This window comes from Monodelphis domestica, chromosome 3 (assembly GCF_027887165.1).
Source record: "Monodelphis domestica isolate mMonDom1 chromosome 3, mMonDom1.pri, whole genome shotgun sequence".
Taxonomy (NCBI): Eukaryota; Metazoa; Chordata; class Mammalia; order Didelphimorphia; family Didelphidae; genus Monodelphis; species Monodelphis domestica.
In genome coordinates, this window is record NC_077229.1 from 104,525,094 (window position 1) to 104,597,182 (window position 72,089).

At 37.5% G+C, this 72,089-nt stretch overlaps 2 protein-coding genes across 6 annotated transcripts in view; both read left to right on the forward strand.

Moving 5' to 3' along the window:
- The first annotated feature begins 10,653 nt into the window (after positions 1-10,653).
- LOC103099969 (zinc finger protein OZF-like) lies at positions 10,654-22,764 on the forward strand. Of its 5 annotated transcripts, none has more exons than XM_056822918.1 (5): positions 10,654-11,128; positions 16,432-16,521; positions 17,110-17,184; positions 20,315-20,378; positions 21,472-22,764. In XM_056822918.1, exon 5 carries the CDS (start codon positions 21,519-21,521, stop codon positions 22,743-22,745), a length of 1,227 nt encoding a protein of 408 aa, XP_056678896.1. In that variant the 5' UTR covers positions 10,654-11,128; positions 16,432-16,521; positions 17,110-17,184; positions 20,315-20,378; positions 21,472-21,518; the 3' UTR covers positions 22,746-22,764. The 5 variants fall into 5 exon arrangements, with proteins under 5 accessions (XP_056678896.1, XP_056678898.1, XP_056678900.1 ...); XM_056822919.1 differs by lacking the exon at positions 10,654-11,128 and adding an exon at positions 11,138-11,341; XM_056822920.1 differs by lacking the exons at positions 16,432-16,521; positions 17,110-17,184.
- Positions 22,765-36,942: 14,178 nt separating this feature from the next.
- LOC107651925 (leucine-rich repeat-containing protein 14-like) overlaps positions 36,943-72,089 on the forward strand; it is a 35,273-nt gene continuing 126 nt past the window's right edge. The window contains exons 1-8 of the mRNA XM_016432062.2: positions 36,943-37,255; positions 40,900-40,967; positions 47,535-47,651; positions 49,627-49,745; positions 54,515-54,684; positions 62,185-62,590; positions 66,048-66,674; positions 70,836-72,089. The exon at positions 70,836-72,089 is cut by the window's right edge and continues 126 nt beyond it. Coding sequence (XP_016287548.2) covers positions 36,943-37,255; positions 40,900-40,967; positions 47,535-47,651; positions 49,627-49,745; positions 54,515-54,684; positions 62,185-62,590; positions 66,048-66,674; positions 70,836-71,376 — 2,361 coding nt within the window. The 3' untranslated portion in view covers positions 71,377-72,089. The remainder of the gene's footprint in view (positions 37,256-40,899; positions 40,968-47,534; positions 47,652-49,626; positions 49,746-54,514; positions 54,685-62,184; positions 62,591-66,047; positions 66,675-70,835) is intronic.

A 72,089-nucleotide genomic window follows, 5' to 3' on the forward strand; every position in this document is an offset into this window, starting at 1 on the left:
ATTACTGGGAAACTGGAAAGCAAAATGGCAGAAATTAGGTTTAGACCAATATGTTATATCATATACCATCATCAAATCAACATGAATGCATGACCTAAATATTAAAGTTCATACCTTAAAAAAATTAGAAAATAATCAGATCCTCCATAGACTTTCATAACAGTAGAGGATGAATTCTTCAAGTAAGAGACAGAAGCAATTACAAAATATAAAATTTTGCTTATATGAAATTAAAAAGTTACTTTAGGAACAAAATACAAGAATAAAGGATAATAAGGAATATACTCAATTGGAAATTTTTTTTTATCTGATATGTCTAATAAAGATCTGATGTCCAAGTTTTCAGTTTTTCAAAGTGCTTGATATAATCTCATTTGATCCTCATAACAACTTTGGGAGTTAGGTGCTATTATTATAATCCAGACAGAAGTAAAGTGATTCACTCGAGGTAATAAAATTTGAAAGTGTCCGAGTTGTCAATGGATTGAGAGCCAGGCCTAGATGCGGGAGGTCCTAAGTTCAAATCTTACCTTAGATACTTCCTAGCTGTGTGACCCTGGGCAAGTCACTTAACCCCCACTGCTGAGCCCTTACTGCTCTTCTGCCTTGGAAACAACAAATAGTATTGATTCTAAGTTGGAAGGTAAGGGTTTAAAAAATTAAATTAAAATAGATCTGAATTTGAGTCTTCTTGACTCCAGGCACATTGCACCACCTTGCTATTATATAAGCACCTATTTGAAATTGAGGTCCAAAGGCCATTTTCAGTTAGATAAGTGGCCAAAGAATATGAATAAATAGTTCTGAAAATAATTACAAACTATTAATAGTCATTTGAAAAATTATTCCAAACCACTAGTAAGAGAAATGCATATGAAAAAGCCTTGAAATTTTCACCTCAAGCATCGGGAGGGAACTGAGGAGGGTAGTAACACCGAAACACTGAAACACCAGCAATTCCGGGCTTCCTGGGGCAGACAGATAATTTGCCTGGGGCTAAAGCCACTGAACACCAGACAGATAACAGAAGAGCCAGCCCCCCTCACTCAGATAGAGATGGCAAACAGCACAGAAGCAAAAAAAGCCTCAAAACAACAAGAAAAACAAGAAGGGGGCAACTTTGGACACATTTTATGGAGCAAAAATACAAAATACAGAGGAGATAGAAGAGGAAACACAAGCAAATGCGCCGAAACCTTCCAAAGGAAATGGAAACTCTCCACAAACTTTTGAAGAATTTGAATCGAAAATGATCAAAAAGATGGAAACCTTATGGCAGGAAAAGTGGGAATTAATGCAAAAGAATTTCACGCAACTACAAAACTGGTTTGACCAAACTGAAAAGGAAAACCAGGCTTTAAAGGTCAGAATTAGGCAACTGGAAGACAACGAGCAGGTAAAACAGCAAGAATCAATAAAGCAAAGCCAAAAGATCAAGAAATTAGAAGAGAACATAAACTATCTCACTGACAAGGTGACAGACTTGGAAAATAGAGGAAGAAGAGATAATTTAAGAATAATTGGACTACCGGAAAATCCAGAAATAAACAGCAAACTCAACATTGTAATACAAGACATAATCAAAGAAAATTGCCCAGAGATTCTAGAACAAGGTGGCAATACAGCCACCGAAAGAGCTCACAGAACACCCTCTACACTAAATCCCCAAAAGACAACTCCCAGGAATGTAATTGCCAAATTCCAAAGCTTTCAAGCAAAAGAAAAAATCCTACAAGAAGCCAGAAAAAGACAATTTAGATATAAAGGAATGCCCATCAGGGTCACACAAGACCTTGCAAGTTCCACTCTGAATGATCGTAAGGCATGGAACATGATTTTCAGAAAGGCAAGAGAGCTGGGTCTTCAAGCAAGAATCAGCTATCCAGCAAAACTGACTATATACTTCCAAGGGAAAGTATGGGCATTCAACAAAATAGAAGATTTCCAAGTTTATGCAAAGAAAAGACAAGAGCTCTGTGGAAAGTTCGATATCGAAAAACAAAGAGCATGGAATACCTGAAAAGGTAAATATGATGGAAAAGGAAAAGGAGAAAATTGTTATCTTTTCATTTATTCAAACTCTCTTCTATAAGGACTACATTTATATCAATCTATATATATATTAATATATGGTAAATGTAATGTGTAAATAGGGGGAAAGAAAAATCAAATAGAATAATCTTTCTCACACAAAGATTCACACGGGAAGGGGAGGGGAAGAAAACTCCTATAAGAAGGAGAGGAAGAGAGTTTTTTACTTAAACCTTACTCTCAGGGAAATCAACTCTGAGAGGGAAAAACATCCAGATCCATTGGAATCTTGAATTCTATCTTACCCAACAAGGGTAGGGAGAAGGGAAAACCAAGGGTAGGTGGGGAGGGAAAACAAAAGGGGAGGGAAGGAGAGGGGGGAGGGGGAGGGAACAAAAAGGGAGGGGCTAGAAAGGGAAACATATCAAGGGAGGGGACAAGGGGGACTGATTTAAAGTAAATCATTGGATTAAAAGGTTAGAGCTAAAGAAGAAAGGTTAGAATTAGGGAAGGATATCAAAATGCCAGAGAATTCAAAAGTCACAATCATAACTTTGAACGTGAATGGGATGAACTCACCCATAAAACGTAGATGAATCGCAGAATGGGTTAGAATCCAAAACCCTACCATATGTTGTCTTCAAGAAACACACAGGAGGCGGGTTGACACCCACAAGGTCAGAATTAAAGGATGGAGTAAGACCTTCTGGGCCTCAACTGACATAAAGAAGGCAGGAATGGTGATCATGATATCTGATAAAGCCAAAGCAAAAATAGACCTGATCAAAAGGGACAGGGAAGGTAATTATATTTTGTTAAAAGGGACTTTAGATAATGAGGAAATATCACTAATCAACATGTATGCACCAAATAATATAGCACCCAAATTTCTAATGGAGAAACTAGGAGAATTGAAGGAAGAAATAGACAGCAAAACAATATTAGTGGGAGATTTGAACCAACCATTATCAAATTTAGATAAATCAAATAAAAAAATAAATAAGAAAGAGGTAAAAGAAGTGAATGAAATCTTAGAAAAATTAGTTAATAGACGTATGGAGAAAAATAAATAGGGACAAAAAGGAATACACCTTCTCAGGACCACATGGCACATTCACAAAGATTGACCATACACTAGGTCACAGAAACATGGCATACAAATGCAGAAAAGCAGAAATAATAACTGCAGCCTTTTCAGATCACAAGGCAATAAAAATAATGATCAGTAACAGTACATGGAAAACCAAATAAAAAATTAATTGGAAATTAAACAATATGATACTCCAAAATCGTTTAGTTAGAGAAGAAATCACAGAAACAATTAATATTTCATCGAGGAAAATGACAATGGTGAGACATCCTTTCAAACCTTTTGGGATGCAGCCAAAGCACTAATCAGAGGTAAATTCATATCCCTGAGTGCATATATTAACAAACTAGGGAGAGCAGAAATCAATCAATTGGAAATGCAAATAAAAAAAACACGAAAGCGATCAAATTAAAAACCCCCAGCAGAAAACCAAACTAGAAATCCTAAAAATTAAGGGAGAAATTAATAAAATAGAAAGTGATAGAACTATTGATTTAATAAATAAGACTAGAAGCTGGTACTTTGAAAAAAAACAAAATAGACAAAGTACTGGTCAATCTAATTAAAAAAAGGAAAGAAGAAAAGCAAATTAACAGCATCAAAGATGAAAAGGGGGACATCACCTCCAATGAAGAGGAAATCAAGGCAATCATTAAAAATTACTTTGCCCAATTATATGGCAATAAATACAGCAATCTAGGTGACATGGATGAATATATAAAAAAATACAAACTGCCTAGACTATCAGAAGAAGAAATAGAATTCTTAAATAATCCCATATCAGAAAATGAAATCCAACAGGCCATCAAAAGAAATCCCTAAGAAAAAATCCCCAGGGCCCGACGGATTCACAAGTGAATTCTACCAAACATTCAGAGAACAGTTAATCCCAATACTATACAAACTATTTGACATAATAAGCAAAGAGGGAATTCTACCAAACTCCTTTTATGACACAAACATGGAACTGATTCCAAAACCAGGCAGATCAAAAACAGAGAAAGAAAACTATAGACCAATCTCCCTAATGAATATAGATGCAAAAATCTTAAATAGGATACTAGCAAAAAGACTCCAGCAAGTGATCAGACAGGTCATCCACCATGATCAAGTAGGATTTATACCAGGGATGCAGGGCTGGTTCAATATTAGGAAAACCATCCACATAATCGACCATATCAACAAGCAAACCAACAAAAATCACATGATTATTTCAATAGACGCAGAAAAAGCCTTTGATAAAATACAACATCCATTCCTATTGAAAACACTAGAAAGCATAGGAATTGGAGGGTCATTCCTAAAAATAATAAACAGTATATATCTAAAACCATCAGCCAATATCATCTGCAATGGGGATAAACTAAATGCATTCCCAATAAGATCAGGAGTGAAACAAGGATGCCCATTATCACCTCTACTATTTGACATTGTACTAGAAACACTAGCAGTAGCAATTAGAGAAGAAAAAGAAATTGAAGGCATCAAAATAGGCAAGGAGGAGACTAAGCTATTGCTCTTTGCAGATGACATGATGGTCTACTTAAAGAATCCTAGGGATTCAACCAAAAAGCTAATTGAAATAATCAACAACTTTAGCAAAGTTGCAGGATACAAAATAAACCCACATAAGTCATCAGCATTTCTATACATCTCCAACATAGTTCAGCAGCAAAAACTAGAAAGAGAAATCCCATTCAAAATCACCTTAGACAAAATAAAATACTTAGGAATCTATCTCCCAAGACAAACACAGGAACTATATGAACACAGCTACAAAACACTCTCCACACAACTAAAACTAGACTTGAGCAATTGGAAAAACATTAACTGCTCATGGGTAGGACGAGCCAATATAGTAAAAATGACCATCCTACCCAAACTTATCTATCTATTTAGTGCCATACCCATAGAACTTACAAAAAATTTCTTTACTGATTTAGAAAAAACCATAACAAAGTTCATTTGGAATAACAAAGGATCAAGGATATCCAGGGAAATAATGAAAAAAAAATACAAAGGAAGGGGGCCTTGCAGTCCCAGATCTCAAACTATATTACAAAGCAGCAGTCATCAAAACAATTTGGTACTGGCTAAGAGACAGAAAGGAGGATCAGTGGAATAGACTTGGGGCAAGTGACCTCAGGAAGACAATATATGATAAACCCAAAGATCCCAGCTTTTGGGTCAAAAATCCACTATTCGATAAAAACTGCCGGGAAAACTGGAAGACAGTGTGGGAGAGACTAGAATTAGATCAACACCTCATACCCTACACCAAGATAAATTCAAAATGGGTGACTGACATGAACATAAAGAAGGAAACTATAAGTAAATTAGGTAAACACAGAATAGTATATATGTCAGACCTTTGGGAAGGGAAAGACTTTAAAACCAAGCAAGACATAGAAAGAATCACAAAATGTAAAATAAACAATTTTGATTACATGAAATTAAAAAGCTTTTGTACAAACAAAACCAATATAACTAAAATCAGAAGGAAAGCAACAAATTGGGAAGCAATCTTCATAAAAACCTCTGACAAAGGTTTAATTACTCAAATTTACAAAGAGCTAAATCAATTGTACAAAAAATCAAGCCATTCTCCAATTGATAAATGGGCAAGGGACATGAACTGGCAGTTCTCAGCCAAAGAAATCAAAACTATTAATAAGCACATGAAAAAGTGCTCTACATCTCTTATAATCAGAGAGATGCAAATCAAAACAACTCTGAGGTATCACCTCACACCTAGCAGATTGACTAACATGACAGCTATGAAAAGTAATGAATGTTGGAGGGGATGTGGCAAATTAGGGACATTAATTCATTGCTGGTGGAGTTGTGAACTGATCCAACCATTCTGGAGGGCAATTTGGAACTATGCACAAAGGGCGATAAAAGACTGTCTGCCCTTTGATCCAGCCATAGCACTGCTGGGTTTGTACCCCAAAGAGATAATAAGGAAAAAGACTTGTACAAGAATATTCATAGCTGTGCTCTTTGTGGTGGCCAAAAATTGGAAAATGAGGGGATGCCCTTCAATTGGGGAATGGCTGAACAAATTGTGGTATATGTTGGTGATGGAATATTATTGTGCTCAAAGGAATAATAAAGTGGAGGAATTCCACAGAGACTGGAACAACCTCCAGGAAGTAATGCAGAGCGAAAGGAGCAGAACCAGGAAAAAACTGTACACAGAGACTGATACACTGTGGTACAATCAAAGGTAATGGACTCCTCCACTAGGGACAATGCAATGTCTCTGAACAATCTGCAGGGATCTAAAAAACACTATCCACAAGCAGAGGATATACTGTGGGAGTAAAAACACTGATGAAAAGCAACTACTTGACTACAGGAGCTGAGAGGAAATGACTGAGGAGAGACTCTAAATGAACACTCTAGTGCAAATACCAACAACATGGAAATGGGTTCGAACCAAGAACACATGTGAAACCCAGTGGGATTGTGCGCCGGCTACGGGAGAAGTGGTGGGAGGGGGACAGGGGCTTGGGGAGGGGGGGAGGAAAAGATAATGATCATTGTTTCCAATGAATAATGTTTGTAAATAACCAAATGAAATAATGTTTAAAAAGTAAAAAAAAAAAGAAAATTTCACCTCACACTAATCAAAGATGACAAAAAAGTAATCAATGTTCAAGGGGCTACATACAGTAAAACAGACACCATAACATCAAGTTGCTGGATCAGTAAATTTGGTCAAGCCTTCTGGAAATCAATTTAGCATTGAACAAAAAAATAGTGGCTAAAATGAACACAGCCTTAAACTTAGAGATTTCCACTCCTATACATATATTTCTTTCCCTTCCCCCGCCTTGACCCAGAGATCAATGACAAAATTTATAGCCCCAAATGCACCAAATCTTTGCAGCAACACTTTTTTTTTTTAATATATTTTATTTGATCATTTCCAAGCATTATTCGTTAAAGACATAGATCATTTTCTTTTCCTCCCCTCCCCACCCCCCATAGCCGACGCGTAAGTCCACTGGGCATTAGATGTTTTCTTGATTTGAACCCATTGCTTTGTTGATAGTATTTGCATTAGAGTGTTCATTTAGAGTCTCTCCTCTGTCATGTCCCCTCAACCTCTGTATTCAGGCAGTTGCTTTTTCTCGGTGTTTCCACTCCCATAGTTTATCCTTTGCTTATGAATGGTGTTTTTTTCTCCTGGATCCCTGTAAGTTGTTCAGGGACATTACACCGCCACTAATGGAGAAGTCCATTTATTCGATTATACCACAGTGTGTTTGTCTCTGTGTACAATGTTCTCCTGGTTCTGCTCCTCTCGCTCTGCATCACTTCCTGGAGGTTGTTCCAGTCTCCATGGAACTTCTCCACTTTATTATTCCTTTTAGCACAATAGTACTCCATCACCAACATATACCACAGTTTGTTCAGCCATTCCCCAATTGATGGGCGTCCCCTCATTTTCCAGTTTTGGGCCACCACAAAGAGCGCAGCTATGAATATTTTTGTACAAGTCTTTGTGTCCATTATCTCTTTGGGGTACAGACCCAGCAGTGCTATGGCTGGGTCAAAGGGTAGATATTCTTTTAGCACCCTTTGGGCATAGCTCCAAATTGCCCTCCAGAATGGTTGGATCAATTCACAGCTCCACCAGCAATGAATTAATGTCCCTATTTTGCCACACCCCCTCCAGCATTCATTACTTTCCTTTGCTGTTATGTTAGCCAATCTGCTAGGTGTGAGGTGATACCTCAGAGTTGTTTTGATTTGCATCTCTCTGATTATAAGAGATGTAGAACACTTCTTCATGTGCTTGTTAATAGTTTTGATTTCTTTATCTGAGAACTGCCTATCCATTTCCCTTGCCCATTTATCAATTGGAGAATGGCTTGATTTTTTGTACAATTGATTTAGCTCATTATAAATATGAGTAATTAAACCTTTGTCAGAGGTTTCTATGAAGATTTTTTCCCAATTTGTTGTTTCCCTTCTGATTTTAGTTATATTGGTTTTGTTTGTACAAAAGCTTTTTAGTTTGATGTAGTCAAAATTATTTATTTTACATTTTGTGATTCTTTCTATATCTTGCTTGGTTTTAAAGCCTTTCCCCTCCCAAAGGTCTGACATGTATACTATTCTGTGTTTACCCAATTTACTTATGGTTTCCTTCTTTATGTTTAAGTCACTCACCCATTTTGAATTTATCTTGGTGTAGGGTGTGAGGTGTTGATCTATTCCTAGTCTCTCCCACACTGTCTTCCAATTTTCCCAGCAGTTTTTATCGAATAGTGGATTTTTGTCCCAAAAGCTGGGATCTTTGGGTTTATCGTATACTGTCTTGCTGAGGTCGCTTTCCCCCAGTCTATTCCACTGATCTTCCTTTCTGTTTCTTAGCCAGTACCAAATTGTTTTGATGACTGCAGCAACACTTTTTGTGGTACCAAAGACCTGGAAACAAATTAGATGCACATTGATTGGGGAATGGCTAAATATATTGTAGTAAGAGAATATAACTATGCTGTAAGAAATGTTTATTGATTGATACAGAGAAGCCATGGGAAGACTGATCTGGCACAACTAAGGAAACAATATGCACAAGAGTGACAGCAATGCAAATGAAAATAACAATATCAAATTTACAATGATCCCCTTTGGTTCCAAGGAAGAGAAATAAAAAGATATCTTCTACTCCTTTGGAAAGGTGGGAGACCATGGTTTTAAACACTGCATATTAGATATAGATATATAGACATGTGTGTGTATATAACACAGATAAAATGATACTAAAAAGAAAGTTTTGTTGACTTTTTTTCTTTATTCTACATTTTGGTTATATTGATATTCTATTACCATCCCTAATAGTGAACCTTCCCTTGTAACAAAGGAGAATCAATCCACACAGCAACCTGTTCTGAAAATATCTGCAACATTTCACACTTATGATGCTTATTTCTTCAGTCAATTAAAAAATAAATCATACTATGTGCCAGTTATTGTTTTAGGCAATGGGGATTCAAATATAATGAATAAAATTTTTTTTTTTACTTGCAAGGAGCTTACATTCCAGACCAAGATTGGACATTATGATATTTGTTATTTTTGAAGGGATTCTGTAATCTTCTGCATCTTCCTCCCTAATGTTTTGCAAATGAATTTGTACTTTAAATAAGCACTCTGTTTTTTACTTACTAAATATTTAGTGCCAGAGATACTTTCTAGGCCCTCTTGTCTTCTCACCAATATGAAATGGAGATAAATAAATTGGTGTCTTTGCCTGTCTTTACACTGACCACTCTTTAGAGCTAATACTTTATTGGAATAGATTGGCTGAAGCTGTTAAAACTGCAGTGTCTTACCATCTTTATCCTTTTTCTGTTTTTGTTTTGATTTTCTCCTTTTCTCTAGTGGGTTAGTGATCTAACTAAACACAAATTTAGGTTGATTCCTAAATAACTACCTCATAGGTTACTTTTCTTATGATGTTGTTTGGTGCTTGCCATTTTCATCAGTCTCAAATAGCACTCAGGATGTATAGTCATGAAGCATATGAGTTGTTTGCAGGTCTGTGACACCCTTCATTTTTTAATCTTGGGTCATATTTTCTTTAAAAAAAATATACATATATATATATAATTGATGACTCATATCAGTCATTTCAATCACCTCACCAAAATGAACCTCCTTTATGACAAAGTATTTTAACCCCACAGTGTTTTTGTTTACATTATTGTAGCCATTGTATGTTACCTTTTAGGTTCAGCTAACTTTACAAGTCTTCTATTTCTCTGAATTTCTCATATTTGTTATTCCTAATGGTATAGTAAAATTCCACAGCTGGTTCAGCTATTCTCTAGTGTTTTGCTAAAGCAAAGATAACTGCTATGAAAAGTCTAGGACATTTGGTATCTTTCTTTTAGCCTTGAGTTCCTTGGTATATATGCCTAGCCTCAGGATTTCTGGGTCAAAAGGTATGTACAGTCTCATCATTTTCTTGCTTTATTCCAAATTGATTTCTAGACTATTTGGACAATTCACAACTACACCAATAGTTCATTAGGGTGTTTTCTGGTAATCCCTTCAACACTATTTCTGTCTCATCATCTTTGCCAATTTTCTGGGTGTAAGGTAAAATCTGAGTCTTTTTTTTCATTTTCTCTTATTATTTTAATTTCTCATAATTTTGTTTCTTTTATTATTAGGGATCCTCAACAGACAAATATGATTATTTCTGGTTAACAACTCTGAAAACTGATCAAGTTCTTTCACCACTTGGCTAATGGGAAAATTAGCTCAATTGCTAAGTGCTTTAGTACAGTGCCTGGCACATAGTAGACACTGTTTGTTGATTCCCTGATTGAGTGAAGCTTTTCCTCTGGCCTCAGAAACTGATTAAAGAGTTTATAAAAACATATATGGAAGCCTCTAGTTATGGTAGCAGTTATTGAGAGCAAAGTTGTGAACCAAGGTGCTGAAATCATGGAAAAAGACAGAGAATGGCTGAGAGATGACTTGGTACCTGATGGTGGATTCAGGAGGGTCTGAGAAAGTAGTATGGCCCGAATTTCCAGTGCAACATAGTTAAACGTTAATGTCTGGATTCCAGGTCTATTTTAGCGTGCTCACCCAGATGACGCAACTTGGGCTCCGCACTTAGCTCTAGACTGAGAACGGGGTGTGTGGTGGGAACAGGAGAGTTACGGGGGATCCCGCGAGGGCCAGTTCTTTATAATCCCGACCCTGGGAATTTGGTATTTGGTATTTGCTGCGGTGGGCGGGAACCCAGTACTGCCGCGAGCGTGCGGGTGCGTGTTAACAGGAGGAACGGCCACCGAGAAACAAGTCCTCCTAGGTCCTAGAGCGGTTCCGGAAGTGCCTCAGAGGGCAAGTGGGGCTGCTCCTTCTGTAAGGGTTACCGGCAGTTCGGTTCTTTCTTTCAATCCCATGTTACCCTTTTGCAGGTCCATTCTAAGGTCTGTTTCAAGTGTTGGCCACCCTTGCAGTTCGCAGCCAGGGGTGAGTCTAGCTGGGAAGGGAGTGAAGGGGTGAGTGAAGCAGCGTGGGCCGGGGACGAAGCCCAAGCCAGAGTCTGGAAACCCCGGAACACAGAGAAGTAAACAAAGTAGATAAATTAGTTTATGGGAGGAAAAAAAAAAAACTAAGAAAAATCGTCAATCAAGATAAATACAGCACAGAGACAGAAGATGGAATTGCTTGTTTAAAGAACAGGTTAGCCAATTTGATTGGCCTTAGATGGAAAATAGATACATTAATCTTGGAAAGGTTAGCTAAGGCTTTAAGTGCCAAATAGAAGAGTTTGCAATCCTAGAGATACTTGAAAGCTACTGACAAGGATTTAGGAATACTGATTTGGCAGCTTTGTGGAGGATGGACCAATCGGGCTCTTACTGTAACCTAAGGTAGAAGTGGTGAGAATCTGAATTAGAACAGTAGTTATGGGAGTAGAGAGAAGGGGATGGATTTGAGAAATATGAAGAAGAAATAGAGAATTCTCCACCAATAGAAGAGAAGGAAGAATAGAGAGAGATAAGAAAAGTAGAGATGATTTCAAGGTTGTGAACCTGGGTAATTGGAAGAATGGTGATACCTTCAGCAGAGATAGTGAAGTTAGGATGAGGGAGGGTTTGAAGATAAAGTTAATACATTCTTTTTTGAACATAATGAACTTGAGATGTCTGGTGTCACATCCATTTGGAGATTTCCAATAGGAGATTGATGATATAATCCTGGACCTCAGGAGAGACTAGTTCTAGATATGTAGATCTGGAAATCATCTGCATAGAGATGAAGAGTTTAACACATGGTAATAAAAAAGAGTGGACAGGAAAATGAAGGCCTAGGTCTAAGAAAATTCACATATGGGAGAAAAGAAAGGACATTTGGAAGTTGATTTAGAGTTGGAAGGGATCTTAGAGATTGTCTGGTTAACCTCCCTTAACTTAAAGATGTGGAAACTAATGGGTCAATTTGGTCAGTGGAAGGAGTAATGGATTTGGAGTCAGAGACCCCAAGTCCTCTTTTGCCACCTGCTACTTTGTGACCTTAGACAAATTACTTGACATCTGTGGACTTTAATTTCCCTGTTTAATGAGAGGTTGTTTCTGAGGTGCCTTCCAGTTCTAAATTTGTAATCTTATTGTAGCACCCTCTTTCAGCTGTCTTACCAACATGTAAACTTGTAAACTTTATTCATGGATTGGATTCTCAGAGGATTGCTAGTACTTTGGGTATAAAGGGTAACCCTGTGATTCTGCACTCCTAACAGTGTTGTTCATGAGCACCCACCATTGTTTCCCATTAAATATCAGTCATAGCACCCACCATTGTGTTTCCCATTAAATATCAGTCATAGCTATAGGCACAGCCTTTTGTTAACATATTAAACTAAACCTGGGGTGCATTCACAAATATATAAAGCACTCACGGGGAGGAGTGGGTCCAAATTTAGAGTACAGTGGTAATGAAGTGTGTATGTGAAGAATGTATATATACACACACATATATGAGATATAGCAAAGGTAATTCACTCCTGATTCTAATGGTCCTTTATCTCATTGTAGAGTCCTCATATAGCTCCCCATGGGTGCAATGTCTCTCTCTGGTTGGTAGATTGCTTGTGTCTGCTCATTTCTATGGATGGCTGAACATAGTGACTGAGATCTCATTTCTTTTTTTCCCCCGTAGCCAATGAGCAATTCTACTGGGTTTTACATGTATCATTATTTCAAGATCTATCACATGTATCATTGATCAAGACCTATTTCCATATTATTAATATTTGCCCTAGGGTGATCCTTTTGTCTACATCCCCAATGATATGCCCATTGAACCATGTGATCAAGCAGTTGTTTTTCTTTTGTGTTTCTACTCCCACAGTTCTTCCTCTATGTGGATAGCGTTCTTTCTCATTAAGTCCCTCAGAAATATCCTGGATCATTGCATTGCTGCTAGTAGAGAAGTCTATTACATTTGATTGTGCCACAGTGTATCCATCTCTGTGTATAATGTTTTCCTGGTTCTTCTCCTTTCACTCTGCATCAATTCCTGGAGGTCATTCCAGTTCACATGGAATTCCTCCAGTTCATTATTCTTTTTAGCACAATAATATTCCATCACCAACAGATACCACAGTTTATTCAGTCATTCTCCAATCAAAGAGCATCTTCTCATTTTTGAGATCTAATTTCTTTGAACTGTGTTCTTTTTTATGTGACTGCTTTTCTTTATCTGTTTCTGACTGTAATGCCTCTGCTTTTTCCAGTTGTGCCTTGAGCTCTTGAGTTGACAGACTCAAGCTTCTGAGCTACCATAACCTATGGAATGAGGAGGACAAAGACATCCCCCCTTTCACACTTCAAGGATCTCCTCCATAAGACACTTATAAACTTGCACTCACTAAAAATGAACTGTAGTCCTTAGGATTTAGTTGCAAAGGCTTTAATAATATTTGCTCTTCTAAAGATTGCTCCCTTTAATTCAGAAGTGTCTATACATTGTAATAGAATTAAGGGGAGATTCCTCTTTACAGTCAATTTAACATGTTGTTAAAACTTTGTGATTACTTTCTGGGCCTTCTGAACTGGAGCATGTCAAAGATCAATTCCCCTACACTATGACCCATCAAAGGAGAATGAGAGGGAGTAGTAAAACTGGTAAGAGAGGAAACAGAAAAAAAAAGTATCACAGAAATCTAGGGAGAAGAGAGTATCAGGAAGAGGAAATGGCCAGCGCCTCTCTTTCATCACATATATTCCTTAAAAAACAGATAGTACAACTATTGTAAGGCAAGAAAGAGGCAAAAAATTTTGACATTTAAAACAATCTTCTGCAGTCTGTATTGGTTGGCTTTGCTGAACTTTTTCTTTTTTCCAATATTTTGCCATGTAACCTTTGACAAATCCCTCTTTTTCTGGACTTCAGATTTCCAACCTATAAAATAAAACAGTTGGACCTTGAGAACCTTTACAACTATGAAGTTTTGTAATTTTGGGAGTTGACTTCCATTAGTAGGCTATTGAGCTCTGATCATAGAATGAGCTGCATGGGACTTCAGGAGTCATTAGTCCAAACTTCAGCCCAAAACTTTTTTGCAGTTTCTTCATTGAACTTGGCTTCTGCTTGAAAACCTTTGGTAGCAGCAAATCTTCCACCTCCCGAAACACCACCTTCCTATTTGGTGCAGCTTAATTGTTATGATGTTTTTTCCTTATTTCTAATTAAAACATTCTGTGTTGTCCAAAGCTCTAGAACCTTTCTGAAACCCATAAAGCTCACGGTTGTCTTCGCTCTTGAAATTGGATACCTTCATAACATTCCACCTTTGCTCTTTTCTGAAAACTTCCCATATTAATATTCCCTATTTGCTTTGGTGCCATGGGCAAGATCCAGCCTCACTCGTGACTCCAGGGTTCCCAACAGATGGCAAATGATCAGTCAAGAAATAATAAACTGAAGACAGATGTATCTTTACAGCCATGGGAATGTTTTGCATCTGATAGCTGCTCCGCCATCCCCAGGCTTGGTTTTTATTTTTATACCCATTTTCTTGGCACACAGATACATTACCTAACACACATGTCCAAATGGAGATAATTGGAAAAGGGATACGTTAACTTTTAACAAATCACTTAATTTACATTCTATATTCTTGTATTGTGATTACAGACAGCATAAAGGTTTCACACAAGATAAATGATTTCATCACAGGTGGCTTAATTTTCTCATTACCCTGTGAGGAGTTTTGAGCTTACAAACAATCAAGGAAAATTACTTATTACTTTTAGTAAAAAGGAATAATTATTCAGAAGTTCTTAAAAGACAATTCAACAATCATATCATTGAGGTTGAGAGGTACTGGGAACACAATTCAGATTTAATATTAGACTGATCATTTTTCAGGGTTTACTAGGGAGTTTCTGAGTTATTGGTTTGTGAAATTGAGTCACTGAGGCATGTTGAATCTTAGTGTACCTGTACATTTTGTATGGGCCTTTACAGTTGATTTGTATGCTGGCTTCATGAGAATAAGTTTCTGTGAGTGGGAAAGTTTTGAGCTTGGCTTGTAGCTACAGTTTTACTGGGAATTATGTACCTAAGTAAAAGTTAACCCATGGTAGTCTTTTGGGATAGGGTTTGAGGGTCTGATCTTTTGGTGATGTTTTAGAGAGTTAGGGTACAGGTATTTTGCTCTTGCATTATTCCTTCTGAGACTAGGGGGAATAATCATGTCAATTCCATAGGTAAGGGACATTGATAAGAAGAGGTCATGTAAGGGGAACTGAGTGGGCAATCACATCTTGCCAAGGGCCACTTTGTGGCCTCCTTAGCCACCATGAGTGACTCTGTCAAGACGTCATGGCCTGATGGTTCCCAGCACTTTGGCTAGAGATTTATAACCATCCCAACACAGTGGAAGCTTAGAATATTCAATTCAACAAATATTTATTATACACATACCATTTGTAACACATTATTCTAGGATCTGGGAATACCTAGCAAAGCAAACACCCTATCCTTAAGGAACTTACATTCAAAGAGGTGATTAGACTGTACAAAGAAAATAAATTTAAGATGATTTGAAGAGATGGAGAATATGATAACTCAGGTGTGTTTAATGGGGTGTTAATGGTCAGAAGAAGCTTACTATTAGAAGGCACCTGAGCTGAGTTTTAAAGGAAGCTAAGGGTCTTAAGAGATTGAAGTTTTGGAGGGAAGTTTGAGAGGACAATATGAAATGGTCTGGATTTAGAAGAAGGAATTTGTGTATATGAATGTGTGTATGTGAATAAAATATTGATTTTCCCACAAAAAAAAAAGATCAAGTGTTTGCTGACTGAAGTGGTTTTTAGTCTTTTTTGGTATCTTTATGGCATTTGATCTACATTGGTTAAAATTCTTTGGTGTGGGGTAATTGATAGAACAGATAGAATATTTTTTATGGAGTCAGGAAGACAGGTTCAGATTCTACCTCTTGACAAATTCTGGCTGTAAGACCCTAGATAGTTGCTTCCTCTCTCCTGGAAACTCTTGAGACTGTGAGATTTGGGGCACACTACCAAGTCATAGTTAGATTCAGTCCAAAATGACTTCAAAAACTTTTTGTTAGGAAATAGTTGTAATCCATTAGCTAGCATTTATTCAGGAACTCTTATGTAAATTATCCCAGTCATTATGCTACAAAGATTAAAATGAAGCATCCCCAAACTTAAAGATTCTTACATTTCTGTTGGAGAGACAATCTACACATGTATAACTAAATCTGTGTGGATGGCTATTCTTCCATGTTTCCTACTTTTCAGAATCTATGACTTGTTTGAAGAAGTCTAAGGACCTGCCTCCCTAAGGAATGAAGGAGCAAGTTCCAGAATAGCATTTGTTAGTACATAGAGGTAAGAGGGGGCATAATGAAAGAGAGGAAAAGTCAGAAGTCTGGGGTGTCTGGAATGAAGAGTATGTGAAGTACAATTGTGTGTACTAAAAATTAGATTAGGCTAGAAAATTAGATTAAGGCTGGAATGTAGAGGATTTTAAATACCAGACTGAGGAATTTGATATTTTATCCTATAGGCAATTGGAAATCATTCAGAATATTTGAGTAAGGAAGGACTTAGCCAGACTTGAGCATAAGAAGATAAGAACATTAATTTAGCAGCTATATTAAGGAAGCATTCTTCCATAAAAATTCTACTTGGATGCCTCCTTTGTAGCATGGCATGAGAAACCCTGATTTCTCAGTATGTGAGAGCATATGGTAGACTATATTGGAAAGACTGAATAGATAGCTATGGAGAAGCCAATAAAGTAGGCTGTACCAGCCATGAAGTCTTTGTCCATGAAAATACATAAAATAATACAAAGTAGTCTCAGGCCTGTGTGAGCCTTCTGCATTTTGGCTTTGGCACCAGCAATGGCAAAGTGGAGGGAAAGGGACTGGGGAACATCTATTGCAAGAGATCTCAACATTTTTTATGTCATAGATCCCTTTGGCAATCTGGTGAAGCCTGAGGATATCTTCTCAGAATAATATTTGTTATATACATTCATAATTGAAGGTAAGCCTCTCAATCTATCCATAAACCTATTAGGGCTCTGTGAGTTTCAGGTTAAGAACCCCTGATCTTTTGGAAGACTACTCAACAATTATATAAAGTGTGAATGAAATGAAATACTGTAGTATGAAAGACAACCAATATGGGGAACTCAGAGAAACTTGTGTAGTACTTATTCATAGAGTAATATCACCAGAACTTAAAGAGTAGCATATACAATGACCAGAATAATGAAAAGGAAATAATACTAAAAAGTATCAGATTTCATATCAATGCAGCAACCATTTTTGTCTCCAGAAGAATGATGGTGAAACATCTCTCTCTCCTTTTGACTTTATTATGTCACACATCTGTCCAGATGGGGTAGAGTCACAAATAGTCAAATTTAGGCTTCACATCAGGAAAAACTTGATAATGTAGGTAGCTGCATTTTTTGAAGCAATGCCCTTATGCCAGCAATGTAGTCTTCCAAATGTGACCTTTCAGAATTACCTCTCTTCCTTACAACTCAGCTAGAGAGCAATGTCCTCTATTAGATCTTCTGTGATCCTCTTCAGCTCAAAGTGTTCTCTCCCTTCTCAGATTTCTTTAGAGAACTTTTGAGTTCTGGGTTTTTGTTTTTTTTTTTGCCTTCATCACATTGTACCTTATATATTCCATATGCGTGTTCTATACACCTTCAGTAGAACCTAAGTTAATTTTTTTTTAAACCCTTACCTTCCAAGGCAGAAGAATGGTAAGGGCTTGACAATGGGGGTTAAGTGACTTACCCAGAGTCACACAGCTGGGAAGTGCCTGAGGCCAGATTTGAACCCAGGACCTCCCATCTCTAGGCCTGGCTCTCAATCCACTGAGCTACCCAGCTGCCCCTCCCCCCCCCCCAGTTAATTTTTATAGCTAAAAGTTGTTTGATTCTAGGCATCTACTTTCCCCAAGTCTGACATACTTATTCAATTCTGCAGTCACAGTCTACTACACTATATAGTGGCTTAAATGACCTCCTCAAAAGGTCATAAATTAAACCCAAATCTTTTCACTACAAGCCCACTACTCTTCCCACTGTATCATGCAAGTTAAAAAAATGATAATACTGTTCATTTGTGTGATATTTTATGATTAATGAAGCAAAAACACAAACTTTATATTATTTTTCAGAATCATAGAATTTCTGGTTTATAATGTACCTCAGAGGTTGTCTAACCTATAGTATCTCTGAGAAAGGGGCATCCTCAGTTTGAAGTGATGGAGAATCTACTTCCTTTTTTTTAAAAGATATTTTATTTTACCAATTACATGTAATAACAATTTTCTATATACGTTTTCTGAAGTTATAAGATCCAAATTATCTCCCTTCCTTCTTTCCCTCCCACTTCCCAGAGATGATAAGCAATTTGATCTGAATTATACATGTATTATCATGCAAGACACATTTCCATATTGTTCATTGTTATAAGAGAATACTCATATAAAATCAAAACCCCAAAATAAAAGCCCACATAAACTAAAGTGAAAAATAGTATAGTTTGATCTGCATTCCAACTCCAACAGTTCTTTCTCTGGAGGCGGATAGCATTCTTTTTCTTAAGTTCTTCAGAATTGTCCCAGATCATTGTCTTGCTGAGAGTAGTTAAGTCTTTCACAGTTGATTGTCCCACAATATTGCTGTTCTGTGTACAATGAGTTCTGATTATTTCACTCTACCTCAAGTAGGTCTTTCCAGCTCTTTCTGAAATAATCTTGTTCATCATTTCTTAATAGCACAATAGTATTCTATCACCATCCTATATCACAGTTTATTCAGCCATTTCTCAATTGATGGATATTCCCTTACAATTCACTTCTACCACAAATTAGGTCTGCTATAAATATTTCTTTACAAGTAGGTCCTCTCCCTTATCTCTCCTGCCCCTTTTTTTAATCTCTTTGGGATATAGACCTAGTAGTAGTATTGGTGGATAAAAGGGTATACACAGGTTTTTTTGTTATTGTTTATTTTAACCCTTACTTTCCATCTTAAAATCAATACTGTGTATTGGTTCTGTGGCAGAAGAGCAGTAAGGGCTAGGCAATGGGAGTTAAGTGACTTGCCCAGGGTCACACAGCTAGGAAGTATCTGAGGCCAGAGGAAACTAAAATCTTCCATCCCTAGGCCTAGCTCTCAATCCACTGAGACACTTAGCACAGTTTTATAGCCCTTTGGGTATAGTTTCATATTTCCCTCCATAATGGTTGAACCAGTTAACACCTCCACCAACAAGGCATTAACATCCTAATTTTGCCATGTCCCCTCCAACATTTCTCATTTTACTGTCATATTGGCCAGTGAGATGGTATCTCAGAGTTGTTTTAATTTGCATTTCTCTAGTCAAAAGTGATTTAGAGCATTTTTTTTCAGGTAATTATTGATAGCTTTGATTTCTTCATGTGAAAACTTTGGCCATTTTACAATTAGGGAGTGGCTTTTATTCTTATGTATTTCACATAGTTCTCTATAGTATTTGAAAAATGAGACCTTTATCAGAGAAATTTATTATAAATGTTTTCCCAGTTTGTTGTTTTCCTACTAATCTTAGTTATATTGGTTTTGTTTATACAAAACTTTTTTAATTTAACATGGTCAAAACTATTCATTTCATATCTTGTAATGTTCTCTTTTTCTTGTTTGCTCATAAATTTTCCCTTCTCCATAGATTTGACCAATAAACTATTCTACATTCACCTAATTTACTTATGGTATTACCCTAAATTATATACCAATTTTGACTTTTATCTTGGTATAGGATGTGAGATATTGGTCTACACCTAGTTTCTGCCATAGTTTTCCCAGTAGTTTTTTAAAATAGTGAGTTCTTGTCCCAAAAGCTGGGATCTTTGGGTTTATCAAACATTATATTGCTAAAGTTATTTACCCTTAATCTATTCCATTGATCCACTATTCCATTTCTTGTCCAGTAGCAGATTGTTTTGATGATTACTGCTTTATAATAGGGAATCTACTTCCTAAGGCAGCTCAGTTTACTTTTTGACAGTTTATGTTGTTAGGAAATTTTTGAGACAAAATATTTAAGGTATTTGATACATTATACAACCTCATGAGTTAAGCAGAATGGATAATGTTATTTCCATCTCATAGGTGAAGAAACAAGAAACAAGAGAGATTAAAAGACTTTGGAAGTCACTGCTAGTGTATGATTAAGGTAGGATTTTCATGCTTAGGTCTTCTGAGAACAAATTTGAATTTAGGCTTTTTCTTTAATACAGTGTGTTGCCCTACTTTTCTACCAAAGATGCCTGAAAAATTGGATAATGTAGTAGATTGAATGTGGGATTTGGAGTTGAGTTTTGAACCCTGCTTTGGACACCTATTTACTATGTGATCTTAGATAAGGTATATATTCTCTCTCTCACTCTCAATTTCCTTATTCATAAAGTGAGAATAATAATGATTGAAGCAATTACCTCACAAAAATTAAATAATGTATAGGAAATGCTTTGTAAAGCTTAAAGTATTATCTAAAATATCACTTACATTGGGTGGACTGATGGGTGTACAAGAGGACTTTTATGGCATTAAATCCCCACCCCTCTCTCCACTTTTTTAAAACCCTTACATTTTCTCTTGAATCAATTACTGTGTATTGGTTCATTGGTTCTAAGGCAGAAGAGTAGTAAGGGCTAGGCAATGGGTGTTAAGTGACTTGCCCAGGGTCACACAGCCAGGAAGTATCTGAGGTCAGATTTGAACCTAGGACCCCACCCATCTCTAGCTAGGCCTGGTTCTCAATCCACCTACCTGCCCCCCACCCTCCACTTCTGATAAAGTTTTTATTGGACAGAGAGCCCTCTTTGCTGAATGAACATGGAGTGCACAGTGGGACTAAAGCAAGAGCACTATACTTTTCTTTTCCCTGTGACAGTGTATCTCTATTGTCTATGGCATTTGTCCTGCTTCACTCATTGTCACCTGACTGGTAAACCCCTTTCCTTACAGCTTGCTGATACCACTCCCCACTATATTCACAAACACTATTTCCTTCAGCCTGGTTCAGTTGTTTATCTTTTGACCTTTGAGATCATCTTCAGTTTTTATATTTAGTTTTGGTCAATTCTCCCATTACTTCACTTCCCCTTTTACTTCATCTCTACTTCCTTCTGTCCTCTATCTAAGACTGTTCTGATTACCTTCAAAGTTTTTATTCCTTTTAGGAATCAATTTCTATGATTATATTTTTGCTTTCATCATTTCCTCTCAGCAAAGCAAACAGGTAACTTTCTAAATTTATTTTTCAGATTCTGAAATAAGGACGGAGAACAATACATCCTATAAAGAAGAGGATATGTCAGAAGACATAGTATTACATAAAGGCATATCAGAAATACTCCTGAGGGTCATGCCTCAGAAATTTGATTTTGGAGAAGCTTGTGAATCAGAGGGAAATTTAGTGAGCCATCAGGGAAATTCTGCAGGATTGATTTTTAAAGAACCTGTTTCCTTGGAAAAACATTTCAAGCCAGTTACTATGACCCATAAGCAAAATTCCATGGAAGAAAGAAACCAGGAATATAAGAATTTTTGGAGAGACCCTAGAATGGAATCAGACCTTGATATACATCAGAGTAATACTGCAGGAGACCATCCCCATAAATGTAATATCTGTGCCCAGAACTTCAACTACATTGCTGACCTTATTCAGCACCACAGAATTCACACTAGAGAGAAACCCTATAGGTGTGATGAATGTGGAAAAGGCTTTAGAAAAAGTTCACAACTAATTCAGCATCATAGAATCCATACTGGAGAAAAACCTTATAGTTGTGAGGAATGTGGCAAAGCCTTTAGTCAGAGCTCACAACTAATTCGACATCAGAGAACTCATACTGGAGAAAAACCATATAAATGTAGTGAATGTTGGAAAGACTTCAGTCAGAGAGCAAACCTTATTCAACATCAGAGTATTCATACTGGTGAGAAACCTTATGAATGTGATGAATGTAGTAAGGCCTTCAGTTTGAACTCACAACTTATACGACATCAACGAACTCACACTGGAGAGAAACCTCACAAATGTAATGAATGTGGGAAAGCCTTCAGCCAGAGAGGAAATCTTATTCAGCATCAGATAACTCATACTGGAGAGAAACCTCATGAATGTAATGAATGTGGAAAAGGCTTCAGTCAGAGAGCAAACCTTATTCAGCATCAGAGAACTCATAGTGGAGAGAAGCCCTATGAATGTAACATATGTGGGAAAGGCTTTAGTTGGAGTTCTCGACTTATTCGACATCAGAGAACTCATACTGGAGAAAAACCCTTTGGATGTGAAGAATGTGGTAAAGCGTTCAGTGTGAACTCAGAACTTATGTTACATCAGAGGAGTCATACTGGAGAGAATCCTTATAAATGTAATGAATGTGGGAAGGATTTCAGTAGGAGTTCAAATCTTATTCAACATCAAAGAATTCACACTGGAGAAAAACCTTTTATGTGTAATGAATGTGGTAAAGCCTTTAGTCAAAGAGCAAACCTTCTTAAGCATCAAATAATTCACTCTGGAGAAAATTAAAATGAGTAAAATTAATAAATGAAAAGCTTCTATGAAAAATATTTATCAATTGTCAGGTTAGAACAAGAGAATAGCTATTCTCAGAAATAATTTTAAACTTAAGTCTCAGAACTCAATGATAAAAAAAAAAAACCTTGTATGTGTCAGACATGTGGGGGAAAAAAACCCTTTTATCAAAGCTCACAACTTCCAGAAATTAGGAATGTCACACAAAAGAGAAATCTGTAATGACTGGAAACATATTCAGTTGGAATCCTTATCTTTCAGAAATTTTTTATGAGAAATTTCTCTACCAATGTGGAGGAATCCTGGTGTCAGTGCAACTTTTATTTAGGATTAGAATATTTACATTGGAAAGTTATCTAGTGTACAGATAAAGTTGTAGAAAGATTCAGTGAATTTATCCAACATCATGAGATTTTTTAGGGCAAGGATATTTGGAGGTCTAGAATTTGTTGGAATCAGATGAGAAAAGCATATTGTTAACCTGGGTTACCTACTAAAACATGGAAGTATCTTTGTGCTGCAGGGTGGGCCAGTCTCCCACAGGGGATAGGGTTTTGGAGGTGGGACAGTGTTGGCAGAATGATGAATGGGACACAGCTTTTGTATTCAACCCTCAGCACAGGTTTCACAGGAAAAATTGCTCTGCCTTGGCTGGGTCTTGGCTTTATTTTATACCCTCATGGTATCACACATCTACTTGGCACAGTTTCATTCTCAACATGCATGTTTCCATAGATCCTAACAACAGATGCGGAGCCTAAGGAGTTAGTCAACAAAGCATTGTTGCGAAGTGCAGGGTCAGAGGGTAGAATCAACATGACCCAGATTTAGGTTGGGGAATTCTGAGCACAGATTTGCCAGAAATTTTTTGCCTAGAAAAGATGGTCCTATCTAAGTGGGTACATAAAAATCCTTAGGTTTAATTCTATAATTATGATCTTTTGGTGATATCCTCAGGGGATTAAAATGGGACATGAGTATTACTCCTGCAAGCACTTTGCTCTCATCTATTTTTCCTGGGGCTAAGTAAGAATAATAATCATAGCAATTCCAATAATAAGAGGATGTTAATAAGGAAAGTCCATTAGGGGGGTTCCAGTGGGTGTTTCCATCCTTCCTAGGAGCCACTTTGTAACCTCCTAATTTTCACGAGTAACCATGTCAAAACATCATGGCTTGATGACTTCCAACATCTTTGAAAATGGTCTTTAAGATAAGACTGAGGGTTTGAAAATATGTTTGAACAGAGTCAGTTTTAGGTCTGGGCCCAAAGAGTGGGAATACAAATAACCCTGGTTGCTGGAATATCAAGTCTAGGGTCTTTGTCATTTAAGGTATGTGGCTACCAATATGCGAGGTAGGAATTAAACTGTACCCAGTATCAGGGAAGACTATAAGATTGGCATGAATAGTAGAAAACTAAGAGAAAAAGAAAGTCATGAAAAATTGAGTTTGGCTGTCAAAGTAATATTTATTTTAGTAATTGACATGAATTATTTGTCATGTGTGCCTAGTTTCCAAGCATTACAGTAACAATTATGCATAATATTAAACCTTTCAGATTAACATTGATATTGGGTTGTATTTGAGAATATAGCTGTTAATGTTGAGAATAGGTGAATTGTTGGTTGCTTGTGAAATCTGTTGCAATTTAAAACCATTAGAGGAAACAAAAAACAGTTCACACTTAAAGCCTCACTTTAAGGTTTACAAAGTGCTTTCCTCACAACAACATTGTGGCATTGTTGATGAACTTCATGAGGTTTTTCTATGTGATAAATTCCTTGTAAAAAGATCATCAAATCCTACTTGCCATGAGCCATCTGTGAAGGTGTAGAGTGAGTTTTGTGATAAGAAGCTTTGATTAATCATTTGCCTATGGTCACATAGTTAGGTAAGCTGGAATTTGAATTTTGAAACTTCTGAGTCTAGGTCTAGTGTTTTTAAAGAACAATTTTCAAAAAATTTTATTTTCAAACAAATATTTGCACTCTATACCTCCCCTTCTCCCATCTTCAACCAAGCAAAACAAAATCCCTATAACAAATATGTAGAGCCAAGCAAAATAAATTTCTGTGTTAACCATGTCCAGAAAGAAAAGGAAATATATTTCTATTTTTACTTTTAAACTGTCAGTTCTATCTGGAGATGAATAGCAGGTTTTATCATGAGTCATTTCGGATTGATTGATCATTGTATTGATCAGAGTTCCCAAGTCTTTGAAAGATTTTTTTAAAACAATATTTACTGTATAAATTGTTCTAGCTCTGCTCATCTCAATATACAGCAATTCATTCAGGTCTCCCCAGGTTTCTCTGCAATTAATTTTTGTTATTTCTAACAGCAGAGTAGTATTCCATCATATAGGCTATACCTTGTTCAGCTATTTCTTTGTCACTTCATAAAGAACTATTATAAATACTTTTGCACATAAAGGTCCTTTCCTTCTTTTGATTTTTTGGGGGGTTATAGGACCATTAGTCAAAGAGTTTGCCCAGTTTTAGCAGTTTTTGGGATTTCCAAATTACTTTTCAAAATGGCTGGCTCAGAATTCTACCAGCAGTGCATTAATGTGCTTATTTTCCTGTTGACCCTTCAGCATTTGTCATTTTCCTTTTTTTTTTGTCAGCCTTGTAAATCTGAGAGGTTTGGTGTGGGCCTCAGAGTTATTTTAATATACATTTCACTAGTAGACATTTAAGACATTTTTTTTTCATGTAGCTAGATACCTTAAATGTCTTCATCTGAAAACTTCTTGTTTGTATCCTTTGAACATTTATCAGTTTTTGAAGAATGTTTCTTATTCTAAGGAGCATTCTTGGAATGGTACACTAGAATAAAGATCTTAACTTTGTTCTATTTTCTCAGTTATATCCTGGACTCCTATTGGGAGAGGAACAGTCCCTAGGATCATGTTTCACTGCCTCACTTTGCTTCAGTGTTAATTAATAGTGGTTGCCCATAGGTAGCAGGAAGGGAGTTTAAGGGGTCTTCACTCCTCAGTGGGAGTTCCACTGAAAGATGTGCATGTATATGGCCTGACAACTCTCACTGTCCTGCTCATATTCATTTTCACACACTCTTGTTTGATGTGGGCAAAGATATACAGAAGAGCAGTAGGTCTAACTGGCAAATTTGGGACAACAATTTTTACTGTGAGTAGCTAATTAATAACTATAGCATCACCATTGTCAGAAATTAGTTGTTCTTGAATAGTTTTCAAGCCTAATTTGGGGGTCGTGATACAATACAAATGCCAAGAAAGCTAAAAGACCTGTGCGGTACCTAAAGAATGGCAAGTAGTTTTTTCTCCTATGGGAATAGTAGGTATGTCTTCTCTACTCTTTGGGAATAATATTAACCAGCTCATCATGCTTTAAGATTTCAAAGTACTTTCCTCTCAGTAGATCTCATCCTTTCACTTATCTGGCCTTGATATTGTCAAGCCCCAGAGAGGTAGATAATATATTATTCCCTTTTAGAAATGAAGATGACCAGGGGATTATAAAGGATGATGAAACCATTAACTGAAATAGGGAAATCTGGTAGGAGACCAGGAGGAGCTTTTAGAAGGAGGATAATCAGAGCAAATGAATCATGTTTTAGATGTATTGAGTTTGAGATGGTGGAAGGAGTAACTAAGGCCAATTAAGTGGCATAATGAGTAGAGCACTGGGCTTGGAATCAGAAAGACCCATCTTTATGAGTTCAAATCTAGCTTCAGAAAATTATTAGAGATATGATCAAGAGCAAATCACTTCATGTTGTTTGCTTTAGTTCCTCATCTATAAAATGAGTCCAGATTATAATCACAGAAGTGGAAAAGGGCCACCCAAGACGAGTGCCATTATTTTTCTTTGTTTTATGAATTGCCATCATCCAGTGGCCAGCCTGGTGTTGATGACTTCTCCATGTTAACTATTCAGCCTCTTCAGTTTGGTTTACCAAGTCCTCCAAAACAACATTTGAAAACCCAAGTTTACTTCTATTCAACATTGAAACATCAGAATAGGATTTTTCTGTGAGTTAGGACTAATGTGGCAATCCAGAAAAGCCAATGCACTCTTGGGCTGCCTTAAAAGATACATAACATGTAGAATATGGAGATGCTGATGCCACTGTTCCACTTTCTTATGATGTTCTAGGTGCCATGGTTTAAGAAAATATTGATATGCTTAAAAATGTCCAGAGGAGGGCAAGCTGTATGATGTACTACCTCAAGTTTATGTCTTATTAGGAGAACCAGGGGTGGACTATGTACCAAAAACTCAGAGAAGATAGACCATCCAGGAAGAGAGGTTGATTAACAAAGTTAATTGAAATACATAGGTCGAGAAGAATGAGAATCAAAAGCTTCAAAGTATTTTTTTCTTTAAGTATGTTGTCCTTTTTTTCTCTTTAAAATGTAGAAAGATGTTTATTTTTTGCAATCTTTTTTAAAAATTTTGAGTTCTAAATTCTCTTCCTCCAGCCCCTTCCTCCTTTATTGAGAAGGTAAAGAATACTGTACCAATTATACATGAGAAATCAAAACATTTCCATATTAGCCACATAGCAAAAAATAGCCAGAGATAAAGAGAAAATTAGACTTCATTTTATACTCAAAATTCATTAATTCTCTTTCTCTCTCTGGATGTCTATGGCATTTTTCATCATGAGTTCCTCTGAATCGTCTTAGATCATTGTATTGATTAGAGTAGCTAAATTTTTCTCCATTGATCAGCACTATAATATTGCTTTTACTGTTTACAATGATCTGTTTCTACTCTGCATCAGTTCATATGTCTTACAAGGTTTTACTGAACCCCACCCCCAAATCATTTCTTATATCACAATAGTATTCAATCATAGTTATGTACCACAACTTATTCAGCCATTCAATCTATAGGTATCCCCTTAATTCCCCATTTTTTTGCCACCACAAAAAGTTGCTGCAAACATTTTTGTGCATATAAACCTTTTTCCTTTGGTCTCTGGGATATAGATTTAGTGTTGTTATTGCTAGGTCAAAAAGTATGCACAGTTTTATAACTCTTTGGGCATAGTTCCAAATTGTTCTCAAAATTTATAACTCCACCAACAATTCATTAATGTTTTCCCACATCCCCTCCAGCATTTGTCATTTCTGATAGGTGTGAGAAAGGGCCTTAGAATTGTTTTAATTTGTGTTTATCTAGTCAATATTTATTTAGAGCATTTTTTCATATAACTATAGATAGCTTTGATTTTCCCTTCTGAAAATGACCTGTTGATATCTTTTGACCATTTATTAATTGGAGAATGGCTCTTATTTTTACAAATTTGACTCTGTTCCCATCACTTTTGTGAAATAAGAATTTTATCAAATACTTGCTGTAAAATTTTTTAATGGTATTTTATTATCTATAGTGCCATTTAGCCAAATATTATTTCCTTGTTTCTCTCCATAATTAGGTCTACTTTTGCATTTTCTTTTAGAGCATGATTACTATCCCATAATTTTTACTTCCTTTGAAGTCTTCTGCTCTAGCCCCTTATTTTAACTGAGTATTGTCTTTCTGTGTTAATTTTACAGTACTATGTTCTTTCCCTCTTTTGCTTTTTGGCTCAGTGCTCTGCAGTCTGCCACATCCCTCACCAAAACAAAACAAAACAAAACAAAAAAAAACCTAAATAAAATCTTCCAAATGAAAGTAGAAGACTACCACCTCCACCACCAGGTTGGGGGATTGGCTTGAGATCTCTGCACACCTGGAAAGGAGACCTTTGTCTTGCTCTTGCCACCCACCCATGTTTGTCATCTATTTGTTCATGCTCAGATACTGTGTGTCTGTTCCTGGTCTTCTGGTGTTGTTGTCTGTCCTCTTCTGTTTGAGGCTATTACAGCTCCTCTGTTTTGTTGTTCCACTACCCCCCACCCACCCCCACCCATGTGTTTCTTCCTCTCACTTTGGGCTAGTTCCCCACATGGCTGGCTGTAGTCCCTGTGCTCTTCCTTCCACTCTAATTTTTCTGTCTCTGGACCTCAGCATTTTTTTCCCATTTGAGGCTTTGCTAATAGCTATTTTCACATTGTTGTCTTCTGAGTTTGTCTTGGAATCTCTGTCACTAGAGTTTTCTGGTCAATTTTGTTGTTTGCTCCTTTTTCCAACCTATTTTTTGACTTTGTCCTTTCTGTTAAAGTTGAGTTCAGCTCATCTGGAAGTGAGGAAGCACTACCTCAAGATTCAGGTTTTTTAAAAAATCCTTACTCTCTGAAGCCAGAAAAGTGGTAAGGGCTGAGCATTTGGAGTTAAGCGATTTGTCCAAGGTCACACAGCTAGGAAGTATCTGAAGTGTTAGGAGGGTGGTTTAGGGATGGGACCAGATGGATAGGTTTGGGCCAGTATCAGAAGATAACAGGTTTGGGAAGGCCAACAGAGCCCAGTGCAGGCAGAGCCTGACTCTAAGATGACACACACACACAGACCACTCAAATAAAATGAGAAGTAGGTTCAATGAAAGAAATAAGATAGAAGGGCATGGGATAACCTAAAACTAATTTGTCTAATGAACATCCCAGGATCTAATATCTGTTCTCAGAGATTTCTTCAGAGTGATTTTTCCTACTCTAATCCTCTGTAACTGCCTAAATCCCCAGTCCCTGATCTTGGCTAAACTAAACTAACCCCCCCAAAACTGGTTTTAAGGAAAGGGTCTGTGTAACCCTGATAGGGCCCAGGGAAGGTCCTAGATCCAAAAGGACCCAGGCCTGGTCTTACAATCAGATGCCAGATGGTTCAGGATCACCAGGAACTGCCATAGATAAACCCAATCAGCAAAGCAAGTAGGGCAGTCAGAAAGCATAACAGGATAGGGAATTCAAGATAGTATCAGCCACTAAGGAAAAGCAGCCTCTCTCTCTAGGTCAAAACCAGAGAAAGACCCCTAAACCTCAGTTAACTGTGTCTCCCTTATTTTCCCATCTAGAATTCTCTCCCTGTTAGTCTCATGCCTCTGCAACTTGCTATAACCCTCTCATAACAGAGGCCATATTTGAACCAAGGACTTTTTATCTCTAGGCCTGGCTCTCTACTCACTGAGTCACCTAGTGGTCTTGCTTTAGACTTTTTGTTATGCATTCTCTGAGCTAGTCTGGGGATCTGAAAGTTTGTAGTGTTTCCAAAGTGGTATTTTCCAGGGAGAGATATAGTCACTGCTCTCCTAGTTGGGCCCTTGCTCCTTTTCAGCTACAGGAACTAGTGCTCCTCTTGGCCGTGGGAGTGTGACCATGCAGGACCTGCTCTCCTGCTGCAGCAAGTACTGGCACTCATCTCTGCCTTGTAACTTCAATCAGGGCCTCTTCTCCATCATGACTGAGCACAGGTGCTCCTCTCTATCCTAAAACCACCACCTAGAATTGCCTATGGACAATAGAGTTGCCAAAGAGTGCCACACCCCACACTAAGTGTCAGCAAAGGGTTTCTTGTAATCTTTCTTACCAGTTGTCTACACCTCCTTACTGCCTCTGTTCTGAGACTTCTGAAGCTTTTGCTGTGGCTACCTCCAAGGCTCACCTACCATTCTGTATCCCACTTCAGTGTTGTGGACCTCTCCTACCAACATCCTAAATTGTCCTAGGCTGGAGAAAATGTCTCATCCTACTTTTTGTTGACTCCACTGCTCCAGAATTAAATTTGAGGCATTATTTTTAAGTTCTTTGGAGAGGAGTGTGCCTCTATTCCACCATCTTGGCTCTGACCTGTACTGTGTTGTTCCTATATAATTTTTTTCAGTTTTGCTCATTTTACTCAATTCATATATTCTAAGCTTCTCCAAAATCTCATAAGCAGTAACTTACTACAACAATACTCCATTCCATTCACATAATTTATTCACCCCTTCCATAGTTATCTAAGAAGTAATCTAAGATGGACCCTTAGATTTTAGTTCTTTCCCCCTTTTCCACCTTTAATATTTACTAAAGGTCTGTAAGTTTTGCTTGTTACTATCCCCTCCAAGATTATCTTCCCTTCTAACCTATCCTCTCCCTATGCCTATTTTTCTATTTGAATTAGATGTATTTCTGCATCAAATAATTTGAGTTTAATGTTCCTCTATCCATTATGGAGGAAAATGAATTTTGTTCACCTGATGCCCACTCCTCCCACTTTCCATGTTAAGGTATATATCTTAAAATATAAATTATATAAAATAGATACTTACATATATTTTGAACCCTTCTTAGGATCAATACTGTGTATTGGCTCCAAGGCAGAAGAGTGAGCAGAAAGGGCTAGGCAATGGGAGTTAAGTATCTGAGGATAGATATGAACCCAGGACCTCCCATCTCCAGGCCTGACACTCTATCCACTGAGTGACCTACATGCTTCCATTTATATATTATTTTTCCAAGCTTGAATTATGAGAAATAGAAAATTCCATCCCAAGAGGGACTTTTTTACATTTCAGTAATTTAAGATTCACTATTGCAAATATGGGGAGGCTGATATAACAGTGGTTAGGAAAAACTTCACCAATGAAAGCAAATTTTCTCTGGTGATTATTCCTCTTGCATTACCCATCTTGATGCCTACAATAGTACCTGATGTGAGGCACATGACATCTCTTCATTTCAATTCATCCATTATTTGGCTGTCAATTTTTTTATAGGGGGAGGGCAATCCTTTTCCCCTAACACTTTTGTTTTTAAAAGACACATAGCACATGGTGGCCCTATGGTTAGAGCACCAGGCCTAAAGATAGAAAGACCTGATTTCAAATTTGACCGAAGACATTTGCTAGCTGTGTAATCCTGGACAAGTCACTTAACTTTTATTTGCCTTAATTCACTAGAGAAAGAAAGGGTAAACTACTCCATATCTTTGCCAAGAAAACCCCATGGACAGCATTGATGTGCCATGGTTCACAGGGTCATGAAGAGTTGGCATGACTAAATGACTGAATAAAGTATTTTGTTTCTTCAAATTGAGAAGTACAATTTGAAAGCCTTGAGAAACAAAACTGCCCCCCTCATCATTCTTCCAGTAAGTAAAATACAACTAAGGAGCAACACATAAAAGGTAAGTCCTAAGCCAAAGACATCATAGGCTGTGGAGTATCAATCATTTATGAAAAATATAAGCCAATATTAATTTCAGGTGAACCACCATCTCTTGCCTGAGACAGGATCTGGCCATCTAAGGTATGGCAGTCAGAAATTCCAGAAGTAGCATTTTCTTATCTTCTTTAATGTCATGTTCCCTAGTGGGTCATTTTTTTCATATTTCAAAAAAAATAACTAAATTTCACATTCATAGTCTGATAATTTGTTTTTATGTGGGCCACCTCCATTGGATAGGAACTGAACATTGTTTAAGAAAAGGTAAGAACCTGACCACTCTGGTAGTTGGTTCCTCTGTCACTCCCAACTGAGCCCTGGTTTCAAGAGAGCAAAACCTTATACAAAAGGCATCATTCATAAGTATGATCAATTGCCATAGTGCTTGGAGTAAATTAAAAAAATGAAAATCAGGTTATGCCCACTATTGTAAATTAAGAAAAAGTTTTATATATTTAAAAAATGACTGCAAATCACTTCCAAATTTTCAAGAGGGAAAGATGACAGAATGAAGGGAGCAAGTCTTGTGAGTAAAAAATTCTAAAAGTTCACTTTTCAGTTAGGAAAGTTATGGATAGCTTAACATAAGGCAGGAATATCCATACTGGAATCTGTCTCTGATACCTATAGTGGCACAAAGCCTTTAAGTCTCAGCCATTCTCATTCATCTTCATTGATCTCCATTGAAGGAATGGTATCATTTATTTTATGTTCCACAAACTACTTAGCATCTTTTGGAATATTATACAGGAAGCTCACCTCTTGACTGAAAATACTGGAACTCAAGAGGTCTGTGAAGATTGGATATTGCTATCTACTGATTGTAACAATGAAGATACTTAGTCTAACAAAATCAGGAATGGATTGTGAACTTTAAATCACTCCACCCTACTTAGTCTAACAAAATCAGGAATGTCTACTCCCAAACTTAAGGATTAAGTATTTAGGAGGATGGCCTTTGATAGACATGAGCTAGGAATGACAAGTCAGAAACAGCTGACAGATCCCTGGGCTGTCCTAAGTCAAGCTTAAGCTACCATTGGTACAGATGAGATGCAGAAAAGTGATGTAAAATTGTCAATATATTTTGCGTCACTTCTTCTCTTCGGTCTCTTTCCCCAGAGAGGTGGCTCTGGCTGGCAGCGTGCTAAGCGTTCCAGCATATTGGTGTGGCGGAAGCTATTATCCAGCTCGATGGTGAGTTTTCCCTTGATACTATACTGGGAGGGGTAGCTAGTTCAGGTTCAGGCATCTTAGTTGAGCCCTCTTGGAGATTTAGGCTGATTCCTTTCTCCTTTACCTTCCAACATTATCCTCTTAAAAGCCTCTAATCTTCCACCTGGCACAGGCCAGGCAGGAGAAATCCTACACCCTTTCCCTCTTCCTTCTCCTTAATTTCTTTCCTCTATATTAATTAAAATCACCATAAGTTTCCAGCTGACTTGGGTATTTTATTTGGGATATCCCCTGGCGACCAATAAATAATTTAGATTTGGGTCACAACCCTAAAATTATCCTTACAGTTTGTTGTACTAGGGTAGTACTACTAGTTTTCATCTAAAAATAATCTACAGCCCTCTTATTCTGCAATGACTGAATACTCAAACTGGAGACTGAGATCACAGACTGAAGTAAGACTGATGGTGGCCTTATCTCCTCAACTACTATTCTATTTTCAAAAATATCAGATAGATTAAGGGAGGAAAAGGATCTTAGAAGGTGAGGGTTTCTGTAGTATTTAGGCTATACATGATTGTTTATACTCCGGAGAGCTAAGGCCCTTTTCCAATTACCTCCAATAACCAGCATTGTACACATTACATGGATACTTAATAATTTCCAAGTTTAATTTTTGATAGTGCCAAAATAATTTTTGTCAACAGTTGCCACCTGAAGCTGGGTTGCAAAAAGGTCTTTTATCTTACAGGTAATACATCATTAGCATATATTGCAAGATTTTTAAAGTTCTGTTATTGTAAAGGAAATCAGGGCAGGAAAACTATTTCTCAGTTGGTTGCTATTTGTATCTATTTTGCTTTTTTATTTTCCACTGCTGCTGGTCATACTTCATAAACATTTCATTTTGATCTCTAGGATAAAGCCAACCAAAGCTAACCAGACCTTCCATGTTGTTGAAAAACTCCAAAAGATACTCCAGCTGTGACTCAGTGATACACACTTTCAGTATATATTTCAGACAATCTCTATAGCAGCATTGCTGGCTAATGTAGCTAGCAAATATATGCTTCATTTTGCTAGCTCCACATTAAAGGTATCTGACTACAAAAGACTTCATAGAATTAATCTACCTAATTCATGTGAAACTCTACCTGTCTCATGAATCTTTTCCCTATTTTGATTTGCATATCTAGGTCATATTTAATATCCAGATGAGTTTCTTCTTATGTCTTTTAATTGAGCAGTCAACTTGCTCCTTCTGTTTAGAGAACCTCCAGAGACTTCTCACATTGATTCTTAGGCCCCACTAGAGCTCTTCTACTCCCTTAGGCTGAGGCTCTTAAAGAGGGTTGTTGCTTTTGTATCCAAAATTGTGTATCATCTTCATTTTGACCTCAAATTTTTTGAGTGTTATTCTTTTCAGTGGAGTTACACATGGATCACCTTTTCTGAAGACTACTAAACCCAGCAAAGATCACTTCTAACAATTCCATTTGGGCTTCAAGGAGAGAGAATCACTGAGATCTCACCAACATGATTTCCAGGTTAATAATCCTCAAACTCCATATTTTAAATTTTTGTTCCAGATAATTTTTACAGGAGATCTGTAGACCGTCCAGAAAGGCTTCAGCTATAAGATCTATCTTCCCCAAACCCAGGTCCAACCATACCATCCTCATATTCAAGAAATTCCAATGGCTCTCTTATCTCCTCTATTAAATATAAAATCTGTTTGGCCTCATAACCTGATCCCTTTTCTACCTTTCCAGTCTTAGACTTTACTCCCCTCCACCTGCTTTTCAATCCAGTCACCTTGACCTCTTAGTTCTCTAACATGACACTTCATTCATATTCTGAGTGTTTTTACTGGTTATTCCCTGTGTTTGGAATGCTTCTTCATTTTTATCTGTGCCTCCTGGCTTAACCTGACTTTTCTTCAAATCTCTGCTTAAATTCTTCACCTTTTGCTAGAAGACTTCCCTCATTCTTCTTAATCCTGGTATTTTCTTTTTGAGATCATATCCAATTTATTTTATTTTACAGTTGTTTATATATTGCCTCTCCAATTAGATTGTGAGCTACTTGAGAGTAGGGATTTTTTTCCCTTTATGTGCTCTGTACAGTTCATAAATGCTGTTGATTGAGTGGTCCTTTCACATGGGAGCTCTGGTGGTGTGAGGTCCTAAGAAGAAGGGCCAGGATAGAGTTCTGAGGGTTTGCTCCACAGAGGTAATCCTGAGGAGTCAAGAAAGAAGACTGAGAAGAGATAGTCAGGAAAGAAAAAGCTCTGAGATTCTATGGAAGGATTGGACTAGATGAAGTTCCTAAAGCTCTGATGTTTACTGTTAAGTGCATGAAGAGAGCCATTGTTCTAGTTGTCCCTGGAGCTTTCTTTACCAAATGGCAGAGGAAGGCATCAGAAATCAGTAAGAAACCTGGCTCAGTCTTTGTCTCCTATACTGGGAGTACAGGACCTCTCTGGACCTCATTTTCTCTTCTGTAAAATAAAAGGCTTGAATTGTCATAGAATTAAAACACCTCAGATTTAAAAGGGACTTAAGAGTTCTTAGATTCTCTCCAGATCATGGTATATGGTTCCTGACAGGAGAATGGGAAGGAGAAGGCAAAAGTAGACCTTTCCTACTTTGTTAGTTAATTGGAAGGTACAAGGCTTCTTGTCCCATTGATCTCATATGAAACTAAATGTGCTTTGTTTAAGATAAATAAAGGGTGAGGTTTATTGCCACTTGTTTACATGGCAGATTTTACATTGCTTAAAGTCAGTTCTGTTCACCTTGATGGAGGGGCAGAGGTATTGTGACCAAGTGTGACAAAGAATCACACATTCATTTATATTTGAATTCAGAACAAAATTTCTTCTTACATTTAAACATGAGTGGGTCATATGCTTATGAAGTTTACTTCAGCTGAAGCCATTTGGAGAAGGTTAGCTCTAGATTCAACTCTGCCCCATTACAAGTGTTTTATCTCTCTTGGGTTTCTCAAAGATATATTTTTTTATTTTTAATAAGTAGAGGAACATTAAAAAAAAAAACTTTTCAAGCTTAGTAGATCCTGTGTAGAATAAGAACTTCCAGGATGAAAGAACAACTGGTAGCCTGAAAAATGGATTTGTAACGGATGGGTCCCCTAAGAACATTCTAGAATTTATTATGTATGGCTTGGTATAATTGTCAATGACTGTCAATCTCTGTCACTATCTGGCACCTTTAGGAATCTCTGAGCCCTTTGAAGACTGAATTTTCCTTCCTAATCCCTTTTGTTGTCTCAGACACAAATTCACATATCTTAGGAACCCCTAGCCCATGATGACTGTTGGTGGGTTAGTAATTGGAAGAGTGTAGATTAGGAATTTGGGACTTCCTAAAACCCCTATGATGGAGGGTAGTCCTGGAGTGAGTAAGTGGAGGAGCCTTAGTCTGGGGTTGGTCTCACTAATAATGCATTGCAAGAGATATAAATCATAAGGAGGGATATTGGAAATACTTATAAGTGATATTTCTCAAGTACCTGATTTCAGAGAATGATATAAATTTGAGCAAAAGTTTGGTTGTCAGCAAGAAAATTCTGTTGGGTTGATTTTGAAAAAATCATTTCCCCAGGAGATACATCTAAGGCCAGTGACTGTGACCCAAGAAAATCTTGATAGCAGAATATAATAAATTTGAAGAACCTTTTGGTTTAAGCTCAAATTTTGTTATATATCAGGGAAAGAATATAAGAGATTAGACCCACAAATGTGATACCTGTAGCAAAAGCTTCAAATGCAATTCAAACCACTTTCAGGATTAAAGATTTCATACTGGAAAGAAACCCTATAGTTATAATAAATGTAATAAAACCTTAAAACTGAATATAAAATATATGCTATGTCAGGGAATTCACATTATACATATTCTTTATAAATGTGGGATGAATGTGGGAAAAGCTTCAGACAAAGTTCAATATCAGAGGATTCATACTGAAGAAAAACCCTATAAATGTAATGAATGTAGTAAAGCCTTTAGTCAGAGAGCCAGTCTCCTTAAGCATCGATCATTCACACTGGAGAAAAACCCTATGGGTGTGATCAGTGTGGTCACATTTAGTGAGAGCTCACACCTTATCGTACACCAGAGAACTCACAGTATAGAAAACCCATATAAATGTAAGGAACAAGGGAAATGCTTCATTTGGAGCTCAGCACATCAGATCATTCATACTGGAGAAAAGCCATATGGATGTGGTAAATGTGGCAAAGCTTTCTGTCTGAACTCACAATTTAACATCAGTTAACTCATGGTGGAGAGAAACCCTATAAACGAAACAAATATATTAAAGCTTTTAGAATTCACTACTTTTTTTATCATCAAAGGATTCACACAGGAGAGAAACCCTACAAGTAATGAATATTGGAAAAGCTTCAGTCAGAAAGCAAACCTTATTTAGCACCAGTGAATCCATCCTGAAGAGAAACTGTATAAGTGTAATGAATGTGGAAAAGGGTTTAGTTGGAGCTCAGAGTTTATTTAACATGAGAGATTTCATATTGGAGAGAAATCCTATGGATGTGATGATTGTGGTAAAGCCTTTAGTCAGAACCTTATTCTACATCTGAGAGGTCACATTGGAGAGAGACTCTGCAAATGTGGATGTGGGAAAGCCTTTAGTCAGAGCTCAATGCTCATTCAATACCTGCATTTCCATACTGCAGAGGAGGCCTATAAATATCAGGAATGTGGGAAAGCTTTCAGTCAGAGCTCACAATTTAATAAACATCAGAGAATTCACATTTAAAACTATCTGCTAGAGATGTGCTCATAGATTAAATAAAATATATGACTAAATTGGACTGAATCAGAAGCATCATTATTTAATATAAAATTCATACAGGAAATAATTTGAGTATATTAAAAGAACATATTACGGTTTAGTTTTATCTTTTTTGTGTCAATGAATACATTAAATGTCCATTTAGTACCTGAAACTATGCTAGGCACTGAAGCTTCAAAGACAAAAAAGTTAAACAGCCTAAGCCCTAAAAAGAGCTAACATTCTCTTAGGAAAATATGCTTATATATAACTGTGGGGAAAAAATACAAAGCAATTGGAAGTTAGAGGAAGAGCATTAGCAGTTGAAGGAGTTAAAGGTTCTACATAAAAGGAGCTATTTGAAATTGAGTCTGCACTAGGCTGGTGGCTGGGGAAAGAGGACATATTTGAGCTATGTTATGAAGATGAAACTGACAGGTCTTGACAACAGGTTGGATATGGGAGGGTAAGGAAAAGTAAGGAATTGAGGATGATTGGGTTGCAAGCCTGAGAGACTGGGAGGATGTTATATCCTCCATTTTAATAGAGAAGTTTGGAAGGGGAGGGTTTGTGGGAAAAGATATTTAATTTTGTATATGTTGAGTTTAAGATGTTGATGTTGACTTACAGAGTTGTATAATAGATTCAAGACTGAAGATCAGCAGAGACATTAGGGCTGGATTAGAAGATCTGAGAAAACCTTTTAACAAATAGGCATAGTCACACAAAATACTCCTGTTTTGGTTTTGTCCAAAAAAATGTCTCCTGAATCCATCACTTCTCCATCAGGTTGTGAGTAGGATAACTTTAGTGAGTCAGTAAACTGTTTTGGAGTTCTTAAGTTTTTCAGAGTTGTTTGTCTTTACAGTGTTATTATTGTATAAACTGTCCTAGTTCTGCCTATGTTGGTCTACTTCAATTTCTAAAAGTCTTACCAGGTTTTTCTGAAACTGCCTCTTTCATAATTTCTTACAGCAGAATAGTATTACATAACATTAATGTATCATCATTTCCTCAGCCACTTCCCAAGTGATAGTCACTTCTTTTCTTTCCAGTTCTTTGCCACCAAAGAGATTTATTTTGCCAATAAAGAGATTCTATAATTTTTTTTTACATATAGGTCAAGACAAAAGGATGCACCTAGTTGGCAACATTTACCTACTTGGTGCAGTGGACAGAGTGCCAGGGCTTAAATAAGTAAGTTCAAGTGCAACCTGACATTTATATCACTTACTCTGATTATCCCAGGTTCCTTGATTATAAAATGGGGATCATTGTAGCTAGCATCTTCTTCACACAATGAGGATCAAATGGGATGTTTGTAAAGCACCTGGTACATAGGTACTATTTAAATACTACCAATTATTCATCTAGCAAGCATGCTACATAAAGGACATAACCTTGGGAGGGATGATGGCTATGTAGGAATTGAAATGGGTTCTGAGCCCACTCCCCTACCAATTTAGGCAGTATAGAGAAGTGTAGGTCTCTTAAGATATTGCGAGGAGGGTGAGTTTTGCTTGCTTGTTCTTGCAATATCTTTGAAATAAATAGCTGGGTTGTTTTAAGCTAATCAATTTTAACTGGTTAAATGGAACTGAAATACTAATTACTGGTTCCTAACAATGGGGTGAGCAAAAGCAGTGGAGGCTCAAGCTGACGTCAGTTGAAAAGAGATACTGGGGGCAGCTGGGTAGCTCAGTGGATTGAGAGCCAGACCTAGAGATGGGAGGTCCTGAGTTCAAATCTAGCCACAGACACTTCCCAGCTGTGTGACCCTGGGCAAGTCACTTAACCCCCATTGCCTAGCCCTTACCACTCTTCTGCCTTGGAACCAATACCTAGCATTGATTCTAAGAGGGAAGGGAAGGGCTAAAAAAAAAAAAGAGATACCTAAAAATTCCTCTGGGAAACCTGGAATCTTGAGGGGTAGACTTTGGTCAGGTAAGCCAAAATAACTTGCTGCAATGTAATAATATTCCATTTTATCCCTACATCATAATTTATTCAGTCATTTCCCAATTAATAGGCACCTTCTTAGTTTCCAGTTCTTTGCTACCATAAACAGGGCTGTTATAATTGTTTTTTAAAACAATGGTCCATTTCCTTTAACTTTGATATCTTTGTGGGATGTGTCTGGTATTGAAGGGTAATGAAGTTATGCACTTTAATGACTTTTTTTAGTAAAATTTCACATTTCCTTCCAGAATATTTGGACCATCCCCCCATTTTTTCTTCTTAGTCTGCTCTCTTGGATCTACATAGTCTATATTCCCAGTCACCTATTACACAAATGTAAATGTGAAGCCAGATCCTATATTCAGGCAGCTTACATTCTAATGGAAGATGGCCAAGGAAGGTTAGGTAGGAAAAATACAGATGATGGATGAAGTCATAAGGTTGACACACCTTTTCCAATAGTAATGGCAGTGTAGGTTGTGGTTGGAGATAGTCTAGATTTTAGTAGTGGATGAGAGTAGAGAGAAAGAAGGTATATAACGAACATTTGAGATTCTGCCTTAGGAGAACTTCTGGGATGAATAGTATGGTTAGAACAAGTTAACAGAATTGGAACCAAAGGAAATCAACCAGGACCTTGCCAGGCAGGTTCTCCTCTGCAAGGGCCACCCACACTTGTTAGTTGCCCACCTGTGTGGATGGGTCTAGAAGGCCTGGAACACTCCCATTCACTGTAAAATTCGAGAGGGGAAACTCAGGACGATCTCATTTCCGGTCTCCTTTCCTTGAGCTAGTCTAGTGCCGAGATGAAAGATTATCCGACCGGAAGTCGGGGAGAAAGAGGCTCCTCCCCGACCCCTTCGGGCAAACATTAAATTTACTGCCCCAATCCAAACCCCTTTTGCTCCCGCCCCCAGTCTGTGCAGGTGAGATTCCCCGAAAGCGCGTCGGCGGGGGCTGGTGGGGAGCGAGAGGGAAAGTTGAGTGACCACCTTAGAGACCACGGATCTTCCGAGACTCTTTAGACCGGAAGTCCCTATCCAAGACTGGACTCACTTCCTATTCTGCCGGTCTCTTGGTTTTCTCAGTCTTCGTCCTCTGTTTCTTCTCTTGTGACAGGGCGCCCAGACTTGGCTGGACTTAAGGCGACCTTAAGTCTGGGCTCATCTTCGCCTCCGACCCACAAAGTGACCCCAGGAGAACTCCATCGTCTCTCCTGTTTCCTCATAAATTGGAAACTGGATCGAGTTTCATCTTTTTGACACTTCCGTTGAATAACAGCGGGTGTTGTGGAAAGAAAACTACGCATTATATACAAGTTCAGCATGTTAGAGCTTTGAGATCATGATCAGCAAACACTTATTAAGTACCTACTTTGTGCCAGGAACTATGCTAAGCACTAGGGATAGCAAAAACTGTTTAAACAAACAACAAACCGAAAGGCAGTTCGTGCTTACCAGCAGTTTGCAATCTAATAGAGAAGACAGCATGTAAACAAATATATACACAGCAAGCTATATACAGAATAAAAAGGAAATAATAAAGGAGGGAGGGCACTGTAATTAAGAGGGTTAGAGAAGGCTTCTTCTAAAAGGTGAGATTTTAATTGGGACTTAAAAGAAAGTCATGAAGGTCAGTAGTCAGAGAAAAAGAGAGCATTCCGTGTGAAGACATCGAGAGAGAACGCCAAAAGGCCACTGACATCAGTGGACATGGAGAAGAAAAGTGTAAGAAGACTGGAAAAGTAAAAGGCAACTAGGTTAGATTATGAAGAGCTTTGAATACCAGAGGATTTTGCATTGTTCCTGGGGCAAAGGGGAGTCACTTCATTTTATCGAGTATGGTTAACAAGATTGGAGATGTGCCTTAGGAAAGTCACTTAAGTGGCAGAATGGAAGATGGATTGGAATTGGGAGCGACTGGAGGCAGGTAGACCCACCAGCACTGAAAGTGGTTTGCTGTCGGGGCTCTACCACAGACCATAGGAAAGAATGCATTGGAAAAGAGCAAGAGGTTGAAGGAAGATCTGGATTTGAGGGTTGTTTCTGTCACAGAATTGATTTGAGCTTGGTTGGCTGTCCAGAAATTGTCCAGACTAATGGGGAGGAAGTGTGTTGTCTAGAATTCAGGGAAGTTAAGGCAGAGAATAGAGATTAGGGAGGGAAGTTAAACAATGAAGTGATATATCAAGTCTTGACTCAGGGGAAATGGAAATCCATTTCATATCCCCACCTGTCCTTCCTCAATTTCCTCACACAATTCACTCTTTTGGGAATAGATCTTTCATGAGTCAGTCGATAAATAAATAACAGTAGAGAAGCCCTTTATGAGAGGGAACCAGGAATATGTTGAATTTGGAGAAAAAATAAGTTTGAATTAAGAATTTATTGCATATCATCAAGATATGGATGGAAAAGAGAAAGCTAGGAAAGAGAGCCAATAAATATGATATGTGTGGCAAAAATTTCAAATATGAATCAGACTTAGTGAATCAGATAATTTATAAAAGAAAATGTATTCATGAATATGATAAAACTTTTAGGCTTAACTAACATTTTAGAATTTCAAGTAAGCTAGAAAATTCACATTGGAATAAAATCTTATATATATAATGAATGTGGGAAAGTCTTAATTTGAGGAAAATAACTTACTTAACATAAAGCAATTCATGTTGAAGAGAAATTCCACAAATATAGTGAATGTGGTAACATTTTCTATTGGAAATCAAACCTTATTCTTCATTAAAGAATCCATGCTGGAGAGAAGTCTGATTATCTAATAAATATTGGAAAACCTTTGGATAAAATTCAAACTTTTTTATGCCAGATTTCACATTTCATACATTTTGGGCCCAATGAATATGGAAAAATCTTTAGTTGGGAGTCAGACCTTAGTGAAATAAGAGAAGTTTTTCTAGAGAGGACCTGTGTCAGTTTTATCACTTTGGGAAAGCTTTCATTTGGAAAATAATCCTTATTTAATTTCATCAAATTCATATGGGAAAGAAACTTTAACAATACAATGAAGATGGGTAAGCCAATAGCGAGAGTTCACAACGTACTGTATGTTGGAAACATATGCTAGAGAGAAATGTTATGAATGAATTAATTATGGAAAAACCTTAACTCAAAGGTCAATTCTTTTTCACTCAAATAATATGTTCTAAAAAGACTCTCTGACAATGCTTGTCAAGAAAGCTTTATTGGTGATTCAAACTTGTTTTATGTTGTAAAATGTCCTGTGAAGAAATTCTTCCTGTGTAATGAACATGGAAAGAGGCTTTAATTATAGTTCAAGTCTTACTCTAGGTGAGAGAACTAATACTGGAGAGAAACCCTATGAATGTGGAAAAAAAAATTAGAGCTCATAGCTCATTTTTCATTAACAAGTTCCTTCGGAGGAGAAATCCTGTATATGTTTATGGGAAAATTCTTAGTAGGGAAGCAAGAATTCTAACTGAACCACCAATGCTTAGTAGAAACTCAAATCTTATGAGAAGTCCTTTCAGTGTCTAAGTGTTGAAAAAATTGCACTCAGATGTCACAGCTTAAACATCATAAAATTCACTTGGAAAGAAACATTTTTTTCCAGTTCATTCTAGTAGTCTTGGGACTAGGAGACTTTCACAAAAGAATCAGATCAACTAAATAGTGTTAAAGGTGAAAGGCCTTTATCTGGTACATTTTCATTTCATTTGCAAGGAGTAGAATAAAGCCTGATACCCCCAAACTAGAGATGGGTAGAAGCAATCCAAGAATTCAAATGGAAGTTGCTATTTGAATATGACAGGATGCAGGAGGAAGAGGAAGGGATGGCATCAACAATGGTCCTACAAAAGACCACCTTCTGGATTTGGTGCACCTAATTTTTCAAGTTCTTGTCATTCCTAATTGGAAATGGGGGGAATCCGGGGCCTTATGGTGCTTAGGTCTTCCTGGCACCAAAGCTCTCTATTATGTCAAGCTTAATAAGCACTTGATTGATAATGCTTCTACACACTATCTTAATTATCAGTTGCTTGCTTGACATCTCGATGTGGATGTCCTGTGGATCTATTGCCCTTAACATGCACAACTTGGAATTTGTTTTGAGGATCAAAATTATATAATGATTGGTAAGTGTTTAACACAGTGACCGACATATGGTAAGCATTATATAAATGTTGACTATTATTATAAGTATTTCTTTAATTGAATGTAATTACTCTATATTTGATAATTCTGTGTTGGATTTTAGATGTGATTAGGATAAAATGCCAAATCTGGAAATTAATTCAGCTGAATTGATATCATCTTATAAGTTTTGTTTCATGTATAAAATACATGATATTGTATATAAAGTTATTATATCACTAAATTATCTTATATTGTGAAATTTGGGAGACCATTATATCCCAGTTGTATTATTGTTTCAGGCCATCGTAAGCTGTTAGAAAAACAACTTTTTAAAAATCTGGATGTTCTTACATTATAAATTGAGACTTAAAAGAATGCAGTTAAAACAAATCTTTGAAAGCTATAAATATTTAATGGGCTATATTTTGTTTTAAAACATGCTACAATAGCAAGTTATAATTTGAACATTTTTGGCTGTCACTTATAAAAATTATTAAAATGTATAAGGTAGTTTAAAGATGTAATTTCCATACATTTAATGAGTCAACTATCAAATATTTGTTGTATGTCTTGAACTTCAAAAGTGGTTAATTTTAATTTATGATGAATGAAATGTAAATGTTAGGGAAACATGAGAAATTAATAATATTCAAGCCCTAAATTTTGGTTAGCAAAATTTTGCTATTTGAAGTAAAAACTCTTGGGACTATATTTTTCTATAATTTTCAGTTTTATAATAGGGATGACTATCTGAATTTCTATAAAGCTAATAGTAGAAAATGGCACAATATGAGAACTTTATTCAGTTTCCTCATTGTGCTATTTCCTTTCTGAACAGAAAGTTTCCTAACCTGGTTAATCCTTGCATCTTTTGATACCTTGTGACTACATCATTGGCTATAAGTTATGACTAGTGCCTGGTACCAAACAGAGTGAAAGGAAATTTTCCCTGTTATGGTAAATGTCAGATCAGTTTGTGCCCTTAGAGGTACGAGTCTTGACATTGTTATAACAATGTCCCTCCTTTTCCTTTCATAGCAAATTTCTATAAACAGGGTGGGTGAACAGTAGAAGTTTTATAAGTTCTATACTAAATCTATTAATAAATTGGTACTGGAACATCCCTGAGTTATTATAATAGGATGCAATTGTGAAAAATCTTACAATTTTAATCTGATTTGTGGTCAAATTATAATATAGGAATAATATCCTCCTAAAAGAGGAATTAGACAAAGATGTGATGTAAAAGTTTTCTAATTAAATGGAATTTTGAGAAAGCAACAGGATGAGATTTTTTTCTCTAAGTACCACACACACACACACACACATACACACACACACACATACACATATATATGATTGGCTTCTAAATGTATTTTGCATGGAAATTTAGGCATTGAGTATGTTTTAGTAACAAGTTCTCAAAATTGGATTAAAAATTATATAAATAATTGTAAAGAAAGTAAGATTATTTCCCCTCTTTAAAGTACACAATAATTTTAGAAGACAGAGGAATTCGTTTTACAAATTAGACACATGAAATTTTTAAAAAATTCTTATATCAGGTATAAGGTTTAGATAAAGATCAAAGCAGCAATATATATTATATATATATAAATATATAAAAACTGAAATACCCTGAAGTTTTAAAGGCTTGAAAAATCAAATTTAAGAGATTTACTAAATTGTATTGTCTTATTATTGGCAGATTTTTAGCAGAATTATCCAGGAATTTCTATATGTAGTTTGGAATAAGAGAAGCAGAGTTCCCTTCAGAGCTTCCCTAAGACTAACAACTATTCCAGAGTGTCCAAGAGAAGATATCCAGGGACCAGGCAACTGCATAAAATATTTTATATTCAAAATATGCTGATAAGTGGATATTGGGAATGGGTTACTAGGATACAAAGAAACCTGATGTTAGTTAATATTGATAATCATTATGTATTACATTGGCCTTTGTTTCATGGTGTTTTGTTTTGCTCACAAATGCACAGTTTTTAAATTTGTTTTTTTTTATTTTTTAAGTTTATTTAATTAATTTAGAATATTTTTCCATGGTTACATGATTCTTGCTCTTCCCTTCCCTTCCTCTCACACCCTCCCGTAGCCAACAAGCAATTCCACTGAGTTTTCCATGTATCATTGATCAAGACCCATTTTCAGATTATTAATATTTGCGATAGAGTGATCGTTTAGAATCTATATCCCCAATCATATCCCCATAAAACCATGTGATCAAGCAGTTGTTTTTCTTCTTTGTTTCTACCCCGCCCCCAGTCCTTTTTCTGGATGTGGATAGTGTTCTTTTTGATAAGTCCCACCAAATTGTCCTGGATCATTGCATTGCTGCTAGGAAAGAAGTCCATTACATTCAATTGTACCAAAGTGTATCAGTCTCTGTGTATAATGTTCTCCTGGTTCTGCTCCTTTCATTCTGCATCACTTCCTGGAGGTCATTCAAGTTCACATGGAATCCCTCCAGTTCATTATTCCTTTTAGCACAATAGTATTCCATCACCAACAGATACCATAATTTGTTCAGCCATTCCCCAATCAGTGAACACCCCCTCATTTTCCATTTTTTGCCACCACAAAGAGTGCAGCTACAAATATTTTTGTACACATGTTTCATGGTGTTTTAAGTTTTCTTGTTTACCTTGGTGACATATAAATCTTCCCCTTCTATAATTAGTTCAGTATAAGTCATCTAAGTAGTTTAACCTGTAACCTGATTCTGATTCTGAATATCCAAAAAATTTTGTAGATTTGACTTACAGATAACTAATTCATGGGAGGAGTGGTCTGTCTGTTCACTCTCCCATGAATCAAAAGAAGAAAATTGAGAGACTCAAGGAGATTAAGAAAGCAAGTGATTAATTGTGGTAATTGAGTGAACTACATTGACTATCTCAGTAATGGGCAATCTTTTCAGCTTGGTATGTCAAAATTCACCAAAAAAACAAACATAACTTGGGTGGTATGTCACTTTGAGAAAAAAAAACAATTTAGCAATGTTTATAGTTTAAATAACAAAAATGTATAATTGTAATATATAACTGTATTTAATAAACCAAAAACTAATTATTTAACTTACCTGCTTAGTGACTTCTTTGTTCATCTGTCAGTTAGTTTCTTTTGTTGGTCTTGATATTATTTAACTTGTGTGGGGTGCTGTGAACTAAGACAAGTGAGAGGGAAGGGGAAAATTCTTTAACTAACCTGCCTATTAGTGACTTTTTTGTTGCTGAATTTCATTGGCTAAATCTTCAATTGAAGGCTGGTATTTGTACACTTCAAGCCCAAGCAAGCGCTACTAACTTCATCTGTCAATCTGTTTCTTTCATTGGTTTTGATATTATTTAATGCTGAGAATAAGGTCTCACAAAAGTAGAGGGAAAATTGTGATTAAAGCCATTGCTATATTTATCAGGGTGCTAAAAGTGTCTGGTAATCGATTCCAGGCACTCCTCCATTGCAAGTGGGCTGAAGCCCTACCCAGTCTTCCACTGGCCCCGGCCCAAGTAAGCCCCAGTTGGCTGGCCCAGGGACACCTCAAGAGCAGCAGCTACTGCCTGCCAGCGTGCCTGCCCACACACGCTCCTTCTGCACGCTTACTCTTCCTCCCTGTCCCCGCAGGAGCCCTACGACTGCCGCCTGCTGTTCACCAGCCCTTTGTCCCCGTGGCCAGCTCATGGAGCAACCCCCCCCCCCCACCTGCCAGGCCAGGACATGGCCATGGCCACAGCCATGGCTGTAGGCACACAGCTCCACAGGAGGGCCCCAAGGCATGCTGAACCCTCATGCAGCCACGTATCATCGAAGATGATTACATGTCTCAGTGCTGACACACGTGTCATAAGTTTGCCATCACAGCTCTAATGATTCCATTCTGGAACTAGTTCAATTCCCTTTCAATTCATTTATTAATCTAGTCCAGTCTGTCTTCTGAGAAAACATAATTCAATTTGTGGGAATCAGGAGAAAACCATATTGTATTATAAAGACCTAGCCCTATATCTCTATCTGCTGCTTAGAGACCATTAACTAAGACAGATCCAGTCTAATCCTAGGACTGATGCAAGGAGTTTTCTCCAAATTATATATCTCAAGCAACCCATGTGTTTATCTGAAAACTGGTCCTATATTGGTCAATCAGAAATCATTTCCATGTTCCTTTGGTTGTTTATAGACACTTGGGTGGAGTGAGACATCTCTTTTTCTGAAGTCGGTATTGTACAAGTTCTACTCTACCCCTCCCAATTTGGAAAGTCCCTTCATCCCTTCATCCAATTAGAAATCAAGTTAAATTAATGTTGTATTGTTTCCTTTAAATTATTTGGTCTTCTTTGATTATTTTTAATATATAACAAAATCTGTCTTATCTTGTATTCAGGGTCCAGTCCTAAACTGAGGAGGTCTAGTCTTGATTTGTTGGGGAATTGCCATGTATTACTTAACAAATTGGTATGCTTGGAAGACTGAATCTTTGTTTCCTCAGGCATTTTATCTTTCATATGAAACAATTTGATATAGTACCAATAATGCTAATTATTGTAATGAGATGAGAAAAAGAAATTAAAGGCATAACCACGGGGAAAGAAGAAAAAAATTAGTGCTTTTTAATGATGATATCATGAAAACAGAGAATCCTAAAGAAAACTATAAAAATAATTGGAACAAATGAAACTTAAGTCAAATTTCAGAATATAAAGCAAAGCCACATAAAGCATCAGCATTTCTATATATAACAATTGAATCCAGTGGGAAGAGATAGAAAGAGAAATTCCATTTAAGATTATTACAGAATACATAAAATTCTTGAGAATCTACCTACTAAGATACAAGAACTATATGAACACAGCAATAAAAGAGAGTTTATAACATTTAAATGATTGGTATTCCTACATATTCGACTACTTGTCTCAGTTTCCTTTGTTGGATGCTCATTCGAGTTACGGCTTCTGCCCATAAATGCCCACAAGCTTCTGTTCTGGGACCTCTTCTTTTCCCTATATACTACTTCACTTAGTAATCTCATCAGCTTCCCGGTTAATTACCACCATTATCCTTATACTTCTCAAATCTGCCTGTCCTGCCCTAACCTCTAGGATGTTCTCCAACTGCCTTTCAGACATTTGAACTGGATGTCCAATAGACATTCAACTCAATATATCCAAAACGGAACTAACTTTATTTCCCTAAACTCTCTCCCTTCTCCTACTGTTATTACAGAAGGCAATAACTATCCTCCCAGTTCTTCTGGCTTGAAATCTTGGCTCCTCATTATGTTTCACTCCCCATAACCAATCTGTTGTCAAGGCCTGTTCATTATGCCTGTGTAACATCTCTCTTCTGACACAGCCACCACTCCAATGCAGGCTCTCACAACCTTTTGTTGTTGGAGTGTGTCTTCTTGTGGTGTGTCTTCCTGCATCAAATCTCTCCACTTCAATCTATCCTCCATTCATCCATCAAAGGGATTTTCCTACAGCAGAGGTTCAACCACTCCTACTCAATAAACTCTAGTAGCTTCTTATTGTTTCCAAGATTAATCACAAAATCCTGTTTGGCATCCAAAACTCTTTATAACAAAGCCCCCACCAACCTTTCTAGTCTTACTCTCCAACAGATACAGTTCAATTCAGTGACACTGGCCTCTTGGCTATTTCATGATCCAGACACTCCATCTTTCAACTCTGGGTATTCTCTGTCTGTCCTCCATGCCTAGGATGCTCCCTTGCCTCATCTCCACTGTAACAGAGGAAAGCAGATTCATCACACTGGAAGACCACCTCAAGCGGGGGAAGGTCAGGAAGGACAGAGAATTCTGGAGAAGGAACAGAGGAAGTGAGAAGATCCAAGTAGTTAACTCACTTCTCTTTGGGGAGTCCTCCAGAGAGGGTAGTCTGAGAGAACTTCTGAGATTTAATCATCCTTCTGTGAATCCAGACCCCCTGAATCCAGTGGAAGACAACAGGAGTGGATAGGACTTTGATATAAAGTTATCCACCCAGGAAGATTTCCTCTCTAACCCTCTAAAGCAGTCCTTGAACGTCATAACATAATTAGGACAGAAGTCAGGACAGCTTTCACAATTGACCCCAAAGAGTCAAGCAGGCTAAGCCTGACCCTGCAGGATTTGGGGAGAAGGGGCTCAATTGTTACTCTTTAGGGACTTCCTATTTCCCACTTTCCCATTGCCTTATCACAATCTCACTTACCCTACTTTTTGTGTGTTCCTCAAGAATAAATAGCTGTTTCTATAGATCAAGTGCCTGCTCATAATATTTAGAGAGAGGAACCTGAAGCTTTGGGGAGGAGAACTATACTTCCTCCCCAAGGAAGAAGAAGCAGCAGTTCAGTCCTGGATTTTACTTCAACCCAGTCTCCAAAGGAATTATAGTCTGTGAATCTGAAGGCAGTCTGTGTGGGTTTTACTAGAGAGAGGAGAGAAACAATCTATCTTCTCCCTCTACCTTTTAGCTCCATTCCATCTCTATCACACTCTAATCCTGAATTAAGTGATGGGGGAGTCCATTTCACCCCCTCCATTATACCACCTATTGGCTTCCTTTAAATCCCAATTAAAATATTACCTTTTATAGGAAGCCTTTGCCTACTACTCTTAAATTCTTGTGCCTTCTCCCTCAATTATTTCCCATCTTATTTATTGCTTGTTTGTAAATATTTATTTGTCTCCCCCATTAGATTGTGAGCTCCTTGAGAGCAGGGTCTGTCTTCCTTTTTTATATCTCCAGGGCTTAGTACAGTGCTTGGCACATAGCGGGCACTTCATGATATTTATTGATCAATTGAGCAACCACAACAATCTCTTTAGCATCTATAGTTAACAATGGAGTTGGACACAGGTGCCTTGGTGTAACATCATAGTGGAGTTCTCAAGTTAAGAAGTTCTAAATTAGGAGGGTTCCAGCACAAGCAGGATTTGGTGTATCTTAAAGCAATACCCCAAATGACCCTGGTTATGAGTCTGCACTATCTGGCCATCATACTATATCACAGGAATATTGCTTGAGAAGAAATCAGGTAAGTGGATAGTTGGAGGGGATCCAAATAGAAAGGCTTCAGGGCTTAGCTATTCCAGGGTACTAAAGTTGACTTCAGGCAGGGGCTCAGTCAAGAAGCATGGCAGAAAGGGGACAGCTTTTGTGCTTTACCTGCCCTTGATTTGATTACTTTCTAAGAGCCCCCTCTACTCCCAGTCTCTCCACATACACTCCCTGAGCCCCTACTTTGTGTTAAAGGATGGGAAGTAGGGACAGAAGTAAAGAAAGGAATTGAGAAAAGGTATGGATGGGTTCTATTGGGAATCTGTTGCTAAGTCATTGCCATTTCCTTCTCCAACTCATTTTAAAAATAAGGAACTGAGGCAAACAAGGTTAAGTAACTTGCCTACAGTCATACAACTAGTAATTACCTGAGGCAAGGTGTGACTGCAGCACATACTATAGATTTTTGGAACCAGAGTAAGAGTTGGGTTAAAGGTGTATAAGCAGCCCCAAAAAGGGCTCAGCCAGCCCTCATAGGTACTTGTCCTCCCTAAACAACCCCATATACACTACAAAAGGTTTAAGTAACTTGCCCAGGATTACATAGCTATAAATTGTCTGAAGTCAGATTTGAACTCACCAAGAAGAATCTTCCTAACTCCAGGCCTGGTACTCTATGCACTTCGGGGGGAGGGAGGGAGGGAGAGGGAGAGGGAGAGAGAGGGGGGGGTAGAGGGGGGGAGGGGGAGAGGGAGAGGGAGAGGGAGAGAGAGGGGGGGGTAGAGGGGGGGAGGGGGAGAGGGAGAGGGAGAGGGAGAGGGAGAGGGAGAGGGAGAGGGAGAGGGAGAGGGAGAGGGAGAGGGAGAGGGAGAGGGAGAGGGAGAGGGAGAGGGAGAGAGAGAGAGAGAGAGAGAGAGAGAGAGAGAGAGAGAGAGAGAGAGAGAGAGAGAGAGAGAGAGAGATTATCCTTTAATACCCCAACTTTTCAGTTACCATGAGCTATTCCTCCATTTCCCCTCACCTACACTCAAGGCTGGTTGTATCCTTATTCTTGCCATCCTCTACATGAGTTCTGAGAGAGAGGGAGAGAGGGAGAGAGGGAGAGAGGGAGAGATTATCCTTTAATACCCCAACTTTTCAGTTACCATGAGCTATTCCTCCATTTCCCCTCACCTACACTCAAGGCTGGTTGTATCCTTATTCTTGCCATCCTCTACATGAGTTCTACTTTAATTTTCACAAACTCTGAAATTCCTTTATATGATTAGAATCTTTTTTCCCCTATTTTTTAGGGAATTTAGGAAATTTTATTTCCCTATTCCTTATGAATCCTAACCTTATTCTTTGTAACTTCCATGTCCTCCAACACTCATTTCTTTCTCAGACTATCACCTTTCCTCCCTTCCATATATTGCCCCTCAACCCTATTCTCTGCTATTGAATTCCTTATACCCTGTCATCTAACATCACCTTCCAAATCCCAATCCTGCATTACTCCCACCAGCTGCTTTCTTCACTCCTATTCAGATGTGGCTTAAATAGAACTGAAGAAAATTATAAAATTGAATTGATTTGGTCTATTTCAAATTTAAGTTATGTCATTTCATTTGGAAACTCATTGCAGCACTTTTCCTAATAATTTTGCTATCCCACTCAGCACCATGGCTATTCCATACTCTTCATTCCTCCTCAAGCCTCCTACCCCACCCCTTCTGTTACTGTCAGATTAAGGAACTTGCTACCTAGTTAACAAAAAAATTGAGGCTACTGGATGAGAGGTTCCTTTTCTTTTTTTCTCATCTCACAGCCCTCAAACTTCTTCCCTACATCCTCTTTCATTCCTGACTCTGAAAAGGTAGCTTTTCTCCTTGCCAAGGGCAAGTCCCTCTCTATGAACCTTCCATCTCAATCTCTTTAATCTTCTCCAAAAGATACCCCACCATCATTTTGTTCATTCTTAACTTCAGTCTCTCCTTATTTACCAGCTCCATTCACACATAGTCTTCTCCAGAATCTGCTTGATCTTGACCATCCCCTCTACTCATTGTCTGATATTTTCTTCCTCTTTTAGTCTAAACTCTTCAAGAAAGCTGTCTATACTATGTTTCCATTTCTTCTCCCCTTCTTCCCCCACTTTGTAATTTGGATTCAAACCTAATCATTCAATTGAAATTGCCCTCTCCAAAGTGGTCATTAAGTGGCCACTTAATGGCCAGATCTAATGGATTAGACAGACTGTGACATGTTATTTGCCAATGACGACAGGTCTTAGGAAGTCTTGTCATGAGAATCTTGCACGTTCTAGGATCTTAATAAGCAGGTGCTGAGTTTGTCTGAAAAGGATTGCCATAGCTAAAGCATGAGAAACATCTTGAGAAAAATTTAGGGACTCTGCCTCCTTTTTCTCTTCAAAGAAAATTATCAACAAAAATCTCTCCTTTTCTCCTTGTCATCCTTCTTTCCTCACTTGACCTGCCCTCCCCAACTCAGCCCACTATTGACAAAGAAATTATTAATTATTTCTACTAGCTTTTTAGTTGATTCTCTAGGATTCTTTAATCTGCAAAGAGTGATAGGTTGGTCTCCTCGTTGCATTTTTAATACCTTCAATTTCTTTTTCTTCTTTGATTGCTATGGCTAGTATTTCTAGTACAATGTTAAATAATAGAGGTGATGATGGGTATCCTTGTTTCACTCCTGATCTCATTGGGAAGGTTTCTAATTTATCCTCATTACAGATGATACTTGCTGGTGGTTTTATTTTTTTTAACTCTCACCTTCCATCTTAGAATCACTACTGTGTATTGGTTCCAAGGCAGAAGAGTGGTAAGGGCTAGGCAATGGGGGTTAAGTGACTTGCCCAGGGTCACCCAGCTAGGAAGTGTCTGAGGCCACATTTGAACCCAAGACCTCCCATCTCTAGGTCTGGCTCTCAATCCACTGAGCCACCCAGCTGCCCCCTTGCTGATGGTTTTAAATAAATACTATTTATTATTTTGAGGAAGGGCCCTTCTATTCCTATACTCTACCACTGGCAAAGAAAGAAAAATAAAACCTTTGTGACAAATATGCATAATCACACAAAAAAAAATTCCAGCCCTGGACATATCTTAAAAATCTCAAAATGCACTGGGTCTATTACCTCTTTACCTAGAGATGAGTGGCATGTTTCATCGTTTGTCCTCAGACATATTTAAATATATGCAAAGCAATCTTTTTTTCCCTTTGGCATCTGGCACCTCTACCTATAAGATCCTTAGAAATATTTTTAAACTCTTCCTCCTTTACCTCATTTTACCCTGCACAGAACCAAGCCTGTAGGAGACTCTCAGAAACATGGTGATTGGCTGGTCATACCTTTATCTCCACAAGTTTGTCATCTTCCCCTAAGAACCACCAGGCATCTGGTAGATTTATTCCACCAATTCATTCCCTTCATCTCCCTTAATTAGTGCCTGTGGGATTAGCAAGCCCCTATGGACCCAAACCATTGAATGGTGAAGGAAATGTCAACTAAATAGGTTAATATTGATTAGTCAGTATAAGGAAAGGAAATCCAGGTGTAGTCTCTTCAGCTTCTAACATTAATAATGGAATTAGCCACAGGTGTCTGAGCGAAACACTAAGGGAGTATAGGCAGGAAGGCTATAAATTAGAAGGGCCCCAGAACAAGAGTTCAGTGTGTCCTCAAGTGATCCTCAGAGAACCCTCGTTAGTCTATGTCCTTTTTGGCCATCACACTTTTATTTTCGGAGTTCTCCCTGGGAAGTCTTCAGGTGAGCGGATGGTTGTCGGGCATTCTCAGTGCAAAGACTGAAGGGTCTGGGTATTGAGAGGTAACATCTGTTAGTGAGAAGGAGGAAGAGAGAGAAGCAGAAAGTCATCAGTTGTGGCTTCGAGGGTGGTTCTGTTGTAAAATCATTGTCACTATGGGGAAATCTTTTTCTATTTTGGGGGACTTGCTTTTTCCTCTTGTTTAAAGTGAGAATTGGATTCGGCAGACTCTAGTATTTTTTCCAGTTCTTTGGCATCTTAATATTCTTTGGAATGAAGTGGAAAGTGTCAGGCTCCCTGAGAATGGAGAAAAGGTATTTGAGGGACAACAGGTGAAGTGGAAGTGGTCAGGGAACTAATAGGGAAAGGCTGAGAGGAAGTAGATCATTTTCCCCAAACATTTTCCCTTTTCAAAATTAATGAACATATTTATATATGGTTTTAAGCTCTAGAAACTGCCTTTCCTCATCAATCAGTGAGGGAGGTAGAATAAATTTTGCTGTCTTCATTTCACAGACAAAAAAACAGAGGCTCAGAGACCTTAAGCAACATACTTGACATAATACAACTAATAAAGTGTCTGACTTGGAAACAAGTCTCCTGACTTTTAAGAAGAGTGTTTCTTATATGCTAGGAGGCTGACAGCAATGTTATTTAGTTGTGATAGTAAGTTTTTTTAGACTATGCTTTGATAAGGGATTTTAAAAATCTAATGACTTTTTTCTAAAAATGGGAAGCAAAGAGAGAAATCTGGAAGATGTTTCCAACTCTGCCCAAGAGATGGGGCAAGATGAGGGAGTAGAAGCATCTGGCTAATTGGAGTTAAACCTTTCTTGCCCCTTCCTTCCTAATTCTAATTTTATTAATTGACCAAAGAGGCTTGTCAGAGAGGAGTTAAGGCAGACTGTAAAGAGAGGTATCAAACGAAATTCTACTTACTAAATATTTGTTAAGCATTTACCATGTGCTGGATACTATGGATACAAGGACAAAAGAATAGGTGGTCCTTACCCTCAAGATTTGTGTATACACAAATTTTATGTTTTACTGGTGAGGGGAGTGAAGAGATAAAGCATATATACAGACACAAAAATGTAAAGTCAACTTGGCAGGGATTTTCCAATGGGAAAAATACTTTTTGACTTTTTTTTTTTTAACACTTACCTTCTGTCTTAGAATCATTAATGTGTCTTGGTTCTGAGGCAGTAAGGGCTAGGCAATGGGGGTTAAGTGACTTGCCTAGGTCACCCAGGTGGGAAGTGTCTGAGGCTAGATTTGAACCTAGGACCTCCCATTTCTAGACCTGACTCTCAATCCACTGAACCACCTCACTGCCCCCAACTTTTTATCTAAAATTTTGGGGGGTGTCATGGCCTTCTTTGGCACTCTCATAAAGCCTATGGGGAAAAAGTTTTTAAATTATTTATCTCAGATTAATATTTTTAATTGTAAACTAGAACAGAAAGGATTACAAAAAAACTATATTGAAACAGTTATCAAAATATTTTAAAACATTTGATAGACCCTCGGTTAATAACCCCTGCTTTAAATGTTTTATTTGTAGCTTAATACTGAAAATCAATACAATCAATAGATTTGCTTAATTTCTTTTTAGTTAATTTCAATGAATTAAGTATATCATAACTGTTTTAGTCACTCCCAAGTTATCATCAGGTTTGTTTGTGATCTCTGGGCTGAGGACAGCCCTTCCCAAAAGAGGCTTCTTTTTAGGCATTATGCTCTCACATCAGAGTAAAACTCTGGAAAAAAGTCTCTACAACAGCATACATTTAGCTCATTTCTAGAGTTCCCTCAAAAGAACTAAACAGAAAACCTAGAGGGATATTCAGTGTAAAAAATGTTTCAGTTATTGGATATTTATTCCCTTCACCATTCAAGAAATACTTAACACAAAAGACTTAGAAACATACGTTAGTGAAAAATAAAGCCTAAAATGATAATTTGATATCATCATTATTAAAAAAACTGAACTCCAAATTCTCTTTCCAGCCCCACTTCCATCCATTGAGAAGGCAAGCAATATGATATCAATTATACATTTGAAATCATACAAAACATATTTTCATTTTAGACACATCACAAAAAAGAAAAATGAAGTGAGAAATTCATATTTCAATTGGCACTGAGTTCCATAAGTTCTCTCTTTGAAGGTGAATAGTATTTTTCATCACAATTCCTTTTGAATCACTATATTGATCAGAGATGCTAAGTCTTTCACAGTTCATCATTATTACAATGTTGATTTTCTTGCACACAATGATATCTTGGTTCAACTCTTCTCACTTTGCATCAGTTCATAAAGGTTTTCCCATGTTTTTTTTTTTTTAAACCACCCTCCTGATCATTTCTTATAGCTCAACAGTATTTCATCAGTCATATGCTGAAACTTGGTCAGTCATTCCACAATTGATGGGCATCCCCTCAATTTCTAATTCTTTACCCCCAAAAGAATTGCTATACATATTTTTGTGCATACAAGTCCTTTTCCTTTGATCACTTTGGGGTACAGTCCTAGAAATGATATTGCTGATTCAAAGTTTTATAATAGTTTTATAGCTCTTTGGACATAGTTCCAAATTATTCTGAAGAATGATTGGACCAGGGGAGCATAGACTAGCTTATCTATCTAGGTTTGTCTAATCTATGGATAAGGGAAGAAGAGAGAGAGCATTATAGGATACAAAATGGATAATTTTGATCGTATTAAATTTAAAAAGTTTTGCACAGACAAAACCAATGCAGCCAAGAGTAGAAGGAAAGCAGAAAACTGGGGAAATTTTTATTGCAGCTCTTTTTGTGGTGGCAAAGAATGGGAAACTCTTGGAGAATGACTAAGTTGTGTTATATAATGAGTGGAAGACTATCATGCTTTAAGAAACAGTGAGCAGGAAGATTTCGGAAAAGATATCTGGACTTACATAAACTGATGCAAAATAAAGTGACTCAAACCAAAGAAACATTGTTCACAGTAACAGCAATATTTTTCAATCAACAATTGTGAATGACCTAGTTATTCTCAGCAATACAGTGATCCAAGAAAATCTCAGACTTATAAAGAAAAACGCCATCTGCCTCCAGAGAGAGAACTGATGGAGACTAAGGGCTAAGCAATGGGGGTTAAGTGACTTGCCCAGGATCACACAGCTAGGAAGTGTCTGAGGTCATATTTGAACCTAGGACCTCCCATCATTAGATCTGGCTTTCAATCCACTGAGCTATACAGCTGCCCCCAGAATATTTTTAATATGACAATAGATAACTTCAATTTCTTCTAAAAACTACCTGTTGATATGCTTTGACAATTTATCAATTGGTAAATGATTCCTATTTTTATAAAGTTGACTCAGTTTCCAATATATTTGAGAAATGAGGCCTCAATCCAAGAAACTTGCTGTAAAACTTTGATATTACTGCATTATCTATGATAACTTTTAGCAAAATGTAGTTTCCTGATCTTTTTAATTAGATCTATTTTTGCTTTTGTTTTGTCTGAGATCATGATTGCTACCACAGTCTTTTTAACTTCAACTGAAGCATAATAAATTCTGCTCTAACTCCTTATTTCAACTCTATGTGTGTATTTATATTTCATGTGTGTCTCTTATAAACAGTATAATTTTGGGTTCTGGTTTCTAATCCCTTCAACATCCACATATGTTTTATGGGTGAGTTCATCCCTTTAATGTTCAGTTATGACTGCTGTGTATTTCCTCTGTCCTGTTTTGCTCTGATAATCCTCTTTTTTTATCCTGCCCCTCCTTAAAAGTCTGTTTTGCTTCTGACTACTGCCTCCTTTAATTTTTCCTCCCTTTTATCATACCTTTCTGCTTTCTCTTATCTACTTCTCCCCCAATTTCCCTGTGGGGGTAAGACAGATTTCTCAGCTGGATGTGTATATATATTCTTCCCTCTATGAACCAATTCAGATGAGAGTGAGATTCAAATATTGCCTGCATTCCCCTTCCAAATCTCCCACTATAAAAGCTTTCCTTCATATGCATCATTTATGTGAGATAATTTTCTCTATTCTACATCTCCCTTCTCCCATTGCATTCCTGTTTCTTGCACTTTTTTTTTGAGATGATCCTAACTCACATCCATGCCTTCTGTCTATGTAGTCTCCCTCTATTAGAGGGGTCCCTTTGCTAACTCTGGGTACAAGATTCTTGTTGTATTGCCCATATGGAGATCCAGGTTGCATCCTGGGTATCAGTCTCAGGGTGAGAAGAAGCACTAGCAATCACCAGCTTGTGACCAAAGGTGAGCAGGGAACCCTGGTCACAGTACCAAAGTGGAAAAGAGTACTTGTGGTTACTCACCAGATTAGAGGCTGAGAGAATATTAAAAACATCTGTTCTTAGATCATTCCACCTTGGAAGAACTGAAAGCTTATGATCCCAGAGCTAACTCTGAAGGCAACTGCACAAAGAACCTGAAGCTTGCAATAGTGCTCCCTTCACTACATTTATAGAGCCCAACGTTAATAGTCTCCTAACTGTCCAAATAATGATAAAGTTTTTAGGAGTTATATGTATTATCTTCCCATATAAGAATATAAACACCTTGACTCTGAGTCCCTTGGGAGTTTTCTTTCATAATTAACTTTTTATGCTTCTCTTGGGTCTTTGAATGTCATATTTTCTATTCAGGTCTGGTCTTTTCATCAGAAATGCTTGAAAGTCCCCAGTTTTATTAAACATCTGTTTACCCCCCTCAATAATTATACTCAGTTTTATGTGAAGATTATTGTTGGTTGAATCCCAACTCTTGCCTTCAGGAATAGCATATTGCAAACCCTCTGTTACTTTAACATGGAAGCTACTAAATCTTGTGAGATTCTGATTATGGCTACATGACATTTAAATTATTTCTTTCTGAATGCTTGCAAAATTTTCTCCTTGACTTGGAAACTCTGGAATTTGGCTATTATATTCCTAGAAGTTTTCATTTTGTTATCTCTTAGTAGGTAATCAATGGATTATTTCTATTTTAATTCTCTGATTCTAGGATATCAGTAGTTTTCTCATATAATTTCTTGAAATATGCTATCTAGGCTCTTTTTTTAAAAATCATGGCTTTTACATAGTCCAATTCTTTTTTTTCATTTTTCATTTTTTATTTAATTTAGAATGCTTTTCCATGGTTACATGATTCATGTTCTTTTCCTCCCTTCCTCCTTACCCCTCCCAGAGCCAACCAGCAATACCACTAGGTTTTATATGTATCATTGTTCGAAACCTATTTTCCTATTAATATTTGCAATAGAGTGATCATTTAAAGTCAAAATCCTCAATCATATCCCCTAGAACCATGTGATCACTCAAATGTTTTTCTTCTGTGTTTCTACTCCCAAAGTTCTTCCTCTGAATGTGGATAGTGTTCTTTATCATAAATTCCTCTGCATTGTCATGGGTCATTGCACTGCTGCTAGTAGAGATGCCCATTACATTCGATTGTACCACAGTATATCAGTCTCTGTGTACAATGTTCTCCTGGTTCTTCTCCTTTCACTCTGCATAAGTTCCTGGAGGTCTTTCCAGTTCACATAGAATTGCTCTAGTTCATTGTTCCTTTCAGCACAATAGTATTCCATCACCATCAGATACCACAATTTGTTCAGCCATTCCCCAATCGAAGGGCATCCCCTCATTTTCCAATTTTTTGCCACCAAAAAGAGTATGAATATCAATATTTTTGTATAAGTATTTTTCCTTATTATTTGTAGTACAAACCCAACAGTGGTATGGCTGGATCAAAGGGCAGGCAGTCTTTTAAAGCCCTTTGGGGATATTCCCAAATTGCCTTCCAGAATGGTTGGATCAATTCACAATTCTACCAGCAATACATTAGTGTCCCAATTTTGCCACATTCCTTTCCTATTACTTTCTTTTGCTGTCATGTTGAACAATGTTAAGTATGAGGTAGTACCTCAGAGTTGTTTTAATTTCCATTTCTCTAATTATAAGAGATTTAGAACACTTTTTCATATGCTTATTGATAGTTTTGATTTCTTTATCTGAAAACTGCCTATTCATGTCCTTTGCCCATTTATCAACTGGGGAATGACTTTTGTACAATTGATTTAGATCCTTATAAGTTTGAGAAATTAGACCTTTGTCAGAGGTTTTTGTTATATAAATTTTTTCCCAATTGTTGCTTCCCTTCTAAATTTTGGTTACATTGGTTTTGTTTGTACAAAACTTTTTTTAATTTAATGTAATCAAAATTATTCATTTTACATTTTGTAATCTCTATCTTCCTTGGTCTTAAATTATTTTCTTTCCCATAGATCTGAAAGGTATGTCTGGCACCTTGCATGGTACCGACACACATGCACTGAATGTATATAATTGAATTAATCTTTATCTGTGACCATACAACATACTATCAAGCCTCTGTGTCCCTGATTAGGTTTGCCTCTCTAACAGGAATATTCCCTCATGTTTGCTAATGAACTCATACTTGTCTATTAATGCCTAGATCTAGTCTTTCTCTTTTCAGGAAGCCTTTGATATTCTCTTCCTAGTCCCTTGACCTCCACTTGGTGAGAATCTTCTTCCTTTTAATTCATAGACTATATTTGTTTTCTCATGATCAAGTGAGATAACACCAGTAAAGTGATTAGTACAGTGTTTTCTGTGAGGATGAAGGTTTCATTTTAGCTCTATCTGTAGCCTTACCCAGCACAGGGCATTCTGCACAGTAAGTGTTCCAGTGAAAAGTCCAAAATGTTAGAGCAGACAGAATAAGAAGTGATGAAGCGGACTGTAGGAGCCTTCTCCATAAGAATCAATACTGACATGGCTTCAGAGCTAAATGATGGGTTCCTGAGCTCTACCAGTAGAAGGGACTAGGACAAAAGAAATGATGGGTCATGTGGAGAAGATGAGATGAAGGCTAGTGTAGGAGTAAAAATGAATAAATATTCCTGGTATTTAAAAGTATATAGAATTTTAATAATCAAAATGAAAAGGGATTCTTTCAGTCAAGTGAGCAGAGCAAAGAGAGCCAACGACTCACACCTGCAGCGCTTTACCAAAAGCACAAGCTCCAAAAAAGAGCTCCCCAGTGTGGGTCTCAGCCAAATTTATCTCCCAAGCCTCTGTACGTAAAATGAGGATGTTAATGTAAAAGGATGCTGGGAATGTAGCTCGGGTGTAGCAAATTTTCCACCTGCACACTAGAGATATAGAACATCCTGGAATTATCCCAACCTGAAAAGAAAGAACTGTAACACTAACTTACAGACCATCCACAATGGTGAGAGTAGAGGAAGAAAGGTGAAGCCCAGCATCAACCCAGAACTTTACCACACAGAGTAATCTCTAAACAAATGTCTGGCCAACTGCAGGTTAATGACTGTGCTAGAAAAACAGATCCAATGGTTACCTGGAGTGGCACGAATGGGCATAGGGAAGTGGGCTAGAGGCTTCACATCTTTAGAAATGATTTCTCACTTCTATGGCCTTTCCCTTTGGCAGGTGCTTACCGGTTCTGTGGGTTGGGTCCAGATTCCCTCATCCCAGCCATGCACTCTCTGCTGTTCCTGAGTGCCTGGCAGGTGGTGCAAGATGAGGTCTCTGCGTGCCAAGCTTTGGATTCTCTGCCTTGGAACTTGTATCATGTCTTATTCAAGGTGGCTTTCAGGGATAAGAAGACATCATTTCTATCGAGTCTGGTAAAGAGGTGGCCCTTCTCAAAACTCGAAGTTAGAACGTTGCTGCATACATGTCGCCAACCTCACAAGGCTCTTTTTAAGAAATGTCCAGATTGCCGGTGGACCCTCCCACAGAATGATTTTGGCAAGACTGTTTTTGACGTTATCATCCAGGGAGTAACAAGCCACATAAGGAGAGCAATAGATCATCCCCAGGAACTCCCACACAGGTTTGTTCTTGGAATATGTGGGAAGGTTTTGTTTGGTTAAGATATTTTTAAAGAGAAATGTGAAATCTTATTGAGATTTTTTTGAGGTTGATATGCCTACCATACAGCAAATAAAGATGTCTAGCAGGAAATTGAAAATAAGGAACTCCTGATTATAAATGGCATCAATCAAGCATGAAGCAGTATATTAGAGTTAGCCTCAAAGCCATGAAGGCTTGGATTCAAGACCAACCATTGGCATGCTAGGATGTGACCAGGTCACTTAATCACTCAATCCTTTGGGCCACTCTGGCCGTAAGTGGCCCAGAAGAAAAGGGTGGCTTACATTAGTTGAGGGAATTTACTGATGACAAGATTAGTCTTGTTCCTATCCCTTTGGGGTACTGTGTAAGGAAGGCACTTCTATAAGAATAAAAAAGTTGTTATTTCTGCCCTTAAGGAGCTTACACTCCATCAAGGTTAGCAACAAGCATGTTTCAGGACATAGGAGGCAATCATTTTTTTTTCTCATTTTGGGTTGAGAGAGGTAGTTGAGTTTAACAATCCAGGCCTCCTGCAGAAGATGATGTTTGTGTAAAGAGAGTAACTCAGTGATGGCATTCAGTTGTTTTAGTCATGTCTGACTTTTCCTGACCCTTTTGGGGGTTTTCCTGACAAAGATACTGGAGAGATTTGATGTTTCCTTTTCTGCTTATTTTACAGAGAAGGAAACTGAGGCAAACAAGGTTAAGTGACTTGCCCAGGGTCAAATAGCTAGTAAGTATCTGAAGCCAGATATGAACTTAGGAAGATGTATCTTCCTGTCTTCAGGCCAGGCACTCTCACCAATTAGCTGTTCCCCTGGCACCTCAGAGAGCCATTCCATATAACAGCAGCAAAAATTTAAAGACAAAAAAAGGTGGAAAAAAACCAGCATAATTGATGAATGTATTGACAAAGCTTAAAAATTGAACATTTATGGGGTGGTGTAAGAGTATCTTTTCGTATCTTTCCTTTCAAGCCATGCTTGCTCTTTGTAATTTTACCACATTCCTTTTTTTTTTTTGAAACCCTTACTTTGTTGCCTTAGAATCAATACTGTATATTGATTCCAAGACACAAAAGTGGTAAGGGCTAGACAATGGAAGTTAAGTGACTTGCCCAGGGTCACACAGCAAGGAAGTATCTGAAGTCAAATTTAAACCTAGGACCTCCCATCTCTAGGCCTGGATCTCAACAAATGTTTCTATAGATGACATCCTCATACACTTTTCAACCACAAAAACTTAGTTTTTAAATGTCCAGTTAATTGAGATGACTCCATAGAATTGTATTTTAAGACAAAATATGCCCTTGGGCAAGTCACTTAATTTATGCCTCAGTTTTCCCAACTGTAAAATGAAGGTAATAATAGTACTTGCTCTCCAAGATTGATGTGAGAATCAATTGAGATGATATTCGAAAAGCATAATAGGAGTTTAATAAATGCTTATTCCATTCCATTCAGAGCATGTTTTCATAAGATTGTTAATAGTTGGCAATTTTATGAAGAACTATTTATCTTTTAACTGCTTAATAATTTGTGGATAGTGAGGGGGCAGTGGATTGAGAGTCAGGCCTAGAGTCTGGAGGTCCAAGGTTCAAATCTGACCTCAGACACTTCAGAGCTGTGTGACCCTGGGCAAGTCACTTGACCCCCATTGCCTAGCCCTTACCACTCTTCTGCCTTGAAGCCAATACACAGTATTGACTCCAAGACAGAAGGTAAGGGTTTCAAAAAAAAAAATAATAATTTGAGGATAGATTCTGGTTGTAGATAGCAGTAGATGCACATATGTATGTGTACAAATATATCCAATTATGTGTATGTGCATTTACATACATACAAATTGCAGTTTGGTTCTTATCAAATTGACTGAATTCTCTATACCTTTTGACCCAGAATTGCTACTACTGGGCATATATGTGTGTGTGTATGTATATGTGTGTGTATATATATATATATATATATATATATATATATATATATATATATATATATGTTTCTTATATACCAAACCCTTATCTGAAAAATCTGGCACAAAGATTTTTCCAGTTTCCATGCCTTTTCTTATTCTAGGTGTAGGAAGGAAAGAGAGGGATGTGGGTAAGGATGTAGGTTTTTTCCTTACTTGTATCTTAACTCATATCTCTTTCCTTCCTACATAGGTGCATTAATTGTGTTAATGCAGAAATGTTCCATTTTAATGTAATGAAATGTATCTGCTTTTTCCTTGGTAATTCTCTCTACACCTTGGTTGGTTAAGAATAAAAATTTTCCCATAGTTGTGAAATGTTTAAAATGTTTCCCATTTAATTTTTCATTAATCTTTTAATATTCAGGTCATATCTATTTAAAATATTGTGTAGAACAGAAGTCGGGTGAAGGGAAATGCTTGTTGGTTAGTAGATGCCTCTAGGATTTGGGACTGAGTGAACAACACAGGTCATAAATATCAAAGTAGAAGGGATTTCTGAATGTGAATGGTAACAGTAAAAAGAAATGAATGGAGGCCAATGAGTCTTTAGAATCCCCTACCAAGACTGATGAATCAGAGTAGGAGACAAGGCAATAGCAATATTGAACAGGATGCAAGGATGCATGGGAATCTAGACATAGGTCTTAGTGAGTGCCCAAAGATACAATCGGGTTTTTTAAGCCTAAAGGAAGTATATTAATTATGGAGCAGGTACTGCAGAGGTCTCAGGGAAAGGGGTAGACACAATGGGAGTAGAATATTTGGGGAAGGGGTTGAGGGAATGGGAGATGTGAATGAGGAAGCAAACAACTGAATTTTGGGGAGAAGGTTGTATTATTTAGTAGTTGGGGGATTCAATTTCACTGAAATGGGTAAAGTAACATTGGATTGGAATATACTGACTACTGGGGAATGAAAGCAGACAGCATGCATGAATGAGGAGAGAGCCAATGGTAAAAACAGATGATGAAAAAATTCTATGTCTGCCCTTAAGATCTAGCCAAACCCTTAATTTCCTGGTTTCGTGACAAGGAATATGGCTCTTACCTGGGAGATATTCAGAAATTTATCTCAGACATGATGCAGGACATAAGTCTCAGTCCTGAAAAACACAAGCCTGGCTGTGTTGTTGTCCTGGGGCTATGTGGGAGCAACATGTGTTGTGACCTATAGAAAATAACCTTGCAGTTTAGTGATACCTGTAAGTTGATGTTAGAACCTGGGCAGTTGTCTATCTCCATGGGGTGGTGGAGGCTGGATTTGTCCAGTAGGGTCTGCCCTGAATCCCCACTCTAGCTATCACCTCTCAGTCTATAACAAAGTTGGTTCTTGTTTTTGTTGAACTTTTCCTGGTGGGGAGAGAGTTTTTTCTGGGTCTGGTTGGCCCCTGGGCTAAGAGTAAACTGAAGTCCAGGAGGGATTTCTGGACCATGATCTAAATTATCTTGTCCTTGCTTTAGGAGGCTATGGCAGCTGGATATTACTGGATTCCTCAATAATGAATTTGGTTGGAATATCTGGTTCATGAAAATGTGGACCAATTCATTGGACCAGGCACGAAACTGTATCTTCCCCAACCAAGACACATTGGGGCCACAGAACCAGGCCATGGGCCAGGCCAGGAAAGCACATCCTTCCCCAAGAGTTCCTTTGGAAGCATGTGTGGATCTCCTGGTGGACCTCCAGGTGGCCTTCCAGTCCCAGGGATTTCTAAGGGCAGCTTTCCAGGGCAATAGAAACAGCCCTCTGCGCCTGGTATGTCGGGATTTTTGGAATGCCGATCTTACTGCTCAGGCCATTGCAGGATTTCTGGATCTTCTTGACACTCCACCACTCCGAAGAGTAGACCTGGGATTTAGGGAAATGGACTTCTTGACAGCAAGGTATTCAGTGGCACAGTTGGCTAGGTTCGAAAACTTAAAAAGCTTGAGACTGTGTCATTTTGATATATGTGGAAATTGGCAATTGGATCCTATGAGAAAGGAAGATTTTTACTACTTTGCTAATGAACTGAGTGATCTGAGACAACTTAAGGAGATCACTATGTGCCATTTTCATCTTTCAGGCCAGGTCCAGACTCTACTCAGGTGAGTGGGCTCATTGGTCTCTAAAAGTTGGGAAAGTCTCTAAAAGCTGCTAGTGGTTGTATCTTATGACAGAAGATACACTGTAGTCTGATAATGGGAGAATTATGCAGAGTATATGCGATGTAGCTAGGTGGCACAATGGGTAGAGTGCCAGACTTGAAATCAGGAAGATTTCATGAGTTCAAATCTTGTCTCAGATACTAGCTGTGTGACTCTGAGCAAGTCACTTAATTCTATTTGCCTCAGTTTTCTCATTTGTTAAATACAATGAGCTAGAGAAGTGCTGTGGTCAGGGTCCAGCCTCACTCCCAACTCCAGGGTCCCCGACAGGTGGTGAACAATCAGTCAAAATAAATAAAATAAATAACAAATGGAAGACAGCTTAATCATAATGGCCATGGGATTGCTTTGCATCTCAGCTGCTCCGACATTCCCAGGCTTGGGATTTATTTTTATATCCATATTCTTGGCATGCAGATACACAAAATCAAAGAGATAATTGGAAAAGTGATACATTAACTTTTAACAAATCACTTGATTAGCATTCTATATTTTTGTATTGTGATTACAGACAGAAAGGTTGCACACAAGATAAATGATTTCGCCACATTACCCTGTAAGAAGTTTTGAGCTTACAAACAATCAAGGAAAATTATGTATTGCTTTTAATAAAATGGAATAATTAATCAGCAGTTCTTAGAAGACAATTCAACAATCATACCATAGGGGCTGAGGGGTCTGGGAACACAATTCAAATTTAGACTGGTGGCTTCTAGGGAGTTACTGATTCACTGAGGCATACGGAAACTTGATGTACTTGTACTTATCACTTGGGCTTCTATGATTTGTGTGCTGGCTTCATGAGAAAGTTTTGGGCTTGGCCTGTAGCTGTGGTTTTGCTGGGAATTATGTACCTAAGTAAAAGTTAACCCATGATAGTCTTTTGGGATTGGGTTTGAGGGTCTGATCTTTTGGTGATGTTTTGGGGAATAAGGGTACAGGTGTTTTGCTCTTGCATTATTTCTTTTGAGACTAGGGGGAATAATAATCATGTCAATTCATAGGTAAGGGGCATTGATGAAAGAGGTCATGCAAGGGGGATAGAGTAGGCAGTCACATCTCACCAAGGACCACTCTGTGGTCTCCCCAGCTACCACGCGTGACTCTGTCAAGGCGTTGTGGACTGATGGCCCCCAGCAGAGAAGGAAATGGCAAACCACTCCAATGTCTGCCAAGAAGACCCCAAATAGGGGCACAAAGAGTTGAACATGCCTGAAACGACTCAACAATAATAGACAACATGTGCATCTGAATTGCTGTTGCTAGCTTGTTTCTCTCCTTGAGAGCTTCTTGTTCATCTTTGGATCATATATCTAACAGAGTCAAGATGACTGATATAGAAGACTTTGGTGGATAAGGAGCCATAATATTAGAGCCCCAAGGGGTGAATTAGGTGACCACATTCTCTAGGGACCCTAACCTCTGTGAGTGTAGTGGCCCATTTGGGGAAGAGCTACACCTGCTTTGTTTTAGGTTTGTGAAGCAGATTTTCAATTTTATGTAATTTCCATTTTATCTCATGTAATCTCCTCTATTTCTTGTTAGGTCAAGAATTCTTTACTTATCCATTCTTTCGAAATGTATTTCCTTTCCAAAGGCCTTTATTGTCTTTATGATGTGACATTATATCTAGGACATTCATCCATTTGGAGGTTATGATGGTATATAATTGTTTGTCTTAACCTAATTTCTGCTAAGATGCTTTTTGGTTTCTAAGGAATTTTTGTTAAGTAGTGTGTCCCCTACTCAAATGGTTGGAGTCTTTGTGTTTGTTGAATGTTATATTGTTATGCTGCTTTGTTTTTTGTATGTTCAATTTCATTAACAAATTAACTTTTCCACTTTTTAGTCAGAACTAAATCATTTCATGATTTCTACTTATACTATTGTTTAAGATATGATACTCTTAAAGTTCGTACCTTTTAACCCCCATTCCAATATTTTCCTTGAGATTCTTGATCTTATTTTTATTTGAATTTCATTTTTTTCTAGTCCCATAACAAACATTTGGTAGTTTGGTTGGCATGGCATGTAAAAATATCACTTATTCTACTGACATTGCCTAAATATGCACAATTAGGAGCTGAACAATTATATGTCTAAATTTCTTTAAAGAATATTGGTTTCTTTATAGTTTGTGTCTTAGTAGATGGATTCCAAAATAGTTGTGTCAAATAGAATTTCTCTCTTTGGCGGTGTTAGTAATAAAAAAAATCATGTGAGCTTATTTTATATCCTGAAATTCTGTTGAACTTAATTTCTTCAATTAACTTTAGCTAAATCTCTAGACTTCTATAAATAGAATATTATGTCATCTGCAAAAAAGCAATAGTTTTGCTTGTTCTTTCCCCATACCTTCTCTTCTTTTTTTTTTAATTTTTAAAAAACCCTTACCCTTTTGACTTAGAATCAATACTGTATATTGGTTCCAAGGCAGAAGAGCAGTAAAGGTTAGGCAATAGGGGTTAAGTGACTTGCCCAGGGTCCCACAGCTAGGAAGTGTCTGAGGTCAGATTTGAACCTAGGACCTCCTGTCTCTAGACCTGGCTCTCAATCCACTGAGCTACCCAGCTGCCTGTCTTTTTCTTGTCTTATTATCATGACTAACATTTCTAGGACTGTCACTTAACAGTAGTGATAACAAAACTTCTTGTTTTACCTGTTCTTTGAATAAGTCTTCTAGAATTTCTCCATTACATATAATGAGAATTCTTTGGTTTTAAATAAATATTATTTATCATATTTAGGAAAGGGCCATTTCCCTCTAGATTTTCTAAGTATTTTTTAATGGAAATATGTTTTGTCAAGAGTTATGTTCTTCTTTTACTAATATACTCTTATGGTTTTTGTTTTAATTATTAGTATGGTTATCAACATAGTTATTAGTGTTTACAATTTTTTTTTCTGGGGCCTTGAGGTGGCACAGTGGATAGAATACTGGACCTGGAGTCAGGAAGACTCATCTTCCTGAATTCAAATCTGATCTCAGACACTTAATAGCTGTGTGCCCCTGGGTAAATTACTTAACTCTGTTTGCCTCAGTTTTTTTCATCTGTAAAATGAGAAGGAAATGGCAAGCCACTCTAGCATCTTTGCCAATAAAATACCAAAAGGAGTCACAAAGATTCAGACGCAACTGAAATGACTGAACAAGAAATTTTCTTTACATTTTTACCAAACTTGCTTTCCTAACATAATTCCTATATTCTTTTACTTCTAAACCCTAAAATCTTCAGTGTTTTTAGGGGCATATAAGACCAGCTGCTGCTATAACACTTTCAGAGGTCCTAGTGTATCCCATAATGAATTTTTCCATTCTTATCAGAACTTTATCATTCTTATCTCCATGCCTCCATTCTTAACCCTTTGGGCATCTCTGGATCATCTCTGTTTGGTCCTTCTAGGTTCATAAGTACTTGTCTCAGCCAGGTTTTTATGGAAGACCCTTTACTTAACTGCTCAGAATTAACTTGGTACCATGTTCTAGTCTTAATTCCTAGTGTTGCATAAGACGGAGCCCTTGGAACATCCTTTCTTCCCAGAAGTCCATGTTAGGTATATTATACTAAATTATGAAGAACTTATAAGAACCTTCCATTCATTTCTAAGCAAGATACAGATCCAAAATGGTCTTAGGCTTTGATTATCTTTGTCCCTTCCAGAGGGACCCTTCCTGTGTCTCCCATTCAAGTTACCCTACCCCTTCCAGATCAATTTTCTTATGTTTCTCAGGATCAATATTTCCCATTTGTTCACAACATCTGACAGCAGGATTTTTTCTTTTTGCTCTTTTCCTATATGCAAGTCTTCTTTTTTACTATAAGTTTCATTAAATAGTCATTAAATGAACTTTTTGTTTTAACTTTTTTGTTTAGTCCTTGGTATTATCCATTTTCTATGTTGGCGTGTATTGCTTTGGCTCTATGCCCTTAACTTAGTCAAAACTTAAATCTCCCAACAAGAAGTCACAAATATCCAGCAGAGGTGGGATCTTGTGTAAGCTGGAAGTTTTTAACTTGGCATTGGGATAGGAGTAGAGCTAGAAATAGATCTCTGGATTTCAATGGATAAATTATATCTTTATTTTCATTTTCTTTTCAGTGGCATTGAAGGTTCCCTGGAGAGCCTTGAATTGTCGAGCTGCTCTTTGGCCAATGAAGACCTCGTCTACCTGGCCCAGAGCCACCATGGGGCTAATCTTATGAAGCTGGACCTCTCAGGCAATAACTTAACAGACAAATTGGATGCTTTCCTGGAATTACTAGAAGCGGCCTCAGGCTCACTGGAATCTCTAAATATTACAAAGTGCTATCTTCAGGACATTCACTTTTATAAAATCTTGCCAAGCTTGTATAAATGCAAGAGATTGGCCCATCTTGGTCTGTTTGGAAACCTTCTCTCCAGTGAAAGCCTGAGAGCTCTGAAGGAGCCATTGCAGCAGAAACTGCTTAACCTGAAGACAATGTCACTTTCAGTCTTTTCAGACAACTTGACCCAGCAACTTCCTTTACCCTCCGACCATGAGATCCTTTCCCCTCTGTCGGATCAACTGAACGAGTTGTTACTCATAACAGAACAGTCTTTCACTGAGTGTCCTCGTACCCGTCCCTTTGACCTGGGTGATCATTTTGATATAGTATAGTGGACTTATTATTATCAGGGATGGGAAGAACTTCCAGTCATATCTGGATAGTAAGATTAGTTTAATTTCTGCTTTTATGAAAAAATTTTAAATTATTAATGTTCATATCAAAGATCTGCAAATGTATAAATTAAGGAATAATTCTCACCTAAAACCTATATTTTACATACAAGAACCACATAGATGAACAGAAACTAACAAATGTTTGATTAGTACTTTTTAATCTCAAATTAGACTCAATGTATGTCATCATTCTACTGATTTTTGTACAATTCCCCATAACTTACTATAGTTTCTTTGATGCTTCTGTTAGTTTCCATCTATCTGTCTGCTCCCAAATAGATATATAACATATATGTACCCATACACATGTTTATATGTCTATGTACATACATATATACACATACATATAAATCTGCCTCAGCTACTTTTATAATGCTTAATTTTTATCCCTTGTTAGAAATGTTTATATTTTTTGCTATGATAAATAAACTAGCTATTGGTATTTTTGCATTAAAAGCTTCATTTGCATGACATTTTTATTAAGAACAGACCTAAAAACAAAGGAAATTGCAAAGAAAATTACTCTGGGTTTGATCTTGTGAGAATTTAACACCAATTTGCACCCCTTTCCTTGGTACAGTAAGATCACCCTTAGAGTGTTTCTCTAGTGAATTGGATTTCCATTCAGCCCCCACCCTTTAATTGGGTTA

Bases quoted from the DNA above. Each gene is read 5' to 3' on its own strand.
- LOC103099969 (XM_056822918.1), top strand. From the start codon at position 21,519: ATGTCAGAAGACATAGTATTACATAAAGGCATATCAGAAATACTCCTG.